At 41.6% G+C, this 68,606-nt stretch overlaps 5 protein-coding genes across 11 annotated transcripts; 1 reads left to right on the plus strand and 4 right to left on the minus strand.

Moving 5' to 3' along the window:
* Positions 1–350: 350 nt before the first annotated feature.
* On the plus strand, positions 351–20,673 carry LOC133483189 (transmembrane protein 198-like). Of its 4 annotated transcripts, none has more exons than XM_061784008.1 (7): positions 351–867; positions 4,531–4,727; positions 8,467–8,564; positions 14,834–15,075; positions 16,550–17,125; positions 17,214–17,291; positions 19,797–20,673. In XM_061784008.1, exons 3-7 carry the CDS (start codon positions 8,503–8,505, stop codon positions 19,847–19,849), a joined length of 1,011 nt encoding a protein of 336 aa, XP_061639992.1. In that variant the 5' UTR covers positions 351–867; positions 4,531–4,727; positions 8,467–8,502; the 3' UTR covers positions 19,850–20,673. The 4 variants fall into 4 exon arrangements, with proteins under 4 accessions (XP_061639992.1, XP_061639988.1, XP_061639990.1 ...); XM_061784004.1 differs by having other exon boundaries at positions 352–867; positions 17,214–17,362; XM_061784006.1 differs by lacking the exon at positions 8,467–8,564 and having other exon boundaries at positions 352–867; positions 17,214–17,362.
* Positions 20,674–21,103: 430 nt separating this feature from the next.
* Positions 21,104–29,451, minus strand: mmp19 (matrix metallopeptidase 19). The gene is made up of 9 exons (XM_061784003.1): positions 29,146–29,451; positions 28,982–29,067; positions 27,892–28,022; positions 25,709–25,921; positions 25,359–25,604; positions 23,946–24,074; positions 22,857–23,021; positions 21,624–21,751; positions 21,104–21,552 (listed from the first exon to the last, which is right to left on the minus strand). Exons 1-9 carry the CDS (start codon positions 29,347–29,349, stop codon positions 21,328–21,330), a joined length of 1,527 nt encoding a protein of 508 aa, XP_061639987.1. The 5' UTR covers positions 29,350–29,451; the 3' UTR covers positions 21,104–21,327.
* A 1,984-nt stretch (positions 29,452–31,435) lies between these two features.
* Positions 31,436–41,883, minus strand: suox (sulfite oxidase). Of its 3 annotated transcripts, none has more exons than XM_061784002.1 (5): positions 41,652–41,883; positions 37,712–37,782; positions 37,445–37,625; positions 35,202–35,474; positions 31,436–33,526 (listed from the first exon to the last, which is right to left on the minus strand). In XM_061784002.1, the coding sequence occupies exons 2-5, from the start codon at positions 37,768–37,770 to the stop codon at positions 32,309–32,311; spliced, it is 1,731 nt and encodes a 576-aa protein (XP_061639986.1). In that variant the 5' UTR covers positions 37,771–37,782; positions 41,652–41,883; the 3' UTR covers positions 31,436–32,308. The 3 variants fall into 3 exon arrangements, with proteins under 3 accessions (XP_061639986.1, XP_061639984.1, XP_061639985.1); XM_061784000.1 differs by having other exon boundaries at positions 41,574–41,882; XM_061784001.1 differs by lacking the exon at positions 41,652–41,883 and adding an exon at positions 38,714–41,551.
* Positions 41,884–44,089: 2,206 nt separating this feature from the next.
* On the minus strand, positions 44,090–58,774 carry mcrs1 (microspherule protein 1). Its single transcript, XM_061785649.1, has 14 exons — positions 58,581–58,774; positions 55,745–55,893; positions 55,461–55,599; positions 55,197–55,361; positions 53,507–53,616; positions 53,306–53,414; positions 53,081–53,219; positions 51,595–51,670; positions 50,830–50,858; positions 50,664–50,756; positions 49,479–49,561; positions 46,520–46,607; positions 46,308–46,435; positions 44,090–44,357 (listed from the first exon to the last, which is right to left on the minus strand). Exons 2-14 carry the CDS (start codon positions 55,891–55,893, stop codon positions 44,271–44,273), a joined length of 1,395 nt encoding a protein of 464 aa, XP_061641633.1. The 5' UTR covers positions 58,581–58,774; the 3' UTR covers positions 44,090–44,270.
* Positions 58,775–59,414: 640 nt separating this feature from the next.
* LOC133484068 (25-hydroxyvitamin D-1 alpha hydroxylase, mitochondrial) lies at positions 59,415–67,893 on the minus strand. Of its 2 annotated transcripts, none has more exons than XM_061786146.1 (9): positions 67,521–67,881; positions 66,448–66,638; positions 65,150–65,340; positions 64,582–64,782; positions 63,224–63,384; positions 62,278–62,444; positions 62,127–62,208; positions 61,245–61,442; positions 59,415–61,102 (listed from the first exon to the last, which is right to left on the minus strand). In XM_061786146.1, the coding sequence occupies exons 1-9, from the start codon at positions 67,737–67,739 to the stop codon at positions 60,989–60,991; spliced, it is 1,524 nt and encodes a 507-aa protein (XP_061642130.1). In that variant the 5' UTR covers positions 67,740–67,881; the 3' UTR covers positions 59,415–60,988. The 2 variants fall into 2 exon arrangements, with proteins under 2 accessions (XP_061642130.1, XP_061642132.1); XM_061786148.1 differs by having other exon boundaries at positions 60,969–61,102; positions 61,245–61,362; positions 67,521–67,893.
* Between the last annotated feature and the right edge of the window lie 713 nt (positions 67,894–68,606).

The following is a 68,606-nucleotide window of genomic DNA, read 5'->3' on the forward strand; positions in this document are numbered from 1 at the left end:
TTATGGCAACCAAACTATGAATACATTTGCAAAAGATGAAGTTCAGAATTTGATATAGACAATTATTATGAGGATATTGTCTCATAGGCGTTTCTAACCTATTTTTGGGGGTGCCCCTAAAATGAATCCCAGCACACAAAATTTGAGAGCTCAAAAAACGTTTTCACTGTTTCACAAGCGCGACCCCAGTGAGGAGAAGCGGTTCAGAAAATGGCTGGATGGATATTACAAGCAGCTCTCAAGAAAATTAGCTTAGCCTTTAGCATAAAATGGAGGCGCCGAGTTCAAACTGTAGCTGCGCCGACCCCACCTCCCACCTCCCCCCCCCCCCCCCCCAATAGACGTCCCTCCAACGCACTCAAGTCCCCACTCCAGGAGGTGAAGATTGAGAGGGATTTGCCTCTAACGAGGGAGAGGGAAAAAGTTCGTTTTAAGTTTCGTGAAAGCAGATAGAGAAGTGGGAGAGGACAAGGTAGAGCCTTTCCAGACACACACACACACAGAGAGAGAGAGAGAGTGCGAGAGAGAGAGAGAGAGAGAGAGAGTTGGACCGGCTCGTCCCAAGCGGAGCCCGAACCTCTTTCTCCACTTCCACGGCTAACTCAACTCACGAAATAGCTAGCGGTAACTCTCCTAAACAACCTCTTCTGGACAATTTACACAGGACGGGGAAACGATGACGGTGGCGTGTTGTCTTGTTTGTTTGTTTTTTTTAAAAGAGAGAGAAGCCCAAGAATAAGTTAGGAAAATCCGGTTTTCCCTGCTCCATTACCACCGCTTTTGTGTTTGTAAATGGTGGAGCAAGTTGTCTGCTGACAGCACCAATTGTCCCGCACAAGTGAACGTTCCAAGCTGCTGGCTCCCTCGGTAAGTTTTCCTTCATCCTTTTAACATTTTGGGCCACACGCTTCCATTTTTGAGTTGTCCACGCGTTGTGTTTGTCACACTGTATTGCTTTGTTTTGCGGACTCGTAGTGAGTGGACATATGGTGTCATTAAACAACAGCGCTATACATAATGGTGATGATCACTGATTCAAATGCCCCTCCATGTTTAAGGATGATGTGTCAGCCATTTAACACACAAAGTCATCATGAAATAAAGACTTTAATGGAGTGTTGCTATTTAATTAAACATCACCAGTGGTTTTATGTGATTTTTGTGTCAACAATGATTTCATTTGTGTTGATATTTGTAAAGCGTTCCGTTACAGCAACAGGCTGTTGGACAAGTTTGAACATAATCTGAAATTAGGTTTGGACAAGACCCCCAATACTGTTGAATTTGCAGTCAACAGTGGGATAACACAGGAAATGGTCACATCACATATGTTGTTTTATTTTTATTGTGTTCAAATTGTCATTTACAGTAAGCCATCTGCAGTATGCTATAAAATAACTGTCTTGTCTGGTTCATGTAGTTCAACTCTATTTAAAAGACACAATTTTAGGTTTGCACATTCTACGCAAACCATAAATACATTCTTCACTTCACAAGGCCAACGTTTCTCCTTGTGGCCTACATGGCATGCCGGGTGTTCGAGCCCTGCGGTTGTGTTCTGTGATCTAGGGTGGGAGTGCCTCTTGGTTTTTGGGCAGTCAGATGACAGCCTACGGGTCCTGTCTTTACCAGGGATTTGAAGGCTGTAGTTACAACCCCCCCTTGAGTGTACGCTGCCATCTCTATCTATGTGACCTAGTCTGTCAGCCCGCACCAGATGGTTTTGCCCCTTTGGAAAGGCAGAGAGGAAATCCTTCCCTCCTTTGGGCTAAAAGAGAAGGCAGGAAAAGAGACAAGTCGACAAGTCAGACTGAACAAGTCTCAACTTGTGTTTTGTTTATGGATATAGAATAGGCTGTTCGTCATCAAGGGTTAAATGAGTGATATGATGTTCAAGACAACCTTCAGGAGGGTTTGTGGGAAGAATCTGCTCAATAGAAAGAGACTGATTCGCATGGGAACTTTTTGTTATTAATATGTCGGAAATGTAACCAGCCCTATCACCTTTAAACACAACTTAATACCAGCCCACTGTATACACTACAAGTGTTGATATGCACCTTGTCTGTACACTTGAATTAATCAATCAAGGTGGATTAGACACATTAATTGCCCCTGTATTTTAATTCTTCAGATACAGAGGTGCCTTAAGATACGAGTGACCCGACTTTTTTTTTTTCTTGAGACATGAGCTGATGTTCAGCCAATTTAATTGCTTTGATTTGCAAGCAAAAATTGAAGCCACAAGCTTTGTAATGGTGGCAGGGAACTTAACTCACTTGACAACAAAGAGCAGGTTTGCAGATAGTCAATAATTCTTCAAAAAACGGGGCTAAGTATTTGCTTCAAGGTGTTTATTGCCACTCCCAGTGTATTTACAACAGAACAATAGCTTTGCCTTAAAGTCTCTATAGCTTAATGCTATCAAGCACCTAACACCATAGACAGGCTAACTAATCGCGTCAGTGTTGCAGAGTTATAACCTTTTAAGCAACAGCTTTGTTGAATACAAACGGTGAAGCAACACACGGAGACAGATAAAATAACAATTCTCACAGCCATATATTATTTATCCTTTGCACACACAAAAAAGACTTGCTGCCGTTTACTGACTCAGTCTTGAAACTCTTCTTTGTATGGTTTGTGTATTATAATGACCCCAGTGGGCCAAGGCGTGTACAGTAGAAGGGGCAGCACAATTTCCATTGATTGAAACAAAAATGTGGCAAAAAACGTTTAATTCTATTTAATTATGTCATTATGTTTACAATATTATATACAGAGCCATTCTCATTAACAAACATTACAAAAATGTTGTGTATGGGAGGCTTGAACAAATTAATGGAATTTACAGTCGTTTCAATGGGGATAGATGATTTGCGATGATTTGTGTTACGAGTGTTTTGATTTAGTTGAGTTTGTCACAGAAAAAAATAAGCTCATATCTCAAGGCAGGCCCGTAGTTGGATGAGTTTTGTATGAAAGTCCGTGATCTCATCACCTTTGGGATGAACTACAACCAAAATGACGAGGCAGCAGGCTCTCAAAAATATTCTTCTAGCTTAATGAACCTTCCAAAATGTTGTACATGATGTGGCCAACTCCATAATTAATTTCATGTTCAGTGTCTGTACTATAGGTATTGTTGTGATAGCCAGGTGTCCCAATTCTTTAGTTCTTAAAGTGTTATGTTACTGACTTTTTATTTAGTTCTACAGCGTAAGGCTACGACAAACCTTTCTTTGTCTCATTACTTGACAAAAACTAACACTTCTAAAAACTGATTTAGTGTATCATACATGATAAGAAGCATTTGCGATCCCTTGTTTTACACTAGCTGTACTATCAGAGGGCACATGTCAAGTCAAAACAACTTAGTAGAACAGTACATGTACAAGTCTTCGGAACAAAGAATAAACTGCGAAGCTCAAGACTTGTCTGTCCTTTTAAAGGGACACAGACTTCATTTAAGATTACAAAATAATTGCAGTTTGACAGTAACACTGCTGAATAATGACGTTAAATGTGAATTAAACCACAGAGGTGCTGAGGGATTGCTGCGGACTGCAGTTCTTGGAGTGCTTGCTCAGGCTGACTAGTTTTGTCCAGGTGGTGAGCACATGGGCACATCTCAGCAAGGGAACTCCGAGCTTGTTTTTATGAAGAACAGCATTGAAGATGAAGAAAAATGGTGTAATCTGCTGAAGCTAAAATTCAAAATGGATTTTCCTCCTCCTCTGTGTCCCTTCTGGCTTACTGGGAGTAACTGAGATGGGTAATTCAATAATAATAATCATAGTCAATAATAGTAATTCAATGCATTTAGTAACAGTTTATATTTAAGGGTATGTTTACATGAGAATGTATTTCCATTCTTTTTTTTTTTAACTCTTACCGACAGACAACACTGTAATAAGATTGTCAGGTAGTAGTAGATTTTTCAACTTTACTACTTCAAAATGACGATTAGAGCATGACGTTGGCTAGTCGCTAATCACGTTTTTGGTTTGAAGAGGAGGCAGAACTGCTTGCAGCAACAGATGAGGGCACTGACTAAAATAGTCCATCGCCTTTATTGATTTAAATTGTCATCTATTTATTAATTCACAGCTTTGGTAAGTGAGTGACAGCCAGGAAAAGGGAAAAAGCCAGACTCGAGCACGATTTTGGGCTGCATTATCAAAGTGGAAGGAGAGCGGAAAATTATTCCACTGCACGCGACGAGGTCCCTGATTATTTGCAAACACCGAATATTCCAACCCTGCAGAACCCACTGCTGTGGTGAGCCCAGAACGAGGATGGGTTTCCCTGTTTGGCCAAGTTGTGCAAATGTTATCTGCTGTCCCAGCGGGAAGCACACTCAGCTGAAAATACCATCACGCCACATGAGGCAAGCCTTCACCCAGCCCAAAGTGGATGCTCTTGTGTTCTAATGCAGTGGTACTCAACCAACGGTCTACGGACCGTTACTGCGCAGCAGGCCATTTGGTACCTGGCTGTACAAATAGACTGACTTTTTTTTTTTTGCAGACCGGGAGATGGGTCAAACCCCACCCCACCCTGACATTGATTGGGTTTCAATGGGGACAGTCGGTCGACCCAATCCCCGATCGGGTCGAACCTTCCGATCGGGAAACTTCGTCACCACTGACCAATCTCCTGTCGACGAATGCTTGCCGGTCTGCGAAAAACCATACTTGCATGAACCAGTGTGTGGCGGAAAAAAGGTTGGGGAAAACTGTTCTAACATGTATGTTCTGTGAAAATTCAGTGTATAAACTGTCCATTGCCAGTGACTATAGATTATTGCCAAGCATTCACTACTCCTGGGATTTTTTTAAATTACAATACTGAAAAAATATAAATCTGTGACTTTCATCACATTAGTGTCGACAAAAAAAAAATCTGTTGTTGATCGAAGCACTAAGTCTGTGCACCAACTGCTTTGTCTGCATATATTTTATGTGAAAGAACAGTTGAGTAAGTAAAGTGACTCAACTGAAAAATAGTGGTGTCGTAAATGTAGACATGTAAGCACAAATTCTACTACAGTCATGTTTCCACTATTACGGTGTTAACTTTGAAGTACTTATGTACGAACTGTATGTCCAGATTGAACACTTAACACATGCAAATGTCCTTTGTTTTCACAGGCTACAACTTTTAGTGTTCACATGGAAACAATAATATTGTTGTTGCCAAAACAAAATCCACTTTGAGACCACCTTTCAAAAGCTCACTTTCAGTCTCCATTATCATGTAAACAAAGGGCCTAAAATGTCACCATTAATTAGAAGAAGAAAAAAAATCATTCAGTTTCATTTTGTAAATGGCCCCCATATTCTAATCTATTACCAACAACATACATACATGAGTGTGGGCGTGTATCTCTAAAATAGTTGAGAACCACATACAACACGTCATGTCCAAACATCCATCCAAGACTACTTTTAGTACTGTAAACACTGATTATACCTGTCATGGTAGGGATTTGGGGGAGTGGATTGAAGCAAACCCGCCAGATCTATATTTTCATTACCTTCCGATGATATATTGGATGGAAATACTGTAAGTGACTTAGCAGACTTAGAGCGTCAGCCTCACAGTTCTGGGGACCCGGGTTCAATCCCCGGCCCCGCCTGTGTGGAGTTTGCATGTTCTCCCCGTGCCTGTGTGGGTTTTCTCCGGGCACTCCGGTTTCCTCCCACATCCCAAAAACATGCATGAATTGGAGACTCTAAATTGCCCGTAGGCATGACTGTGAGTGCGAATGGTTGTTTGTTCCTATGTGCCCTGCGATTGGCTGGCAACCAGTTCAGGGTGTACCCCGCCTCCTGCCCGATGACAGCTGGGATAGGCTCCAGCACGCCCGCAACCCTAGTGAGGAGAAGCGGCTCAGAAAATGGATGGATGGATGGATGGATGGACTTAGCAGACACCTTCTGTCTCAGCATGCTCATTTTGGGAGCTGTTGTGTTTATAGGGGAACACTTAAAACTACTACTACTGTACTTATTGGCGGAGATGCAAAAAAAAAAAAGGTAACAGGAAACTAATTGATTGCAACAAGTTGCAAATTTGAAAAAATATGTTCTTGTTCCATTACATTTGAATCTGCATTTGACAGGTTTGTCTCACAACCCCCACCCCCAAAAAAACGTTTTCCCAAGAAAAACACTTATGTTGGGATTGTAGGTTATACTGTATACTTTTCCCTTTGTGCTCCCTTTGGAGCTGTAATTTTTTAGTATTGGAGTTAAAGAGACAGAATTGAAAGGTTTTGTGTTTGTTCGGAAAATGTGTCACTGTCTTTTCAACTGATAACTCTCAAATTATTGGCTACTGCTGACATACTGTACAGTATTTTTGCTTTGAAAACACCTTTCATACTGGCGAGCTGCTAGAGCTTACTACACTTTAATAACATTTATATATTGGTTCATTTCCAACCTGTAATCTAAACTTTCTCACACATACTGTTTTAGAGCCATACCCGGCATTAGATAGAAGATCATCTCCACCGCTAACAGTGTTTCGACATGCCCCGCCTTAATTCATAAGCCGCTTTCACACTGCCTTCGCGGCAAATTGGCATATCATAGTTAAAACCATAGATCTGGCATTTATTCGCCTGTCCCTTTCAGTCAGAACTGGCTGAAGCGAGACAACATCGTTGCGTCAGAAGTGTGCGTTCACGCGGCCGTTACAGCTTGACTTGCACTCCAGTGTATACTTTTTTGTTGAAAGCAACAATACACTGTGGCCTACACTGCTTAAGTGCAACACGGAGTCAGAACCTAACGGAGGGAATTTCCATTCTTACTCTAAATGTGAGTGTTAATATGTGATGCATATTTCTGAGCTACATTACAAGTATGTGCTGAAGACATGTGACTGCCCTCTTAACGGTCCTCTTTGTGTTTCTGTTTTCATGCTTCTTAAAGTACAGAGTACTCTGTCTTTTGTTGAAAGGCTTCTATTGTTTGTACTGAAGTCGGGCAAGCTTTAATTAGGTGAGATTAAATGTACTGTATGTGTCTGTTTAAGGAGGGGTAGCACTGGGAATAGTGCATGTGATTATTGCAAACCTAAAGTGTGCTTTCATACTCGCCCCCAGTTAAACTAGTTTTCAGTTTTGATGCGGTTTGTGTTGTCAGTTGTGAATACAGTAACTTCAACCAGGGTGCGGACCAATTACATTGCGGTACCAAGGTACTCTGGTCCAGTTTAACCTCAATCCAAAACAATGACTCTGCTTTGTCTGTTAACTTTGGTATGCCTGCAAACGTACCTAACAGGTAATGTGTAAAAAGATGAGACCAGTGACATTCTGAACACCTCTTCAATTTAGGAAGGAAACATAACGTGGCGCCAGAGGCGATGGAAGTTTACATTTCCATAAACTGACCCCCAGAGAGTGTAAACCATTGGTGTGAAGCACCCTTTTTTATCACCTTACCTTCAATTATGCTGTGTGGAAATTGTTTCTTCACATTGTTGAAAAGTAAATTTCATATAAACATCGATTTGGAAAAGATAGTTTTGTCCTGAATGTAGACATTAGTAAAAGATCTACTGCTAGGAGTTGAACAGCTGATGACCAAAGAAAGACCATGTGACACTGAGGGGAAACAGCTGAACGAAGACCAAACAGAAGAGAATAACTGACATTTTTGTCATATAAAAATCGACAAGTGGCACAAAAACTCAAATGGAAAAACTCAAAGTACAAAACGGGAGGAATGACGGCTGTAGATGTGATTGGACCACAAACAAGAAGCTTTAATTAGTATATCCACAATGCAATTAAACTGCATCAGGATTAATCGGATCAATCAAAGGTTACAGTCTATATTTGGAGTCCAAGTCAAGCTACCAATTTATGGTTCTATATCAGAATCAGAAACATCTTTATTTGCCAAGTATGTCCAAAAAACACACAAGGAATTTGTCTCCGGTAATTGGAGCCGCTCTAGTACGACAACAGACAATTGACAGAGAACACTTTCGAGACATAAAGACATTGAGAAAAACAGTCACTGAGCAATAAAGGGTTGCTAGTTATCTGGTAATGCCGGTACTTTTATTTATTTTTTTGACAATTGTGCAAAAAGATGCAGAGTCCTCTAGCACTTAGAGCAGACTATCTGACAAATGTATTCTCTCAGTTGGCAGCATGGACTTTGACATGTCACCTATGAGCATTAAGAGTCTGGAAAAATGTTTTGCTCATGATATAAGTTGGAGCAGGAAACTAACACGAATAGAATTGTAACACGGTAACACCCTGCAGGACCAACCTCGGTCGTGTCTGCTGGATCACTTTGTGACCTGTTTCTCTTTCGATTAGCAAGCAATCCAGAGAGATTATTTTTGTCATGTTTTAAGACAGTGGCAAATGTGCAAAGTTCTGTTCTGATTCTCGCGTCCATCTTTTCTAACCGAGTGTGCTCATGTTCCTAGCAGCATAAAGTCTTCAACGTTAGTGTCTACTGATATGAAATGTCAGTGTTGATGATCCAAAAGCTTGGCTGGTGTCAGTGCTCAATGTCACAAAAACAATGGTAAGCCCCTGTTGAAAGCTGATGTTCCACTTCCTCATCAGGTCTTCCTGCTTCACCAAAGCAGGAAGCTCGGTTTGGGGCCCATATGATGCCTTGTTCAATAATCCTCCAGATTCAAAGCAGATGTTATTGGGAGGATGCACAATCATTTATTTGTATTTAGCCATCTTTTTATCCTCTGCTCAGTATGGAAACCCCATTTTAAACCCACTGATAACTGCATTTTCTCTACGGCTCCTATCGTCTAGACAATTTTTTGGCTTGAGGACATGTTCAATAGAAGATGGCTTGATTTATGGCTGCAACTGCAGTGCACAGCTTGCATTCTTTGGTTGCTTCTCCCAGACAGCCAAATCATAATCTTATCTTCTCAGCTGGCCATGGCCATCAAGTCAGGGGGCAGACATTTTTCACTGACCATGCGTGTCCAACTCTTGATTAAACACACCCAAATTAGCTATGTGGGGAACTTGTAGACAGACCCACCTCCTCAGCAGCTGAGCACTCAATTGTGCATTACTCAACCCCCTGTTGTGTTTGTTCAACGGGTGTATCATCCAAAGCAATGGTATGGGATCCATTTTAATGCTGCTCATTACTGGTATTAATTGCCAATCCACATCTACTCTAAACTAGAAATACACGGTTTCCTTGTTTTGGTACGGCTGCGAGGTAACTAGAATGCATACGTAAGTTACTAACCTACACTAACGCTGCGGTCATAATTGTAGTAAATATTTGTATGAAAAACGCCTATAGGCCATGAATATAAACCAATCAAGTGGGAAAACAGTACAGCGGTAACTGAGTGAAATTTGAACCCACGCTGTCTCAGTCATGTGAGTGAACTACTTAACAACTGACAGTCTTCTTCTTTTCCTTTCGGCTTGTCCCGTTAGTGGTCGCCGCAGCGCGTCATCCTTTTCCATGTGTCAATTTAGGCTTCCTTCCATGTTAACAACTGACAGTAAATTTTTTAAATGTCTGAAAATTTACCATTTTACAATCCATCCATCCATACATTTTCTGTACCGCTTATCCTAATGAGGATCGTGGTTGAGCTGAAGCCAATCCCAGTTGGCTTTGGGCGAGAGGCGTGGTACATCCTGGACTGGTTCCCAGCCAATCTCACAGAACATATAGACAAACAACCACTCCCTTTCTAACCAAAGGGCAAAGTGTATTCGATTGCCTTAATAATTGTGTTTTTGGAATGGGGTTGGAAGACCCAAGGACTAGGAGAACAGGCCACAGCCTGGATTCGAACCCTCAACCTTCAAACTGTGGGACAGCTGTGCTAACCATAAGCTCACTCTGCCACCCACTATTTTACAAAAAGATATTAAATTATATTTCGATAACTTAGTTATTCACTGTCATTCCTGAACAGAAATTATGTGTTCGTGGTTGAATGTCATCCTTGATGACTTACCACACAGAGCTGGCTAAAATTTTGATCTAAAAAGGTTCAGTCAGAAATGCTCAATTCCTGTTCAAGATGGTTTAAAAGTCGAGCGCTAACAGAGAATGAAATGACAGTCTGCCTTAAAGCACTATATGTTCCCTTTAAGAATGTGTTACGCACTGCACATACACCTTAAATTGAATTTGTTCAACTGAGTAATCAGGTTCCAGATAGCCGACTTTCATGCAGATGATGTAGGCTCAGTTCCCAGTGCCTGTTTGTCCAGTGGTTCTGTCCGGACTCCGGATTTAAGTTAGGTTAATTGAACCCTAAATTCCCTGTAGTAAAGTGAATGGTGAACGCTTGTCTCTGTGTGATTGACTGATAATCTGTTCAGATTGTGCAACGGCTCTCACCAAATGTCAACAAGGAAAGGCTGCAGCTCTCGTGACCTGCACAGAATAGATTGATGAAACTTTAGGGATCTCCCAAAAGAAAAAAAACAAAGGAAAAAAAATTCTAATTGGATATACAGTATAAAAGAACGTTGTCATTATGAAGAGTTGTTCTTTATGTAGCACCTTCACAGAGCACGGAATCATTTTTGTCAACTTTAGTTGTAATGGATACCATGTGCACCGCTATAAGGGAATAGAACCATGTGCTTTCTCCTAGGCAGTCGGTAAATTCATATTTCACTGAAAGGCCTTGGAAGTGTTATCTGTCACGTTATCTTGACGTTGCCGGTCTTATTCATTATTCTTACAGTGTGCTGTCTTTAGTTAATAGTTTCTATTCATTCTACTTAGATTTGGTTAACAACTTCAAATCGATGCTGTGTCTGAGTTTAAAATTTCAAGTCAAAATGTGTTAATGATCTTTAACTCTTAAGCCTTGCTACATTAAAGGCAGCCTGATTTGTCTTCTAGCTGGACTACAGACTGTTTATCTTTTTGACACGTATTCAGTTAGTTGCCGGGTGACTTAAGCTGATGTAGAAAATGCAGCCTGGAAGCATTGCTCGAGTTCCATCTCGAAGATTGATCATGTTGCTCGTCGTTAGTGCCTCATCCCATTGCTCAGCGGCCATCTGAAGGAAACACTTGGCTCCCGTCTTAAAGCAAACAGGCGTTCTCCACTTGTATCCTTGGTGCTCCCAGCCGTCGTTATATGGGCCCCCGTTTCACGTGCAATGGGTTCCTGCAAGTGCCACCAGAGGTCACAGAGTGGGCCTCAGGGTTTTTGTTTTGGCCCACAATGGCTCTATTCTCCAACAGCGGCGAGGTTCTCTAAAAGCTGCAAGACATTGGACACCATTGTGACTCAGAGTAACATGATGCAACCGCAAAGATGCATGGGAATGTCTGCGGGTGTTCATCTACACTTAATTACTTCTCGGATGGTTTTGGAATGCTCACACCATTAGTGTTACTTTAAGTAGTAAATTGACTGAGATATTCGAACAAAGTTAGCATTACACCAAAAATTATATTGCTAAAGGATTTTATTAGCTGACTGTTGAATTCATTTGGTATTGGCAAGGTAGTCAATGACATCAGACTTAACAAGCATTACAAAGCCTCAATTCAATTCAACTCAACATCTTCTTTTATGACTTACTGGAAAGGCCTAATCTGAGGGGAAATGAAATGTTGTAAAGTTCGCATCTGCCCATGCATGTACTAAGTAGCATTCATAGATGAGGTTTAAAAAATATATATTTTTGTTGAAATGTGTATGTAAAATGTGTAAAATACAGGTATATTTCCAATAATAAAATAATAATGAATTCTCATTTTTCTTCCATTATTTGTGATCAATTATAATTAATTGGCAAATTATTTGCAAAAAAGGTTATTTATTTGTACAAGTTATTTTACAATAAATCAATTAACCAATTATTTGTTGAGAGAAAGGAACAAAAATACTTACTACTAAAAAAAAATTAAATGAATGCCACAAATATTACAAGACTAGATAATAAATGCTCGGTAGGTAGGCTTGTAGTACGGTGCGGGCTGTGTGTGGGACCAGTGATATAGACACTAGGCTCCTCAAATTCAATTCACATTTAATCCTAAATTAAACCGTCATTCCTACCTCCTATTTATTGTAGAGAAATATGAGCATGTCATCACGAATAGTCAAGAAACAGTCCAACAATCAAATACAAACGCAGGTGAAGTAAAGAGAGAGATCGCAGAATCTCTCTCAGACTGTTCTGAACTCTTGTTTTTACTGTATGTTGTGTTTAGCTGAATGCTGCCCAGAGGAGTTGTAGGCCCGAGCTGATGTCAAGTTGTTCTTATTCAAGTCATAAATTAGTTGAGTGAATTAGTGGCCTGTGATTAACTGGCAACCAGTCCAGGCCAGATTTACCATGACTCTCACAGGAAAGTCAGCTGGGATAGACTCCATCTTACCCGCGACCCTAATGGAGACAAGTGTATTAGAAATTGGATGGATGGATAAACCAGCAGTGCGTCTGATGGAGCGTCCAAGGAGTGCGCTTCATTTTTTTCAAGACGCAATTAATTATGCAAATCAATTTGACACAATTGACAGAATTTTCAACAATCAGTTAATCAGTGTATTGGTTATTACAGCTCTGCCTGGTTTCCATCCATCCATTTTCTGGGCCGTTTTTCCTCACGCGGGTCGCGGGCGTGCTGGAGGCTATCCCAGCTATCATCGGGGAGGAGGCGGGGTACACCCTGAACTGGTTGCCAGCCAATCGCAGGGCACATACAAACAAACAACCATTCGCACTCACATTCACACCTACGGGCAATTTAGAGTTATCAATTAACCTACTATGCATGTTTTTGTGGGAGGAAACCCGTAGTGCCCGGAGAAAACCCGGGCACATGCAAACATGCAAACTCCAAACAGGCGGGGCCGGGGATTGAACCCCAGTCCTCAGAACTGTGGGGCAGACACTCTAACCAGTCGTCCACCGTTCCACTGCTTTGTTTCAAAAGTCAAATCTAACTTATCTGATTTTATTAGAGAGGTCCACTCATGATCCAACATTCTGCTTTGAATATGTTCACATTTATTTTCTCAAGTTTGGTGTAGTCGAGCTCATTAATGAAGTACTGTAGAATCAAACACGTTTATAATTGCGCTCCAGACTTCAGCAATCACGTGCATAGCCATGATGGAAATATTAAATAAAAATATTCATAATATAGAAATCAAAAGCAGAAGAGAGAAACCAAAAAGTGCATGAAGGAGGAAAAGTTTCCGATGAGGCCTCATTTTTTCCATGTAAAGTCATTCCCAGGAAACACATGAAGGTACATGTTTTGTCTCAGACAAAACCTTAAACTGTCAACGTGGAATAATGCGCAGTGTAAGGGACACGTCTTGTCAAGAAGCAGTCTCGCAGATCTCGCAGTGAAAGCCCTTAATAGTAAAAGCAGGGCCATATGCTCCTGTCCTGAGAGATTTTTTTTGTCTCTCGTAGAAAACGTGAGTCGATTGTAATCGGATCTCGTCTGTGGTGAGCTCATGTCGGAGACTTGCCAGTGTTCCACCCATACAGCCGCGTGTGGCTCCTTCACATTTACCTTCTACAAGTCACAATCCGTTTAATAGTAGCAGCTTTAATGTGGCAGCAACAAAGAGATGCCTTCACCTTGTTATGTAAAAAGGAGGATTGAAGCAACACAAGAATAAGCAGTATGTATGCGTGTGTTTAAGTTTGTAATAAGCTTTTTAAGGAAATGCAAATCAATGAGAATAAAATTACATTTGTTGACAAGCCAATAAAGGTGTGTGCTTCACAACACCAAAGTCTTTTGCACTTAAAATAGTGTGAAAAAGTGTTTATACAGGCACCACATACACTTAAATGTCCCGTATTTTACCAAACCATTTTTTTCTACTATTTGAGATGTTATATTGACTCTATGGTGCTTCAGTAAACATGTGAAATAAGAATTAAAATCGTCCACGCATTCCTGAGTTTCAGACGTTTTTCTGCTGAGGGGCCTGAAATCGGGTCAATGGAATTTCTCTAGCTTATCTACAGTATGTCACTAGCGAAGATCTCCGCCTACCTCTCCACCCCCGAGCCAACGCTGTCAACATAACAAACACCTGTGCTCTCACAAGTGGGTCTTCTACACGGAGGCAACCAATCAGACGAAAGGTTGGCAGTCTTTGCCAAATATGGACAAAGTGGATACAAAACTGGGTCAAACAGAAGTAGCTGTCAGAGGGGCCTTTTCTGGACACTCGTATGACAAAATGTTTTTTGAAATGAAATTGACACTTTTATATTAAGTCCATGTTAGAGAGTCACTCTATGGAGGTCTAAATAGCCAAAATATGGGACCTTTAACGTTGGCACCAATGCTTGTGCCAACACAACACTTGGAGGTGTCCTGACTGGTCCACCAATATTATACACCAATAAAGCAACATGGTGTCTTGCTCTTGAATTTGGATGAACATTTTTTGAACAAAATTTAATGTCACTGAAAAGGCAGATAACAGTTTCATTGGAGGGGAGCTTATTATTGGAACATAATATGGAGTCACATACCGAGCATTTACACTGGCAGTTAAAATTATTCAATCCCCGTTGCAAATTATATTTATTTATGTGCTTGGAACTTTTTAATAAATAAATTGGTGGATGTTCGTTAGGTTCATTTTGGTTATATTCCCCTGTGCATTTCTTGGAAGAGGCATCAAAATACTTTTTGTAAATAAAATATTTTAGATGTTGAAGTAGTTGCTTGTATATAATATGTATGTGCACAGAATATTGATCGTAGTTGACATGAATAGTTTAGCATTCCCTGTGTTTGTGATGACTTTATTCATACGTACGATCGAACTTTTCTCTTCATAGCAATCAAAGCCGCTCAGATGGACCTGAGATAATGTCACCAGCCAGTCTACCTTGCGTCCTGGTCTTCTTCTGGACCTTAAACACCAGAATGGCAGATCCCACCGGGCTAAGCTCCGAGTCGACGGGGGCCGGTATTGCCGAGGTCGACGCCTGCAGCTTGGAGATAGAGAGGAAGTATGACATCATCCCTGCTGTCATCTGCTCCATGTGTTGCCTCTTTGGTATCATCTACTGCTTCTTTGGTGAGAAAGAAACTCTTCTAGGCCCTCTGTTACACATATTCATGCTAGGGGTGGGAACCACACAGTACCCCACAACACTTATTGTAATGATATTTTGATAATAATAACGATAGTACAGTAAACCCCCACCTATTTCCAAATTCACCTCGTCATGTTTTTTTAATGCAACCTATCCTTAGCTATTGATTTAAAAGCTACTTTTTGTATATTTTTGTAACACACTGAAATGCCACAAGATGTAGCCACTGCCCTGGTTTATAGGAAAGTAGTATAAGTCGCAGTTTTTTTCATAGTTTGGCCAGGGGTGCGACTTATATTCCGGAGCGACTTATATGTGAAATTATTAACACATTATTAAATAATTTCACGTTATTTTCACACTGACAACCGCAAGAGGGAGCTCTAGGCCTGTATCTGTACCTGCTACTTCTGTAATAAATTTCCCCCCAAAAATGCGACTTATACTCCAGTGCGACTTATATATGTTTTTTCTTCTTTATTATGCATTTTTTGGCTGGCGCGACTTATACTCCGGAGCAAATTATAGTCCGGAAAATACGGTAATTGGCCTCAACTTGAATTATTGTTGAATTGATGCACCTTGACTGAGACTCAGTTTAGCCAGGGTTGTGAGTTTGAGTCTTCACCACATGTACATGTTTTAGGATCATAGTTTGTGGTAAATTTACTATTTCAAATATTAGTATAGCCATCCATTTTCGACAGCACTTGTCCTCATTATCTACCGGCCGGCATCGGCCTCGGTATCTACCCTGAACTGATTGCCAACCAATTGTAGAGCACTCACATTCATACCTAAACACAATTTAGTCTTCAATTAACCTAAGAAGCAAGTTTTTGGAATGTGGTAGGAAGCCAAAGTACCTGCAGAAACCCCACACAAGCACAGGGAGAATATGCAAACTCCACACAGGAAGGCAGAATTCCAGATTCAAACCCCAAACGTCAGAACTGTGAGGCGGATGTGCTAAACGCTACACTCTTCTGTCCCATAGCACCCTATAATAATATCATATCAGGTCCTCCCTTAAAAATGTCTCTATAATAGGAGGCAAATATGACTTTTTAAGTTGGCTGAGGCCATGTTCTTCAGTCATCAATGTGTCTGAGACTGAATCAACAGCACCTCTACTCGTTGCAGCTAAGATGTCCTTCAAGACACAATTCATCAACAATCATTTTACACCATTGACAAAATTCGTTACGATCTGTGAACGGAATCATTCCCTAATTTACTACATATGCAGCATTGACTGTACATGGAAGAAAATACAGAGATGGACATAATTTATATAAGTCCAATTTTGTCATAAAGCTCAGCTGCTCATAATTGGACGTTGGACAAGCACCATATTCAAATTTTATGTATCAGTACTGAACGGTTAGCAATAACGATACAATACATTGCAATATCAACTCAGTGCCTCATGATTGCTTGTGCGTCCTCTTGTAGGTTACCGCTGTTTCAAGGCGGTCATGTTCCTGTCCGGTCTGATGTTCGGCGCGGTTATCATCTTCCTGCTGTGCCACAAGGAGCATGTGCTGGACACCCAGCTCAGTGTGGAGGCCAGCGCCGGCATCGGCCTCGGTATCGGCCTGCTCTGCGGCCTGGTGACCATGCTGGTGCGTAGCGTGGGCCTCTTCATGACGGGCCTCCTGTTGGGCCTTCTGCTGGCTCTGGCCGCCCTGCTGCTGACTCAGCAGTTCTACACTCCCACCACGGTGTGGGTGCCCCTGGGTGCGCTGCTGGGATCGGGCATGCTGTTCGCCGTACTGACGCTGCAATGGCAAAAGCTCTTCACCGTCCTCTCCACGGCCGTGTTCGGCGCCGCCATCATGACGGTGTGCGCCGACTACTTTGTGGAGATGCTAGCTTTGGCCACACACGTGTACGGGTGCCTGCGCCTCTCGCCGGGCCCGCCTCTCTGCTGGTACAGCTGGGTAATTCTGGGCATCTGGCCCGCACTCAGCCTCATCGGAGTCCTGGTCCAGTGGAAACTGACGGATGGCAGCTTCTCCCACACAGAGGGTAAGGATGAAATAGGATGACTACTGCCGTGGGACCGGTGCGCATGACTTACAATGAACCGATGCTAACATTTTCCCTCTCCCCCTAGTGGTTTTAAGTCGGCGGCAGAAGAGAGTGCAGCTGATGCGCATTAGAGAGAAGGACACCAGGAAGCGACAGCAGGCAGGTGGGCAGGAAGGCACGTACCGCCGTAAAGCCACCCCAGTGAAACGTTACGCTGGGGACCTTCTGGCACCGGTCAGTGTCACCCAACATGGCGTGTGCTGTGGTTACTGTCTCTCTATTTCACAACTTCACCTCAATCCTTGATTTTCTTCATTTTGTGATTAAGTATAGTGGACCCTCAAAACTCAATTTCAAATAGTTCGAGAAGGCTGCTTGAGGATTATCTGATAATATCCCCAAAGGAAATCATGAAAATTAAATTAATTTGTCGTGCGGTCAAGCCTCTGCCATCATTAACTATAAATAATAAATAAGTATTTTAAGTGACATGTTATCATAGATAATTGTCATTACAAAAATCCATTATTCAAATTGTCGAACGTAAAACTAATCTTTCAGTGAGTACCTCTGTCAGAAATTAACTCCTATTTTCGTCATTTCATAGTCGTTTCCATTTTCTGCTTTGGCTGATCATCACCGATACCCATGTACTTTAAAAGACGATACACACTATGGCGGTGCATAATAATTGATTCATAAATGAACTTTTCCAAATTTTAATGCACAACAGAGTTTCAATACTTTTTTTAAATAGCTTTTAAAGAACTGAAAATAGTCATTAGTTGAATTGGAAGCATTAGGAGGCCATATTTACTGAAATCATAAGCTACTTCAAACAAAAACATCTTAACAGGTCAAGTTACATTTTGACATAAGAACCCTTATTTGATAGCAGCTTTGAAATTCTGACATCCATTGCGCTTGTGAATATTTGGAGAGTTACTGCTTGAATTTCTTTGGAGGGTGTCAGTAAAGCTTCCTAGAGATGCTATTTGTATGTCAACTGCCTCCCACCCTCATAAATATTTTGCTTGAGGATGCTCCAAAGGTTCTCAACAGGGTTGAGGTCAGGGGAGGACGGGGGCCCCACATGACTTTCGCCCCTTTTATGACCATAGCAGCAAAAGATGCAGTGGGATTCTTTGCAGAATGAGATTGTTCACTGTAACCCTTGGATGGTCCAGATGGATTAATTAGTAGATAGTTGGTGGATGGCCACCAAGTCTCAACAAAGCTGCGAAATCAGCAAGGAGGTGGCGAATTCATGTTTTGGGCCAGATTCATGAAGACAGAGCTGGTCCATACCCTTTAGGTCATACCCTTTAGGTCCCCTGAAGGTATAAAAATGACCACTGAAAAATATGCGGCTTCTGACCGACCATTCTCCTCCATCGTACAAAAAGAAGAACCGTGCTAACAAAATCATCTTCATGCATGACAATGCACCAGCTCATGCTGCAAGGAATGCCTCTGCGTCATTGGCTGCAATGTGCATAAAAGGAGAGAAACTCATGCGGTGGCCCCTGTCCTTCCAAGACCTTAACCCTGTTGAGAACCTTTGGAGCATCCTCCAGCAAAAGATTTATGAGGGTGGGAGGCAGTTCACATCCAAACAGCAGCTTTAGGTGGCTATTCTGACATCTGCAAAAAAATTTAAGCAGAAACTCTTTAAAAAAAAAACAATAAGTTAAATGGATGTAAGATTTGTTAACCTGCTATCAAATGAGGGTTCTAATGTTAAAATCTAACTTGGCCTGTGAAAATGTTGTTGATTGAATTAGCTTTTGATTTCAGTGAAAGACCACGAATGCTGCAAATTCAACATATGACTATTTTCAGTTATTTAAAATCTATAAAATCCTCTTTTGTGTGTAATAATTTGGAACAGTGTACTTTTATATATATATATATATATATATATATATATATATATATATATATATATATATATATAATTGAGAGGTTTGTTCAAAAGCATTCCAATTATGCTCTAACAGTTTATGGCTTGAAAATTATGCTGACCGCCATTTGCTTTGACTATTTCATAAAATCCGAGAAAAATAGAACTTGGACAATAATTTGTAAGGCAGTGTATGAGTTACATCCACATAGACAGCTATCACCACCACCATACAACACAAGCATGGAAAAAGGAGTTCAGAACATTCAGATAGTCCCATCCCATTAACAATAAACATCCTCACAGTAGCCCATCCCTAATAAACACAACAACTAGATCTAGCCAGTTTTCTCTCACGCTTTTATAATTAAACTTTTGGATCATACTTTCTCTTGAAACGTCCTATCACGGGCAGCACATTGCACTAGTGGTTAGCAAGTCTGCCTCACAATTGTGAGGTTCAGGATTCAAATCTCGGCTCGGCTCTGGGTAGAGTTTGCACTTTCTCGCTGCGCTTGCATGGGGTTTACTCCAGCTTCCTCCCACGTTCCAAAAACATGCATGTTAAGTTCACTGAAGACTAAATTGTCCATAGGTGTGAATGTCTTTTTAGTTAGCCGCCAGCTCCCCGTAACCCAAATGAAGACAAGTGCTTTAGAAAATGGATCTATCCGTTTGAGTTCCGAGGGTCCACTACACACTTTGTGTGTCTCTGGAACACAACAACGTCTTCAACCTCTCACTGTGTCTCTGCATGTTTCTCAGAGCTACCTTCAAAGTCTGCGGGACAGACAAATGGGCACCGGCACCTCCCTTAGCAGCCAGAGCACAGCCAACCACACCATGATCGACTTGGACTGTGACACTGGCTCCACAGTGCCCCTAACAGCTACGACCCCTGTCGTCAGGGTCTGAGCACCGTGACCGTTACTAAAAGAGAGAGGGGGGGGGGGGGGACATTTTGGTTCTGTTCTGAAGAACCTGTGACAATGTTTTGTTGTTGATCTGTGTGTGAAAAGAGGATTACCAGTGGAGGAGGTTGCTGCTTTTTTTAATTGGGAAAGGAGAACATTTAAAGCAACTAAAACTGTGGTGCTTCTCAGAGGAACAAAACACTAACCACACAAGGTCCTCCATTTCCTCTCATCGTGTATTGAATACATAACAGAGCCTGAGGTGCATTTCTATCAGGTGGTACTGTACTTCAAAAGTTAGTCACATTGTCATTAAGTGTTGCGTTGTTACTGTTTAACATTGAAGGATGTGTGATTTTCTTTTCTTTAGAAGCAGTGTGTCAAGGAGTGAAGTATGACTAGAAGTATTTCAAAGTGAAGCAAAAACTGAACGTTACATGACAAGAGGTTTTGATTGTGTAAAAGCTTCTTTTTTGTTTTTGCATCACTCTGATTGATTTGCGTGAAATATTTTAGCCTTTGTGTGCTTGTCAAATGTCAAACATTATAATTTATTTGTCATGTAAACCAAGTACATGGTCGTGATGATTTAAAAAAAAAAAATATATACAAATTGGTAGCTGTTATTATCCATGTTGATTGACTTTAGGACAGACAATTCAATGTGTTTACTGAATCTGTTCATAAATGTTGATAGAAATGAATAAAATACATGTGTTTGATACTTATTAGTTCAATGAGTGCCATTGTTTTTTTCTCTTTTTGGCTCTTAGCAACCAGAGCGTTCTCACGCAATAAAGAGGTCATTGGAAGGATTTCCTATTCTGGAGTTGGTTGTAGCTGCCATGCTGTGTGCAGCCAAGATTTTTTTTCTTGTTCCTCACACAAGGCAAGAACAAAACAGCCTTTCATTACTTTTTTTTTTTTTCTGTACTTTTCATGAGTCTGCATTACAACACAATTTTTTTTCTGGCATCATATTGTGTTTAATTGTGCAAAAATATCAGGAAATACAGCTTGTGCTGTTTGCCAGTGACTCAGTGTGAATAAGTGCACAATGGAGGTACTGTAAATCAAAGGGTTCTGGTCAAAAGAGCACACTCCCATCATCATGTTATGTCCTCTTCAAAGCATCAACGCTCATAATTAACACAAATGTTTGAGAAAGAGAAAAAAACATAGGCCTCCCTTTAATTTCTCCAGACATCATACAAAATCTTACAGAATTTTCACAGTCACAAAAGTACAACAAGGAGCCGAATAATCCAATAGGGTGAAAGACAATCCTTAATGTTCTGTTCAGTTTGCGTGCTTGTCCGAAATGCCCCGCTGGAGCAAACCCCCATGCTTTTTGGAGTCTGCTGCCCTCTGTAGAGCGACCCTCAACATCCCATCCAGCGCTCTTCCTTGCTCAGTGGGTATCCTCTGTCCACCCTCAGCAGATCGTTGACACGCCAATAGTCATCTCCCTTGAAGAAGTACACCTTGCCGTTGGTCCAGGTGAAGGCGGCGTCCGGGCTGGACGGTACGCCGGTGAAGAGCGTGGACAGCGGCCTGGGAGTTAATGTGTTGTACTTGAGCTCGTCCCACTGCCAGAAATTAGAACCCTGCGAGCAAACAGATGCCATGAAAGTACAGCCCTGGGAGCACATGAATGAGGAGCAGGATCAAGATTTACCTTGATAAAGATCAGCCTCTTGTTGTTCTCCAGGTAGAAAGCCGCATCAATGCTAGGAGAGATGCGGTGCACTTTCTTAGGGTAGCCGTAGTCCAGCACAAAGCCAGAATACCGCCACACTTTACTACCTGAAGTAGATGCAAAAACAGCACACTTGGACAACACAATGCATTGATGCCAATGTGGCACTTTTGTTGCTTGTCCTCTAATGATACACACACGCGCACAATATCACTTCAGATCAGTTATATTTAACTTTTAAGTCGAATACATTTACTTCTGTTGTTAAACATTTATGCAGAATTTGTATTTCTTTTGTGTGCATTTTCATTTCATCATTTAAGTACAGTTTTCTTCATTTTCCTATATTAAAGCGCAGTGTAATGTTCAAACTGTGCAAAATGTTTCAGGGGCTTACAATTATATGAAATCTACTTTCTCGGAATAAAACGTCTCATTTATGATAAACACTTGGGCCTACTTATTATTATTGTATTTTAATGTTGGTCGTGATGTTATTACTTGGAGAGCTAATTAATGTTAGAGCTAAGTTTAGAACTAAAACTTTAGTTCTGAGTTTAAAACTATGAGCTACGTTTTTTTAGGTGGTACTTGATGTAAAAGGTTTGCGAACAGCTGCTCTAAACGACGTATTTGAAACCTCGCCCGGTTCAATTTTCCTGTTCTATTGGCAGATTTCATTACTTTTCCCCTCTTTTTTTCCATCAGCCTTTGCAGTGCAGCAACTTTTGAAAAGTGACTCAAACGCTACAGCGCACACATTGTCCTCTTTAAGTGACACAAAATTAATTTGTCTGTCATGGTCAGAAAAACACAGAAACTGTAAAAAAAAGGCATTGTGATTTGCTAAATTGACTCGATACATTTAAATAACTAACAACAACCACAGTTAAACCCCAACAAATATAGATTTGAATACAAGTATATGATGAATAAACCTATTGTGTGTTGTGTTCATATTATAATTATAAATGCAATATAACAAAATAAAAAATATATATAACACTATTCAAAATGAACAAATTCCTATATTTTGTTTGCTGAGAAGGCTTGTCAGTCTGAGTAATGCAAATGTTCTGCATAATTATGCAATGACATCATCACGCATTTGTATGGTCATTTAGCAACAAATGGAAGCACCTTGATCAATATCTCCTGAAAATGAGGTGCCAACACTGAATGTAGTAACTGCAAAACAATCAGGTGGTTTACCTTTAAGAAAGTACGTCTTATGGGTCCTTGGAGAGTGCACTGCTGCATCCAGGTTCCCAGGGAGCTCCTTCCACAGCCTGTTGATCCTTAACGGCGGGTTGTGTCCCAGATCAGATATGGTCCACATGTAGTTCCCACTGAAGGCAAAGGTCTTCCTCCAAGGACCTGATCGAACAAATCGAGACGTCCTACCCCAGTGATTCTCAATGTGTTACCACTACTGCTACTCTCTAGTGGTATGTGAAAGAAGCGCTGCCTAAGTACAGTTCAGTTGTATTTAACTGTATTACATTTGCATCTAATCTTTAAAGTGTTTGGTAATTTTTTAAATCTTTTTTCCACATTTGACTCTATGCCTATGGAAGTGATTCTCAAATTGTGGTACGCTTACTAGTTGTACGCTAGTAGTATGCAAAATAATTACTGCCTAAGTAAGTCTTTAATCTTTGTTTTTAAACATTTGTTAAGTTACAATTTCTATATAACATTTATGTGCAATACATTTTAATTGAATCATTTTTCAAGTAATGTTTGTATTTTCCTACAGCAGTGTTACAGTATCTGTTCAAACTATGCATAATGTTACAATGGCTTGCAATAATAATAAACTTTAGAACTAATACCTCTGTCTTGTTTTTGATGAACACTTAGGCCAACTACGCTACCGTATTTTGATGGTGGCCGTATTGTCTGAGATGGTACTTAATGTCAAAAGTTTGGGAACCACCACTCTAACACACAAACCTACCTAAAGCCCTAATCCCCAAACCTAAAAATAACCCCTAGTCTGAACCAAATTTTAACCCCCACAGTGAATCCCCCTCCCCCAATGCTGGACCCTATCCAAACCCTAACTACGTACCTAATTGTAACCCTTACTTTAACCCCAAGCCATAATCCACATTGTAATTTTTAACCTAAATCTTTACCATATGGACTAAAAATAGAAAGTGTGACTGGCTGCTTGTGCGTTGAAAGTTTTCTTCCCAAGCACAACTGCCCTTAAGCAAGGCACTAAAGCCTTGGGTAGAGCTTATTATTTGTTTGTTCATGGTGCGAATATGATGTTTCAGGCGTCTGGCATCGTACCGAGCATGATGCTGTCGAGTGTGGCCGTGCACAGGTCAGGGACGCTCTCGGTGCCACTGCTGCTTTCTTCAGTTGGAAAGACACCGTCTGAAGTTGTTGGACTGGATGCAGTTCCGGTGGTGCGTTTGCCTGGAACAAAGAAAGTTATTCTGGTTATGGAGCAATTGTTTATTCAGTTTGAAAAATCTGTTCCGATATCAATTACAGACACAGTTGAGAACAGAATATGCAAAATCAATGAAATTGTCTGATATTGCTACTGTAAGTAATCATCCATCCAGCCATCCATTTTCCACATCCCAGCTGAGAGGCGGGGTACACCCTGAACTGGTCGCCAGCCAATCGCAGGGCATGTAAATAATTATTTCATTTATATATTATTGCATGTATAATGAGATTAAAACAATTATCCATCCATTTTAGCACTTCATCATTAGGCTAAAATGGATCCTAACTCAGCTGATTTTGGACGAGAGGCGTGGTACACCCTGGACTGGTCGCCACTCAATCTCTGGGTTCATATGGACAAACTCCAGTCACAGTCCAATTCACACTTATGGACAATTTATGTGAGCAAATGCAAACTCCACATATAGATTTTAAGGTGATATTCAAACCCAGATCTCTTGACTGTTAGGTGGAATTGCTAACCACTACTGCATGGTGACCATAATAATAACAATAGTAGTTGTAGTAGTAGTATAATAATTTTCATCCATTTTGAGTGCCAAATTAATTCAATGTTGTCAATGTTATGTTTTGGAAATTGTAACATACAAATAAATATACTGTAAATATTACTAGTAATACAAATTGTATTTAGTCATGTTTTGGTTTATTAGTAATATGTTATAATAATGAATACACATACATACATACATACATACACACACATTTTTATTATTGTTGTTTTTGTAATTATGGGCAGCATGGTGAGGAGTGGTTAGCATGTCTGCATAACAGTCAGGAGATCTAGGTTCGACCTGTCTACGTTTGCATTGTTCTCCCTTGGGTGGATTTTATTCTTTTTCTTTTCTTTTATTAATACAATTATTATATAATAATTATTATAAAATTAAAATAATATTGGCACTAAAATAGTATTTGTAACAAAGACCAATAACAGAGCCCCATAATATTTTACATTTTGCATATTCTATATCGATAAAATATATATATGTACGTGATCAAGGCTCATAGTTTTAACACGGCCATGACATTAGGCACACCTGAACCTGCTCTTATCTAATGAGCAATTTTTATATTTGGTGACAGTGATTAAAAACAGCTGTCGGTATGCAACGACAACAGAGCAGCATCGCGTTCAACAGTATCTACTGAAGCGACCTGTGTACAGTATTTCAACTGTTTCCATCAGTTATATGGGCAGTGTTTTGAAATGAAATGACTTACCATACAGTGCCTGGATGCCTTGCACATCATCGAAGTGCAGCTTGAAGTTGCTACGGTAACCAATATAGACCGGCGCCATTAGAGCACTTCTGAACTGAGAGTGAGCCAAGCCGAGAGCGTGGCCGATTTCGTGAGCCGCCACGATTCGCAAATTAGAGCCGTGGTACGTCCCCTCCGTCCAGAACTCGTCCTCGTCGAAGTGGACCATTCCAGATTCTGGCGCCTCTGCGTGGGCAAGTACATTACCTGCAGGGAGTAGATGATGAGGAGGAGGAGGAGGAGGAGGATGCAGGAGCTACAATGCATAAAAAAATGTCACCAAATGTCAGCACAGAGATGAAAAGCCTAACCGCGGCCATCGAACGGGGAGGCGCAGTAGCCATCTCTCTTGTGGAAGCCGATCCTGATGTCACCTCTTCCGTATTCCACCTCTCTGAAGGTCAAATCAGTCATGTCGCTCCAGTACTTGAAGGCATCCCGGATGGCTGTTTTCACCAGGGCCTTCTTCATGTCAGGTGTGTAGTTGTAAATGCGGTAAGTCAGACTCTTCTTCCTCCAGCGACCTGAGAAAACGCACAATGTTGGGCCAGATCTGGGGTGGGCAAACTTTTGTACTCAAGGGCTACAACTGACTTGAAAACAAACAGATGTACCAGGTCATAAAACAAAGAGAATTACATGTTGTATATTTCAAACAAATACAGCTTTGCCTTAGGAACGTTCACTTAGCATAATGCTAACAAACAATGCAAGATGCCATTGAGGGGTTCATAAACAGCATCGGCGTCACTATAATATAACCCTTTGAGCTACGAATAATTGAACACAAACAGCGGTGCAACACACGTAACACATGTAGACAAACAAGAGAATGATACTCACAGGCATATTTTCTTTATCCTCTGCAGAGAGCGACCAATATTACTGCAGCTTACTGAGGAGTGACTTTCTCCATTTATATCTTCCATCCATCCATTTTCTGAGCCGCTTATCCTTACTAGGGTCACGGGCGCGCTGGAGCCCATCCCAGCTATCATCGGGCAGTAGGCGGGGTACACCCTGAACTGGTTGCCAGCCAATCGCAGGGCACATACAAACAAACAACCATTCGGATTCACATTCACACCTACGGGCAATTTAGAGTTGTCAATTAACCTACCACGCATGTTTTTGGGATGTGGGAGGAAACCGGAGTGCCTGGAGAAAACCCACGCAGGCACGGGGGGAACATGCAAACTCCACACAGGCGGGGCCGGGGATTGAACCCCGGTCCTCAGAACTGTGAGGCAGATGCTCTAACCAGTCTCCACCGTGCCGCCTCCATTTCTATCTTATATTTATGTCTTTATTCTCCTTTATTCTCCAGGGGTCCAAGGCGTGCACACCAAATGGAGTAGCACAATGTAAATGGTAAATGGATTGGACTTACATAGCACTTTATCAACACTATCAATACACTGAAGCAAAAAAAGTGGCAACATCCATCCATCCATTTTCTGAGCCGCTTCTCCTCACTAGGGTCGCGGGCGTGCTGGAGCCTATCCCAGCTGTCATCGGGCAGGAGGCGGGGTACACCCTGAACTGGTTGCCAGCCAATCGCAGGGCACATAGGAACAAACAACCATTCGCACTCACAGTCATGCCTACGGGCAATTTAGAGTCTCCAATTCATGCATGTTTTTGGGATGTGGGAGGAAACCGGAGTACCCGGAGAAAACCCACGCAGGCACGGGGAGAACATGCAAACTCCACACAGGCGGGGCCGGGGATTGAACCCGGGTCCTCAGAACTGTGAGGCTGACGCTCTAACCAGTCGGCCACCGTGCCGCCCCAAAAAGTGGCAACATTTTAAAAAAAAAGTTTCATTCTGTCGATTGTACTTATTTACATCATTACAATATTATTGTGCTATATTTCTTATTAAAAAGCATTTTTGTTGATATTTCGGGGAGGCCGGAATGGATTAATGGCATTTCCATTGATTTCAATGGGGAAAGATGAATTGTTTATTTTACTAATAGTTGTATTTTAACATTTAAAATACATTTTTTTATCATTTTTATTGTATTAGATGTATGAATAACAAATATTGAAAAGAAGAAATACATTTAGATCCATCCCTTCATTTTCTCTACGCTTATCGTGTTTAGGGTGGAAGAGCTAGAGCTTATCCCAGCTGACTTGGGGCGAAAGGCAGACGACACCGTGCACTTTTCGCCAGTCAGTCACAGGGCACACAAAGAGCCGGACAAAAATTCACAATCACATTCACAACTGAACTGAACCCATGCTGCCGGCACCAAAGTCAGGCAATTTAAGTAACCTTTTTTAGGAAAAATGACTAAATGAATGCAACACATATTACAGGACTCTTGATCATGTACTGTAGATGAAGCGGGTTGGATTGAAGAACGGAGCGGTCTGTACTGCATGTGCGTACGCCTGGTCCAGATGTTCGCACAAGAAGAATACTATTGACTATCAACCTTTTCAACACACTTCTGTGCAACATAAACATTATAGAATTAGTCACCCATCACTCTGTATCTGGGCTGTTTCTTGTTGAAGGGGTCTTCCAGGCCACAGCGAGGCTGCCTCATCACAGCCAGGGTGGCTTCGTCCAACTCGCCACTGGGGGGCAGATCATTCACCCTTTGGAAGATTCTGATGACAAAAAGGGATCCAACTCGAGTCAGTGGGAACAGAGAAGAGTTCACACTTATGGCCACAATATTAGGTACACCTCCACATACTTGGATTCAACACAACAACTCTGTCAAATAATCTGCCTTTACAATAGTGTTGGATTGATACTGTTCAAGATGTCATTATTTAACACTACTGTATGTTTATTATTTTGGTTGTAGATTGCAATAGATTGCATATTACAGGGGTGTCAAACTTCATCATGGGCCACGTCATAGTTAAGGCTGTCCTCAGGGGAGGCAGTTATTACGGTGAAAACGTGTAAATGTAAAATCGGCAGGGGTGTAACGTACGGTAAAAATCACATCACAGTTTGGTACGGACCTTGGTTTTAAATGTATGGTTCGGTGCACATTGGGTCGAGGAAAGGAACGAAATGCAAAACAAACTATCTTTTGTGTAACCAAGGACAGATTTAACATTGACAGCTTAAATCTTTTCTTTTCAGGAAAGTGCAACATCATTCATTCATTCATTCATTTCCCATACCGCTTATCCTCACTAGGGTTGCGGGGGTGCTGCAGCCCATCCCGCCTGACTATGGGCGAGAGGCGGGGTACACCCTGAACTGGTCGCCAGCCAATCGCGGGACACATACAGACAAATAATCATTCGCACTCACATTCACACCTACAGGCATTTCCCCAACATTTGGTTATCATTTTTTTGACGGGGAATTTTGAGACACATAAACATGGAGGGCCCGTTCTGGGGTTTGACACCTGTGGTGTAGAACTTTACTACACCAATATTCTTGCATTTGTATGCAAGTAGCTAAATAGCATAACATAGGATAATCTCAACATAATAAGCATACTAAACTGCTGCAAACTGCACCTTATTATTATTTAGCAGCACAAGGGAAGCAAAATATTAGGAACAGTACTAACTATCAATGTAACTGCCATCAAAGTTACCTGAGAGCTTCAATGACCCCCTCCAGGTAGCTGGGGTCCTGTGGATCCGTGGGCTCATTCAGGTAGCCATACTGCTTCAAATAAGCCTGTGGTGCGCATTAACAAACAAGTTGAGTTCCTGCAATTGTAGTTCAAATTGTAGTTCACACTAAATAGCGTCTTACCTGCGCCTCATTCAGTTCCTTCCACTGCACCACTGCATAGAGTGAACCGCTGCAACCGAGCAGCGCGAGCAGCGCGAGCAGCCCACTATGCTCCATCTTTGAGGTCTGAGGTTTCCTACCCAAAAATCCACACTGGAGTGCTCGAACCTGCACTTTTAAAGTGGGCCCGACGTGTGACTCAGCCCTGTGGAGACAATGAGCCATTGGTGAAGAATGTAGATTTGAGGAACAGGCTGCACTAAATGTGTGTGTGTGTGTGTGTTTGCGGTTGGCCTGTCCAGCTGCTCAGAGAGGAGTCACAGCACTGTGCAAGCATGTGTCGAGTAAACAGGCTGCAGGCAAGATCTAGCAGAGGAACTCTCTAGGAGGGGGAGATAAAATGCAATAAAAACTTGAATGCAGGGACGCGGTTCAAATACAACCTGATCAGGGACGTAGGTATTTATTAGCTGGAAAATGCAATCGGGACATAGCCCGAAGCCTCGCACAGTTCCACTACAAATTTGAGAACAATAAATCACATCGATAGTCATCTCTAGGCTTCTGTTGCACAATTTATTTATGCTCTTTTATTAGCTGGCAGAAGCAGGGGCATGGTGCCCACCCCACCAGTGAAGAAGAAGAAGATGAATCACCTTTTATTGTCATGAACATGCATGCATGGACACGAAATTTGTTTTCTGCATTTAACCCATCACAGTGAACACATACACATGTTAGTGAACACAGTGGAGCAGGGGGGCATTTCGGGGTATCGGTGTCTTGCTCAAGGACACCACAGCCGTGAGCCCGGAGGATGTTGGCGGATGGTCCAGTCGGGGTCTTGAACCTTGGTCCCCCACAATAAAACTATATAGGAATGTACATTTGATTGTTTATTGGTTTTATTAATCCATCCTTTGAGCTTTGGACAAAAAAGGTAATACAAACCAGTTTTTGTGGTATAATTAGGCATGCCATCAATCACCACATCCTGTTTGAAATACAGTAAGTAGTTGTTTTTACCTTTCTGTTGACATTTTGGTTCATTGAATTTTAGTGTTAGAGCGTCAGCCTCACAGTTCTGAGGACCCGGGTTCAATCCCCGGTCCCGCCTGTGTGGAGTTTGCATGTTCTCCCCGTGCCCGCGTGGGTTTTCTCCGGGCACTCCGGTTTCCTCCCACATCCCAAAAACATGCATGAATTGGAGATTCTAAATTGCCCGTAGGTGTGACTGTGAGTGCGAATGGTTGTTTGTTTGTATGTGCCCTGCAATTGGCTGGCAACCAGTTCAGGGTGTACCCCGCCTCCTGCCCGATGACAGCTGGGATAGGCTCCAGCACGCCCGCGACCCTAGTGAGGAGAAGCGGCTCAGAAAATGGATGGATGAATTTTAGTGTATTTCCTTGGTAAGTCTCAAACTAGGAAAATCTCAATTGCGTAACCCTACTGAAGTCAAGACACACTGCTCCAGTTTAATACAGACGTTTGTTTGGTTTCCTCTTTATTACATGTTATTTGTTGTTGCTATTCTTGTCTTAGTGATTGGCAATTCTCAGCAGCACACACAAACACACACGTTCTACTCATGCATGAATCAGTGGTTCTGGTTTTCACATCCAAACCAAGACGCTGCACTCATGACATTTTGATTGATCTATTCTGTGTACCCCAATGTTCAGGCACCCATGAGTCACAGAGCGATCGCAGGGGACATGTTGACAAAAATAAATAAATAGCCAAAATTCACTTCCACAGGACAGGTCCATTGCGACTCATCCTAAATAAGATGTATAAAAGATAATATGTGGTACAGATTTTAATTCTTATTATTTTTTAAACATGTTACTGGGCTTTAAGTGTCTATGAGGAACATCGGGATTCGGGAACAAGATATGGTGATGGTCAGGAGGTTGCACAATCCTGGGTGTGTTTGTGAACAAGACAAATGGGGATATTTCGTGAGGCCTGGAGCCAAAATAACCTAATTCCCCAAACAGGACGTGGCTAGAATTCTCCGAACTTGTCCTCATTTTTGCCTTCACTTATGGAAGCCACATCCACACCATTACATAAAAGACTTTGCACCTTGCTGATCTTCGGTGTGCATCCCTGCATTATGGTGTTTGCGTCAGCTACTGTCAGCAAAGTAGAAGCCTAATTTTAGGAGAACTTCAGCTTGCAAAAGCCACAGAATGTATCACCAGCATGTGAGCGCTATCTCATCTGTTAGGAGCATGAAACTGAGGCCAGCTACCACAAAACATCACTTTTTTCACCTGTTGCAAATAAATCATCACAATGACAGGTATACATTCACAAACTGTTTATTTATAATCTTCAATGATAATGAACATTTCCCATCAAAATATAGCTACTGTATATATTCCAGTGTTGATTTGACTGGTAATCAATCCACAGTCAGAATCTTTCACTGATCAACGTTTCGATAATCCATGATTCTTTGAAATAATTAAAACTTTAAAGAGGGAGCAACTATCGATGTTTAATATTCCTATGATTTTTGATACAATAAAGGACATCTCCCTAATTAATATCATCGCTGTGTTCTCTTCTTATCGACACATGATCATTTCAGCTGGCAAGACCAAAGCCAAAATGACAGCGAAGCCATGCTTTACGCAACAGTTTAGTCTTTCATTAAAATAAATTAGCTGTCAAATCATGTCATTAGTTAACACTTTTTTTTTTTTATTCAAGTAGTTAACAAAGCTTCAGTAAGACAACAACAACAACAAAAAAGTATCATCATTGCTACGAATAAAAATGTAACAATTGACCACTTGCACTCAAGACCAAAGTGTGACGGACTTTTGGAAAGCTGTTTGAGCCTTTATACTGTACTGTTTGAGATCCATTTTTAGGTCCGTGTGCCGGTACTCTTTGTCCTTACTAGTAAGACACTCTACCACCTAAGCCACGCTGGTTCACTAGTGCGGACAAAGAGCGTACTAGTACATGGAACTTAAGGTGGACATCAAAGATGTTGACTAAATGCTAAAACGGCTTTCCTTTGTTAAAACTTCCAAATTCCACAGACAACATGTCTGCACGATCATATCAAGTTGGCACAGTAGCAGACTCAGAAAGTTATGAACGTTGTTTGAGGGAGGTACACACCCAGGTCGTCATCATTGGGCATCAAACAACAGTCTTCTGAAGTCTATTCTTTATCGTCACTGATAGTGACCTTCACCCTGTGCCAGGCGTTACTCAGCACCCCTCTCAGGTTCCAGATGGGAGCAACCGTGTCGGGCTGCATGTTGTAGCTGTTGTCCACGGCCTTGCAGACTATTTCTAGCTGCTGGGCCTCGGGGGGGAGAGGGGCCGTGAGCTCCCACAGCTTCCAGGCCCAGGCTCTCCCTGGCGGGGGCGAAGGTTCCGGAGGTTGCCCCCTGTCGCTGTTCCTCAGCTGGGCGACCTGCCACGTCTTCCCTCCGTCCAGCGACACGTCCACGCGCACCACTTCCCGTCCTCCGCCGCTCCACGCGTAGCCCTTCACAGTCACCTCTTCGTCGCCGCGGGAGACCACCGCGCCATTCGCGGGCGCGGTGATGGCCGACTGGACGGGTAGCTCTTGGATGGCCGGAGCCGACTTAAAGTTGACTGTGTCCCAGTCGGTGGCGGGCGAGAAGCCCTTGTAGTCGTTCTGCTGCCAGTGGCTGCTGCTCTCCTCCGCGCTCACCGTGATCTTGGACAGCCACTTGACGTTCCGGGCGCCCACCGTTCCGGGAACCACCACTCGCAGCGGGAAGCCGTGGTCGGCCGGAAGAGGTTCGCCGTTCATCTCGTAAGCCAGCAGCACGTCGCCTTCCTCGCTCATCGCCTTGTTGAGAGGGATAGATGCGCCGTAAGTTGTCCCCGTCACGTCTTTGTCCAGCCCCTCGAACTGTACGTGGCGAGCCCACCGCGCCACGTCCGGACTGTAGCCGGCCTCCAGCAGCACGTCCCGGAGGCGAGCACCGGCCCAGTTGGCGTTACTGATGGCGGCGATGCCCCAGTTCAGTCCCTTCACCTGCTTGATCGCGTTCATCTCGGAGCGGCGGTTGCCCGCGCACTGCAGCGTCGCCGTGACCGTGTGCTTGGGGAAGTGGCTCTTTAAGTCGTCCAAGGAGAGCTTGAGACCTCCTCCGGGGAGGCCGTCCACCTGCAGCTCATATGACGACGGGTCCACCCAAGGAACGGGCAGGTGGTTCCTCTTGAAGAAGATGGCGGCGGGCGTGACGTAGCTGTCCGAGAGGATTTCGGGAGGCGGCTCTGCGTTGAAGGGCTTCAGGCTGTTGACCTGCAGGACGGGATGTCGCTCGGGGTCAGACGAGTACGGATCGGATGACGCCACACTCTGCTGCTTCTTCTGATCCTCTGCTCGCAACTCGCCAACCTTATAGACGATAAAAAATGCGATGCTGAATCTGTCAAACAGTCACGGTTTGTCCTATTATTTCCCCCATTGACATTCCAGCACCCCCAAAAAACCCACCACAATATTTTTTGTTACGTTTCCAATAAAGAATACACGCACTGTTGTTGAATATAAAAACATGAGAATTTGGAACGGTAGACGGGGCTCGACTCGTGCTGTCACTCGCAAACTACTCATTCAAACGACCAAAACCTTTGAGGGAACATACTCAATAGAATCACTCCATGAACTGATTCTTTTTTTTTAGTTCAGTTGAGCTCAGCCGCGAACGTGTACTGCACTAGAAACTCCCTCGCCTATCAGCCGCTGGCTGTTGGAAGTGGTCACCCAACGAGCCGCACGCTTGATTGAGCAACCTAAATTGCAATCCAACTGCTTTATTCCGTGTTTCACTGGATACACGTTACAGTAATCCCTCGACCTCGCTATATCGCGGTTTATTTATTGGAGATTTAGTGCATCGCAAATTTTTTTCAAAGGTCAGCGTAGTGCAATTATTCAACTGCACATCTCTGATACAGTCAGCTTAACTGGCCAATTGATTTAAATGTGGCAGCAATGACTCACAAAAGGTCAATTGTTCTTTGTAGTAAAAGAAACCTGACTGAGTACCTTACCCCTTTAAAACAGTTTTATTACATAAATACTGAAATACCAACCTTCGTCTGACAAATAGCTACAAATATCGACAGAAACAAATGTCGATCAAGCAATATTTTTGCTTGATTTTCTACAACTACAGTACTGTGGTTTAAAACATCACTGCGATGAATTCTGAATACCCGTAATGCTTTTTGGTGACTACATTGGCAGGACTGTGAGTGTCAGGAACGGTGCAAATTTCACACCGTGTCAGCGTGGACTTGTTCACGACATTCAACCAGGCCATGCCCGAGAGGCATGTGCTTATATTGTAAGTGTGGATGGTGACCTAAACAGATAAAATACCTACACCTCTCTCCAGTGCAGTTTCACAAATTGGCATTGAAAGGGCTATATGAAACTTAAGTTGATATATAGGCAGCACCGTGGACAACTGGTTTGCACTTCTGCCTCACAGTTCTGAGGACCGGGGTTCAAATCCCGGCCCCGCCTGTGAGGAGTTTGCATGTTCTCCCCGTGGCTGTGTGGGTTTTCTCCAGGCACTCCGGTTTCCTCCCACATCCCAAAAACATTGACGACTCTAAATTGCCCTTGTGTGAATGTGTCCGCGAATGGTTGTTTGTTTATATGTGCCCTGCGATTGGTTGGCGACCAGTTCAGGGTGTACCCCGCCTCTGGAAAATGGATGGATGGACTTTTGTATTCCAAAAAATGTTTTAACTGCTCACAGCACTTGTTATGCACTCCTCGCCCTTTTGTTTAGTTTTAACTGCTTTATCTTCAATTTATAAATTTGTCATTACTTTTTACCTTTGTGTAGTGTCTTTACGGTATAGTGACATCTTTTTCCCCCTCTGTATGTCATTACACACATTAGACACGTAAGTGAAAATGTGTACATCCTTTCATGTGGGTGCAAAGTGGTGCATGTTGCCTTCAATCAATAAAACAGGTATGTAAAAAGAAATAGTGAATTAAGGAATTATTAGTTCTTGACACTTGTCACCAAGTTGGCTTCTGCTCATCACACCTTATATTCAGAGAGGATGTCCAGCACGTGCTCCTGGTTGTGCACCGCATAGAGAGCCCAAAAAGGTTCGAGGGCCCCGCCTGCCGCCAGAAGAATTTTATCCCCGCCGGGGTGCATTGTGACGAACGCGGTGATGTCGTAGACGGCGCCTTTGTAAGTGACCCACACGCCATCTTGCAGACTGCGGTGCTTGGTGACCTCCTCTTGGCTGAAGATGGGAAGTTGGGCGGGCTTTGCTTTGACCAGAACGTTAACGGCGTCGGTCTGTTGCGCCTGCATGGCAGAGATAACACGCTACGTCAGTTTTATCAATCAGCAAGCACAGCATCTAAAAGCAGTTAGTTAGAATATACTTTAAAATACACGATGACGTCTTCTGTACTGAATCATTTCTCATCAATTTGGGAGTCATCCGCACAATCCAAACAGCGATGCGTCCAACTTTGCTTGATTTTAAAGAGATCTGACACTGATGCTGAGTTCAAGAGGTGCATGCTGAATCACAGTGGAAGTGGGAGTCAAAACTGACAAATGTGCTGAGTTGGGTCTGTGCTGCACTGTTTGCAAAAACACTGTCGCGGCGTCACCATGGCAGCGAATACCACTAACTCTACGTACTAAGTTAATTGTAACAAAATAATTAATAGAGCCAAATGGAACTTTTTTCCTCAAAAATATACAATTTTGTAATCTTGAAAATATCCAACTTTTTTTCCCTCAAAAATATAGTACAAATTGCAGCACAGTGGATGACTGCTTAGCACATCTGCCTCAGAGTTCTGAGGACTCGGGTTCAAATCCCCCCTCTACTGTGTGGAGTTTGCATGTTCTCCCCGTGCCTGCGTGGGTTTTCTCCAGGCACTCCGGATTCCATCTCAAAAACATGCATGGTAGGTTTATTGAAAACTCTAAATTGGCCGGAGGTGTGAATATAAAAGGGAATGGTTGTTTGTCTGTATGTGCCCTGTGATTGGCTGACGACCAGTTCAGGGTGTACCCCGCCTCTCGCCCGAAGATAGCTGGGATAGGCTCAGGCACGCTCGCGACCCGAGTGAGGATAAACGGTACGGAAAATGGATGGATGGATGGATATTACAACTTTAATCACTAAAGTATACATCTTTATTCTTGTAAAATTTTTGGTATGCATTTAATCTTAAAAATAAACAAGTTTTTGTATTGAAAACACAATTTTAATTTTAAAAATGTACGATTTTTTTCTAAAAAGAATAGATGACTATTGTCCTTAATCTTCAAACTATACAACTTGAATATCATAACATTTTTTACTTTAACCTTGAAAATATACAATTAAAATCTTGCAAATATACAACTTTATTTTCTAAGATTACAACTTTTTTCTAAAAATATACAAATTTAATCTAAACTTTTTTGTTGACAAATACATCTTCATTCCTATAAAATTATGACTTTCACCTTGACAATATACCATAGATCATTTTACACTTGAGACTATGGGAGTCCCAGGATGCACATGTCTGGAAACAATGAGTCCCAGCCCTGGAATAATGAGTCCCTGCAATTTACGATCATGGAGTACAGATACAATAATCCTCCACTATATAACGGTTGTTGCTTTGCGGTCCCGCTATATTGTAGATTTTTATTTGGACAAATTGCACATATTTTTGTGTCATCCATTGCTCTTGCTTTCTCTCCATATATTATGTTTCAGCCTGCCACGGTAGCAAATTTTTTAGGATGATATAGTTTCCTGAAAATTGTCACGATAAACGATAGTATCATTGATTTGTTTTTTTCCCCCATGCCACTGATCTAATGATATTATAGAGTTGTTTTCTGGAGCTGTGGCGCAATGCAAGCAGAGAATGGGATTGATGTATTTCCTGGTCACAGATATACAATAATACTAGATCGTCCCCGTGCCTACGTGGCGGCCATGTGACAATGATTACATCTATTATCTATTGTACATAGAGCAGAGGAAGAGCATCATGGCTGCAGCGCTGAGGAATACAAACACTTTGGAGTCAGTCTTTGGAGTCTGGAACATGCTATTTTTGGTAAATCTTTTTGATATACAACTTTATTCTCTTAAAATTAAAATTTTAATTTAATCTTTTTTTCTTGAAAATATATTTTTTTTTTATTCAGTGTAGCCTTAATACTCCTTTCTTTTCCACAGGTTTACTTTTACAATTGGATCCCTATTGATGATATTTTCAAATGAAACTGTGAATGATGATGGGAAGAAACCAGACCTTGTGATGGTGGAGGCCGTAAGCCAGCACAGCTCCTGTCCCAGCCAGAAGACCCGCTAAGGCTTGTCTCCAGCTTGGACTGTGTCTTGGGTGCTCCCATCTCTGGTCCTTGTTGTTGCTGCTGCTGCTGCCACCCACTAGGCGAATCGCACACCAAGCTGCAGCGGTAAACGCTTGGGGTCTACGAAAATTGAGACCATCTTATTAGGCCTCTAATCGAATACAAAGAGGGATAAACACCACTTGCGAGCAAATGCCCTACAGTACCTTCGAGGCAAAACGGGACCAAATTGAGTAAGACATCGACAGTATCTAAACAGGAGCATTGCATTGATGTTCTGTGGAAAGATCATATTGAGAAGACTTAGCCAACATATGAAATGAAAGTGTGAACAGATGCAGTCAATCAGGGGTGATGAACCCGTTTGGTATCAGGGTCCGTTTTCGTACCGTATTAATTGATGAAAAATGTGATGCAATTATTTCTCAAACGTTTATTATATAAAATATGCATTGTGAGTTAATTTGGGTGTAGCTTAAATGCTCGTCTGTAGATAATTATTTTTTGATATTTAGATGTAGTAATTACATGAGGGACGTAGTGTTAAAAACGCTCCTAAGTATGAGTTTGCAATGCACTTTTACACCACTGAAACAATCACTTCAAGTAATATATTTTCATTAAATGTAATACCCGCCACATCATTTTGTGGCCCGTGAAAGCAAATCATGTGCATCGACTTCACGTTTCTTGTTAATATACCCAAATTGCCTTTCCTGTTGTTAATGTTGAGATATTGTAATTATTTTTTTTCTACTAATCACCCTTTTAACATAAAGGGAGTATTTGATCTTTTTTTTTTTTTTTTTACTGGCTTCTGATTGTAAAATGAGTTCATTAGCCATTAATGTGTTGTGCACATGTAATAATATGAGGCAATCATACATTTACAGTATATATGGACTTACAGTAATAATAGCCCACCGAGGGAAACCATAACAATGATCCGCAACAAAAATTAGTTTGACACCCTTGCCCTAAACCAACAGATTAGCTTTACTGTCATTGATGCCACCATGTGAGGTTGTAGACATCTTTAGAAGAAGACTTTTTGATTTCACTTGAGTCATACGTATTATTCTAAAGTAACAGTACTCTTACTTAAGTACAATTTTTGCCACTATACTGACCTATGTGTATGCTTAATGCTGCTAAACATCACATTGAAAAGAACAAGGAACTGGAGTAAACTAATTTAAGCCTCCCACCTGATAAAAGCCCGGCACTCTCTCCACTGCAGTCGAGTAAATGAACTCCAATCATTGTAATAAGAGGAAAGACGGTGTCATTAAACTGCTACAGTTTTAATTTTAAAAGATGTGAGTTAATATCATCTTTCGTGTCACAGGCGGCCACTCACAGTGAGTTGCAAACATTAACTTCATTCTTATCTTGTGTCTAAGCCTGCGCTCACTCCACGGCCTGTATACACTGCATTTTTGTAAAAAATGATAAAGGGCAAATTTAAACTCTTTACCTCCTACTGGACCAACCAATCAGCAGAGACCTTGAAAAAAGGAGCTGTACTAACAAAAATGTGGTAAACACACATAGGATGAAATAATTATTAGAGATTAGAGAGATTATTACTACTATACTTCCAGAACTATAGAAGTACCGGTCAAAATAAATGTGCAAAAGTATGCCATGACATACGAGTGTTAATGTATTATATTTCAATGTTTAAAAAAAAAACACACACACACACAAATGCACAACAAAGTCAACAAACAAGAAACGTTGCCTCTATTCAACCTTGGTGGATTAGCATGACCTGGATGACTGAGGATCTACACAGAAATAAAGAAAACAAAAAATAGCAAGCACAATGGCATTTTATACTGATGTTGTGACAGTAAGCCAAGAATGAGGCTGCGAGGCTAATTATGTACTAAGTAGATTTATTAAACACATGGCAAAATACATTTCAGAAGGACCATTTCTGTCATTTATATGTTAAAATAAAAATCATGTAACATTATAAATTTCATGAGATGGTAAATTTTGGGTTTTCATTACTATAATAATCACAATTTAGAAAACATTTCACTCTGTGTAGAGAATCTGTATGAGTTTCACTTTTTTTTTTTTTAACAGCTGAAATAAATTAGGTTTTCCACAATATTATATTTTATTGTGCTGCACCATAATAGAAAAACAAAGGTAGCGCCTTCATGAATATGCAAAGCCTTATAAAAGAAGAAACTATTAGTATGAACGATGGTGCATATTAAAGAATGACACGCTTATAGAGTTCACTGGCTATGGAGGGCAATAAAAAAAACAAAGATAAATGATAAGGTTCAAGCAGACTCGGGTGGTGCAGATGAGGCCAAAGTGATCAGTCTAACATTAGTCAATGGAAAAGATTAATCAGACAGAGTGTCTTCTTTTATCAATGATAAACTGTACTCTAAAACAAGGAAGATGAAGAGTTCTCTCTTCATCAATTCCTTTTGAATTCAGAGAATACCATATCTGGCATTGTGGCCTTAAATTATGGCAAGCAGCCAGAATTTAACACGACGACAAAAAAAACAAAACTATTTTAAACACATCGCATTTACAATTTGAATGTATTGCAGACAGTGACAATGAATGACGGATCTCAGCCATAAACGCATAGATTGCAGTTGGAAGGGCTCACCTTTAATCATTTAGGCCTGTCTTATCAACTGTTCCAGTAGCGATTGAGTTTACGACTTACGGTTATTTCTCAGCAGCGTTAACAGGTGCAACCATCCAGCGGCCAACAGCTAACAAAAGCCAGTACCAAATTCTACAGGGTCTCTCCTCTCTCTACCAGAGGAAGCCCACCATTGTGGAAGGAAGTAACAAAGTGAAAATATTTTGTTACTGTACATTAGTAGCTTTTTTCAGGTACCTGCACTTTACTTGAACATTTATTTTTTGGACAACTTTTTACTTATAGCCTAGTGGCTAAATTTTAAAAGATCGGGAGGATAAGCAAGGCTTGAAGTGGAAGGACGAGTAGACCGAGTTTTTCTTTTGTCTTTATTCAACATTACCCTAATCGGTTAATATACGCCGTGTTATAAATTTCCTTAGAGGTGCGAAGATGAGGGCTAGTAAAAAGTTGACAAAGTATCGAGAAATTTAGGATGCAGTGGCAAAAAACATGCCATCATAAACAACTACAATCCCAACAGGATTAAACATCTCTCACTACGTAACTGTGTGCGAACACAAGTGGGAATTTGAACTATTCAGATACTCAATAAGCAGCATTAACAACAATGATGCAACAGATTTGGAGACATTATTTAAGAGCTGATGCTGTCAGTTCCAAGAATATTCATGCGAAATGGTCGTGTATTGTGCCGGCCTAAAAACCACCACCTTCTGGCGTTGAAAAATTGTCTAATCTAAACACACAGGTAAGGTGTATTTTTATTTATTTATTTGTTACTTTTAGATAATATTGCAACGGTTTCTTAAGTAATTTCACAATGTTAGTACAAAAAAACGCTAGCTAGCATTTATCTTCTCAGTACAAGCACTAAGAAAGCTAGTAAGAGGGAACTATTTACTTTGCAGGAATAGTCCCCCCCTTGTGCCAAGATATCAAAATATGTACTCTTTGTAATTGACATTAAAACTGAATTTTTACTTTTTTATATTTCAGACTCTGTACTTCTTTTTTTGGTAAGTGACACGTACACAGGTCGCTAAAACAACTTGAACGGGGCACTAAACAGAAAATTAAGTGACAAGAAAATGGGCAATGACTGCCTCCAGTAAACAGGACTCAAATCTCATGTATTCCCGGTCGTGTGGTTCATAACACGAATTGGGCACTAGCTACAAAACACACTCTCTCTGTAATTTACAATGTCTCATGAAAGTGATTTCTTAACCCAACACCATCCTCGAGAAGTAATGTACACAATGTTAGTAAATTAACTATGAATGCAGATACTATAAGGACACACTTCGTATAGCGTTCTGGAGTTTGTATACAGAATGTCTACACGTCCCTCTCATGGCTAACTTTGCTAACAGTTAGCGAGCTTTGCCATGATGTCCAGGGCGCACAAAATCACCCACCCGTGTATTTGTCCACGAAGAGGATCTGGTATGAATTTCCACCCGCGTCTTGGGGTAAATAAAGAAAAACAAACTCACATATGCGCTGTGAGACGCCCGCTTGTGTTAGTTGTGACCCTGCCACGCAAAAAATATCGAAGACACGTGAGATGTGAAACCCCGCAGCAGCAGCAGCAGCAGCAGCAGTTGGGAGACGTTCACGTTAACAAGGTTCGCGTAGTGTTGTAAAACGACAACACAACACTCACATCGGAAACATCCACAACAGACTTTTTGCTCTCGTGTACAATTTATCTCTATTCTGAAATAAGCAAGGAAGTGACCAATATAGATACACCTAGATCAGTGGTTCTTAAACTTTTTACACCAAGTACCACAATCATGACCGTCATTAAAATACAGTAGTAGACTAGGCCTGAGTATTCATTAAAATAAATAAATAAATAAAATAAAAACAAGATGGGTTTTATTCCTAAAACGTTTATTTAAAATTATTGTAAGACACTGCAACATTATGCACATTTTAATCATTAATACAGTGTTGTGCTTTTAAAAAACGACTTAAATGATTCAATTAAAATGCAATGCACATAAAAGTTAAATAAAAATTGTAAAAAGATTAAATGAAAGTGTATTGAACTTAAAAGTTAAATACAACTGAACAGTACTGTGTCTTTTGTGTACCACTAGGGGGAGCCACTTCGAGTTCATATAGGAAATCGTACAGGGCATAAATACAAAACAATGAAATAAAACAAATCAGTGAATGTGTGCGCCTTCTCATGCTGACTGATGACACTGTATTCTTATGCCACTGCGCAAACTAGTTCATTGAGTGCTGTTTGTAACTTTGAAACCCCTTATGTCAGAACGGAAGACTCGTCATTCTTTACGAAAAACTGCATTTGAATAACAATTCAATGAGAATGCTTTGCGCATACAATTTTAACATTTTAATGAACAGTTCTTAAAGATTAAAACCAAATGTATTGAACTTAAAAGTTAAATACAACATTTTCATATTGGAAAATATCTGCCACTGAGCACATTAGGTATGTATCTATATATGCATTACAAGAGCCTTTTAAAAGAGTAAAAAGTAGTTTATAGTTGCAGCACTTTCCAGTGCTGCATGCCCATGTGGTTCATTAAGATAAACTATTTGAAACGCCTCTTAAAATTATTTGTACATTTCTACACTACCTCAAATACTACCACCACAATAATAAACACACTGTTGAGTTAATGGGACGGTATCAGTCAAACTGAGCATTATTATCTTTGTAAAGTCATATACTGCTCCTAATGTTATAGCCCGAGACAATAGAGTGTCTCAAGTTGTGGTCAATAAAATAGAATTAAAATATGAAAATAATATAATGGAAAACCTGCCTGCCTAGTTTTTGTCTAAATGCCTTTAGCTTTGTTTAAATATTGAGATTAAATACATTAAATATTAAGATGTGCCCACTTTCCTCTATGTCGTGAAGTTAGGAACAATAAATAACTGGACCCTGAACTGGTTGCCAGCCAATTGCAGGGCACATATAGACAATCATTCACACTCACATTAACACCTATGGACAATTTAATCTACCATGCATGTTTTTGGAATGTGGGAGGAAACCGGAGTACCTGGAGAAAACCCACACAGGCACGGGGAGAACATGCAAATAGCACACAGGTGAGGCAGGATTTGAACCTGGGTCCTCAGAACTGTGAGGAAGATGTGCTAACCAGTCACCCACTGTGCCGCCCCTTTGAAAACATATGAATATGATATTTTTAAACATAAATACTTACATGTTAATTGAGGATGAACATAACTGCAATTTTATATCTTGGGACTGCGGTCTTGTTGTTAGGAAAATGCAACATCAATATTTTCTGTTCTTAGGAAATGAGTGTTGCAGTCTCAAGCAACTCAACATTTTTAACAGTCTGAATTATCCTAGAATTTGTTTTTTTTTACTACTGACCGCAACGTGCCCAGAATGGCTCACCACGAGTTGAGAATCACTTCTCCAAAGGCTTCCCAAACAGTAGCAATTTTGACATAAAAGAGGGGTATTAGCATCATGGGTGGCTTGGTTCTTTTATTCTTAGTGTATACACTTTTTCAATGACAATGCAGTCCTCTTTTCATTTTTAGATGATAATATGATATAATTGCCCTAAACTATTTTCAATTGAGCTGTTCTTGCACCTTTTATTCTTACGTACTACCTCTGGTTCCCCTTTTAAATTGAGATTGTAGATTCATAATATTATTATTAGATTGTGCATGTTTTTCATCGTATATTCTTAAATTCTGCAGTTCTTGCCGTTTTATTTGTGAGATACTTTATTCTGGTCTTCATTTAATGTGACACAGCAATATGAGAAATGTATCAACAATGGTGAATGCAAGGATTTAGATATTTGTTTTTGCAGCCCTTATCAGTGTTATCTTAAGTGTGTGTCAGCTGCTGAGTTACTGAAGTGGAAAGTGTGACAAAGACTGCAGAGAATTAAAATTGTGTGCATACCAGTTTATTATTTTGGAAAAGATTCACTACACAATTTAAATAAAACAATGTGGAAACCTGGAAAAGCTCTCTACCATGAGTGTCTACGGTACAACATGGAAAATGTCCATAGATCAGCTTGTAAAATCCAAGTCCAAAGGACTTCTATATACAGTACGAAGTAGAGTGTTCACTGTTGCGTCATCTTGGCTGCCTCGGCTTTGATGAGCGAGATGAGTTCAAGGTTTATTAGAAACACAAAGCGTAGTCCTGCGATCTACAGAAAGAGATGCAGCAGATGTAAGCACCATATGTCACAATGTATTGATCTTTTTAACTGGCCATTCATTGAAAAGCTTGGAACTTCAAGCCGAGACAGTTACTGAAGTAAATGACCACACTTTTATGACGTGCCATTATTGTCATTATATCGCTATATAGTACTGTAGATCCATCTATTTTCTATGCCACTTGTACTCATTGGGGTCACAGTACATAGCAGGGTACATACATACCAACCCCAGTGCAAATATAGACAAATAACCATTCCCACTCACACCTATGGACAATTCAGTCTTCAATTAACCAAATTCTTCCACACACCAAGAACATGCATGTTCTTGGTGTGTGGAAGGAAGTCAGAGAACACGGAGAAAACCCACATAAGCACAGGGACAAAATGCAACTCCCACGCCACAGGAAGGTTGGAGCTGAGATTTGAACCCGGAACCTCATCATTGTGAGGCAGACGTGGTAATCACTATCTTGCTCAAAGTCCAAGTGCCTCAAAGTGTGAAATAAATGTTAATTATGTGATCAAATATGGTCACTTGCATGATAAAGGATAAGCAACCCTATTATATAAATCATACACTGTATAACTTGGCCTGGAGGTGGGGCTCGAAGGCGAGCGCCTGGTGGCCGGGCCTGCACCCATGGGGCCCGGCCGGGCACAGCCCGAAAAGGGTAACGTGGGTCCCCCTTCCCATGGGCTCACCACCTGTGGGAGGGGCCATAGGGGTCGGGTGCAGTGCGAGCTGGGCGGTGGCCGAAGGCAGGGACCTTGGCGATCCGATCCCCGGGTACAGAAGCTGGCTCTAGGTACGTGGAATGTCACCTCTCTGGCAGGGAAGGAGCCCGAGCTGGTGTGTGAGGTCGAGAAGTTCCGACGAGATATAGTCGGACTCGCCTCCACACACAGTTTGGGTTCTGGTACCAGTCCTCTTGAGAAGGGTTGGACTCTCTCCCACTCTGGAGTTGCCCACGGTGAGAGGCACCGAGCAGGTGTGGGTATACTTGTTGCCCCCCGGCTTGACGCCTGTATGTTGGGGTTCACCCCGGTGGACGAGAGGGTAGCCTCCCTCCGCCTTTGGGTGGGAGGACGGGTGCTGACTGTTGTTTGTGCCTATGCACCAAACAGCAGTTCAGAGTACCCACCCTTTTTGGAGTCCTTGGAGGGGGGTGCTGGAGAGCACTCCCGCTGGGGACTCCATCGTTCTGCTGGGGGACTTCAATGCTCACGTGGGCAATGACAGTGAGACCTGGAAGGCCGTGATTGGGAGGAACGGCCCCTCCGATCAGAACCCAAGCAGTGTTCTGTTATTGGACTTCTGTGCTCGTCACGGATTGTCCATAACAAACACCATGTTCAAGCATAAGGGTGTCCACACGTGCACTTGGCACCAGGACACCCTAGGCCGCGCCTCCATTGCTGAGCCGGCCGTAAGGTGTTCGGTGGACACCAACGGTGAGGGATGCAGTCAAGCTGAAGAAGGAGTCCTATCAGGCTGAAGAATGGAACGGGAGATCGACAGGCGGATCGGTGCAGCGTCTGCAGTGATACGGACTTTGTATCGGTCCGTTGTGGTAAAGAAGGAGCTAAGCCGAAAGGCGAAGCTCTCAATTTATCGGCTGATCTACGTTGCTACCCTCACCTACATCTGATTCAGATGCCTCCCGGACACCTCCTTGGTGAGGTGTTCCGGGCACGTTCCACTGGGAGGAGACCTCGGGGACGACCCAGGACACACTGGAGAGACTGTCTTTCGGCTGGCCTGAGAACGCCTTGGGATCCCCCCTGGAAGAGCTGGATGAAGTGGCTGGGGAGAGGGAAGTCTGGGCATCCCTGCTAAAGCTACTGCCCCCGCGACCTGACCTCGGTTAAGCGGTAGAAAATGGATGGATGGATGGATGGATGTATAACTTGGCTGATAACCTTGACACACACCTCCACCACTGAGTTGTTGTTTAGTTTCCACTTGTTGCCCGACAGAACAGGTCTGCCATCAATGTAGATGGGCCGCCTGCCCTCATTGGCGATGAAGAAATCCCCATTATTCTTCAGTTTAATGATTCCTGGGAACATCAATTGTCATTTTACCATCACACATTGTTAACAGTTGGCATGGTTGGGTTTTTCATTTCCTCATGTTAAACCACCTTGTTTTCTTGATATTTTCCAGGCGGGTCCCTCTAGTGACAGATCCACATCTATCTGTTTATCTTTGGTTGCCCGGCCAAGTGTAATCTGAGTGAGGATAAATGAAATGAATGTTAGAAATATAATGAACTTCCAACTTGATCTGCTCTCAACATACATGCAAACTTCAAAGGTATGAACAATTTGACAAAAAAAAACATTGGGGGGGGGGGGGGGGGGGGGGTGGGGTTGGGTTCTGGGGGGAGCAGAGAATTTTTTTTAGCAATCTGGAAGACTCTGAAGAGTACAATAAGGCAAAATAAACAAAATTTCTTCACGCAGAAGAACATTTATTTACACCGCTCAAGTACATGATGTACAAATTTAAGATTAAAATTAAATTTGCCTCATTTCTTTGCTTTTTTGTTTTGGCCTCCAACTTGAGCCAGGCCCATCTCCACCTGCACCTGATGCCTGCTTCAAGCTGTGCCACATGAATAGCATCCTCCTCTTTAAGCGCTCTCATTCTGGAAAAGAATTGACTAAAATCAGTCTGTTTCACTTCATTTTTCACTATTACCAACTTCAAAGGCCAATCCCAAATGCATCCTCCAGGAAAATATTAAGTGCAGTATTTTTCTGTTTTTATTGGCCATTTCTGAATTTGAAGTTAGTTCATTCTCTGTTGTGACATAATCCCTAGCCTCGCTCCGTCGCTTAATACATTTAACATTAATATCTGTAAACTAATTAGATAATTGTAGGCGCGTTTCCTAATTAATACAAGCGGTACTAGCGGATCAGCTCTTGTCGCTGATGTTACGTGTCCTTCGCGGTTCCGCTGTGACCACAACCAGGACCACGACCCGCAGCACCTCAATGCGAAAATACAAAAGACCAGTGCAACAAATATGACACAGGCTGATCTGATGAGCAAAACCTTTGCTTAAACGTAAGAGTGAGCAATCGAAGATGTAGAGTAGCCAAATATTGTACTCAAGTAAGAGTACTGTTACTTAACAATAATGTGACTCAAGTAAAAAGTAGTGCTCCAAAAAAATACTTAAGAGTAAAAAGTACACAGTGAAATAATTACTCAAGTACTGAGTAAATAGCACAAAAAAAACAAAAAAAAAATGTAATTGACTGCACGTGTTTTCTCAAGTTATAAGTGAGCTGAAATATCCACGTTTGGGCAGACAGTGCCAGACAAATACTACGATACATGAAAGCTGTTGTTTTTGTTCGTCTAAATGTAAACAAGAGTAGCGCACCGTTGCCTTCATGGTAACGACGACCTTCCCAAAATGGTGGCACGACAATCAGCCGGGCTTATCAAGTGTTAATACCTATGCCCGTGAAGCCCAATAGAAGACGTCGTCTGAGGTCAGTTGACTTTCTTTTGTCGTTTGATTGGTAAACTTGACTTAAATGTCACTAGCGCTTAAATTAGATTGGTGTAAACAGCACCCAATGCGGAAGTCGAAGTCATAGTCTCACGCACGAAATAGTTGATAAATAAGCAAATAATTGATGAATAAAAGTAGCGAGCGACATTCAGATCATTGTAACGGTGTAAAAGTACTGTTACTTCTTAGCAGCAGAAGTGTTTTTTCTGGTCTCGTCAACTCCTGTGACTTTTCCAAAGCAAGTCCTGAGCGCCTATGACGACAGTGGCGGCGACACCCCCCCCCCCCCCCCAGGAAAAACTCTTCGGCTCTATACAATTCACGTAAATGGCCTATTTTGAGTCCAAAACGCAGAATTTCGCCAAAAGGCGACTGATTTGCATGTACAGTGGGTACGGAAAGTATTCAGACCCCATTAAATTTTTCATTCTTTGTTATATTGCAGCCATTTGCTAAAATCTTTTTTTTTTCTCATGATGGTACACACAGTGTACAATACAATACATAGTGTATTGTGTATTTAATAAAGAATAAAATGAAATCTCACAGCCATAATTATTCAGACCCTTTGCTGTGACACTCATATTTAACTCGGGTGCTGTCCATTTCTTCTGATCATCCTTGAGATGGTTCTACACCTTCATTGGAGTTCAACTGTGTTTGATTATACTGATTGGACTTTATTAGGAAAGCCACACCCCTGTCTATATAAGAACTTACAGCTCACGCATGTCAGAGCAAATGAGAATCATGAGGTCAAAGGAACTGGGTGAAGAGCTCAGAGACAGAATTGTGGCAAGGCACAGATCTGGCCAAGGTTACACAAAATATTCTGCTGCAATTAAGGTTCCTAAGAGCACAGTGGCCTCCATAATCCTTAAATGGAAGACGTTTGGGACGACCATAACCCTTCCTAGAGCTGGCCGTCCGGCCAAACTGAGCAATCGGGAGAGAAGAGCCTTGGTGAGAGAAGTAAAGAAGATCCCAAAGACCACTTGTGGCTCAGCTCCAGAGATGCAGTCGGGAGATGGGAGAAAGTTCTCGAAAGTCAACCATCACCGCAGCCCTCCACCAGTCGGGGCTTTATGGCAGAGTGGCAGACAGAAGCCTCTCCTCAGTGCAAGACACATGGATTTTGGTAAAAAAAAAAAACACTGAAGGACTCCAAGATGGTGAGAAATAAGATTTTCTGGTCCGATGAGACCAAGATAGAACTTTGGAGGAATGGCAGAGATCCCTAAATCCAGGTATGAAAAACGTGTTGCATCATTCCCAAAAAGACTCATGGCTGTATTAGCTCAAAGGAGTGCTTCTACTAAATACCGAGCAAAGGGTCTGAATATTTATGGCTGTGTGATATTTCAGTTTTTCTTTTTTTAATAAGTCAATTCCGTTTTTTACTGTCATTATGGAGTGCTTTGTGTACATTAATGAGGAAAAAAATTAACTTAAATGATTTTAGCAAATGGCTGCAATATAACAAAGAGTGAAAAATTTAAGGGGCTCTGAATACTTTCTGTACCCACTATATGTCTAAAGAGTACACCAGTGGCACAGTAAATTGACTTACCTCTCGCGATCTCATGAGGTAGCGTACCATTCGTCCTCTGAGAGCGGCCAGCGTCTGGTTGTCAAAGTCAGGCATGCTCATCCCTGTGACACAGTCGAGGTTTAGCATGGTAAAATTTAAAACCACTCAACAACTTAATGGTATGGGGACATACAGAAGTTACTGCTTTGGATGAGTCAGTGTCACATATCGTGTCATGAGCCATGATGACAGTCTGTTCTTTTGGTATACAATTTACAAAAAAGCTATTAAAAAAAAAAAGCCACAGAAAAAGCTAAACAAACATCAAGAGTTAATCCTTTGATGCTTGCTAGCTGACATCGGACATTTGCGCACGTCTAACATGATACGTCGACATCTAACATCTTGTGCATGTTTTTCCTGAAAATTTTGGTTGAATTCTGAATCTTATAACTGGAGAGGCATTCACTTCAGAGTAATGAAGCAACACGTTTTTATTTCAGGAAAATTTAGATTTACACTGAGGATCCACCCAAGAATTAACTTGCTTCAACTTACAAAGAAAAAGAGAATGTAAAAGTAAGTGTTTCTGTTTATTTAAAAAAATCCCTTCTGTCAAAACGTATGTAAACACGGTCCTTAATAAATTAACATTTAAAATGTTCACATTTTAACAATATATTAAAATGAGCCATCGAACTGCATGGCTCAGCTGGTGCACAATTTTAATTATTAAATTATACTGACTACAATCAATGGAAATTCAAGTTACACTCTGCTGGTTATATATTTTGTGTTGCACACCACGCACATACAAGTTACCAAATCCTTGCATGCAGCGTGAAAGGGGAGCGCATATCGAGCTGCACCTCTTAAGCTGGGGGACTGGGGATGGTGCCTTGCGCAACTGATTCCACTCATGTTTTCTGTTTCTTAGCAGGAAATAAAGTCACCAGTTGTTTTTTGAAAAAGAGCCGCTAGTTCGGTTGGAATTTGACAACACTGACTGTACGTTTGTAAACTAGCTCCTATCTGTTCGCAGCCATGCTGTTAGTGTAAGCAATGCATGTGAGCTGGGATGTGCTTTGAACTACAGAACCTTCTGAAAACAACAACAAAAACCGACAAACTCAAATAAATTGAAAAAAAAAAACAGCCCTACTTCAGAGGTTCCAAAAATATATCCGTTTAAGCCAACCGTTTAGTGAAAGAGCCAATTTCTACCTGTGATACTATCCACGAGGACCTGCCAGCGGGGTAATTCTTGCTCCAACTGTCTGATCTCCCTTTTTTGGTGACGATCAGATATCATCAGTTCTGGAAAGCAAAAGAAGATATTTAAGGTTTCCAATTAATTAATGATGCTAAAATAAACTTTCACCCATCTTACCATGTTCCAATACTTCATCTCTGCTCTCCCTGTATGTGAGGACAAGATGGCAAAATGAACAGAGGTGCAATTGAATGGATTAGTAAAAGATATCTATCCTCCACATGATCATCAAACATTGAACACCATGCTTTGCCCACATTAGAAGGCATAAGCAAAAAAGCTTGGCAATGCAGGATGGCCCATCTGTCTACGAAACCTGCTGTCGATTAAGGCTCATTCGCGATAATTCCAGAGCTGCCAACCAATAAAAATTAACTTCACTAAAATTTGTCTGAATATCCATATTTTCTAAATTTCGTCAAGAACATTTCCGTGCAACAGACGTAATCGTTAATAAATTATGGCTTCAATATCTGTCATTTGAATGGTTTTATTACATCAACCTTGTAATGGACACAGTTGCAACCTGAATCAAAGTACCAGTATTTGATATTTTGACATTCCAACTTCAAAAATATTTGAGTCTATGGATGAATTCACCTTTGCCAATTTTGTTTTCAACCCTGGTAACAACAACAAAAACAATCAACAACAAAACAACGTAATTCTATTAAAGCAGATTAATCAGACCTCATCAAAATGAAAACTCAGCACTCTATTTTGCAAACAAATAAAGAGTGCTGAATTGGATAATTTATGTATGAACAATAGTTCTGGTTTCTATTTTGTGCAATGTACTTCTTGTACAAGAAGTGATCGTCAACGTATGAGCGCTGGAATTCACTGCTGCAAACCAAACCCCCAAATTAAAGAGTGCCTTACTTTAACTTGACCTCATCAACAATCTGCTCAGCATCAGAGAAGTTCAGGACTTGGTCCCCCTTTGGGAGCGGCTGGACTGCAACACAACACATTATTAACCACGCTACAATTATTTATGCTTTACATTCACAGCACAATGTATCACATTTGTTTTTGCAAAATTACAATTTTGCATTACAAAGAATGACTTTGTCAAATAAATTTGAGTATTAATATCAAGCATCTGAACTTCAATTTAAACGTGACAAATGTTCTTTTCACATGGGGAAGATTACACTTTCATAACAGAGTATTATTTTTTAAAACCTCATGAAAATAAATTCACACATACAGGTACATCTCAATAAATTAGAATATAGTAGAAAAGTATATTCATTTCAGTACTCATATATTATTTAAATTCATTAAACACTTGGGAAAATACTTTTCAGAGGGTACATTATTGCCTAACATCATTGTGTCTTGATTGTTACATTGATAGTCTAGTTTTGAGATGATTAATTTTAGGTTGTTGTTTGCTGTTATCGATAATCATGAAATTATACATAAACAGTATATTTTAAAAAAATTCATTCTGAGTGTGTGCAGTTGCATCTCTATAATGAGTTTCACGTTTTTGAATTGAACTGCCTAACCAAATTAAGCTTTTGACACTAGTCTAATTTATGGACATGCACCTGTATGAGTGTCTGATGCTGCAGCCTGCAAGCATTTAAAAAATGTTACGGAACTCTCACTGATGGGAAAACAAAACAGCAACCCAGTCCAAATTAGCAGCAAGTACAGTATAAACGCAAAAACAGTTATTGTTGAGGAAAATGATCATATCTCCCTTTGCAGGCCGTGCGCTTGAGCTTTATGGACAGTGTGTGTCTCTTCCACACATGCTCACTTTGTATAAAACACATATGCAAATGTTAACTGGCATATGAGTCGACCAAACGTTTTAGTTCCACTTTAACTTGTTAGCTGCCTCAATATTGGCATAATACGTATTTTATTGTTTTACTCACCTGATAGTGACTTAAGGTGCGGTGGCCGGTGGTGTTCAACCATGTTAATCGCGCAACCTCCTTTGCACGATATTATCTTATTGGAGGGGCTGCACGGAGCCGAGTGGCAATTATTTTTTACAATGTTAAGCCACACTTTCGCCATTGCACAGCGGCATACACACACTGTTCTTCTTCATTGGTGGTTAGCAGACCAAGTATCAAAACCATGCATTACCTAGGTAACATGATGTTGCACTTCTTTGTCAATTTCAATTTCAATCGCACATTACACCATTTTATTTGTTTTACGCATCCTAAATATTATCCACGCAATATTTCATGAACTTTTCATGACTGTATGAACCCTGTTTGAGATGCATTATGATATAAATGATGTCAATTCACTGTGCCCACAGAGCTTAAATACCACACATGTATTATGAAGCATTTTAAAGGACATTTCGTTGGTTTAGATGGGTAAGCCGACTCACCACTCTGGTCATCCAGTAGGTAGTACTGCTTCAGAAGCTGCCAGTGGACCAGCAGACTTTTGGGGGTGCGCGACTGGTGAAAAACGCTTGGGTGTTTACTCAGAAGCTCCTGGAATATGTCTAATTTGGGCTGACTCGTCTGTTTGATGACAAACAAACATGCAGCTGTTTCCATCATAATGGCACAATCGTGAAGCAATCATAAAAAGAATCACTTGTACTGACCGAACCAATCTTGGCCAGTAGTACTTCCTCAGCCTGGCTGAAGAGAGCTTTGCTTTGTATTGCCGCTACGGCTTCCGGATGAAGCTGCCGCATCGCCTGCCACGCGAGTCTGAACAGCCACGACCATGGGAAGGAAAATGAAGGCTCAATATGTCAACTCAGCGAAAGGAGAAGATTCTGCTTGCCTGCATGATGTCTTACTTTGAGACGACGGGATCATAGAGGAGCGCATACCACCGCTCTTTAATTTCCCGCAAAGTGAAACGACAGCTGAACTTGACCCCCAAATGAACTGATGTGAGGTCTGTGGTCTGCAGAATACAAAAATATATGATCACATACATGATATTAAAACTGCATTAGACTTACACAGGCGGCACGGTGAGCGACTGGTTAGCACGTCCGCCTCACAGTTCTGAGGACCAGGGTTCAAATCCCGGCCTAGTCTGTGTGGAGTTTGCATGTTCTCCCCGTGCCTGCGTGGGTTTTCGCCGGGTACTCCGGTTTCCTCCCACATCCCAAATACATACGTGGTAGGTTAATTGAAGACTCTAAATTGGCCGTAGGTTTGAATGTGAGTGTGAATGGTTGTTTGTCTATATGTGCCCTGCGATTGGCTGCCGACCAGTTCAGGTTGTACCCAGTCTCTCATCCGAAGATAGATGGGATAGGCTCCAGCATGCCCGCGACCCCAGTGAGGAAAAACGCTACAGAAAATGGATGGATGGATAGACTTACACAATCGAATTTAATTTACTAATAAGATCCAATACAAGAGCCCAATTCAGCCTTTACAAAGACAACTAGACAAGGTCGTAGTAGAACACAAAACTATCCTATTAAAAATCTTCTACATACCTTCAAAATTTTGATTAGTGATTGATTATCTGCAGGCTTTAAAGATTATCCTTTGTTGTGACATGTAACAAGACAGATTCTATCCCGTCTGCTCGGACAACAGTATAGCAGTAACTGTTAAACATTAACTATGCTTAAATATAGAAATACACAAACAGCATATAAATGATGATTCAATTAAAATGTATTGCACATAAATGTTGAATAAAAAATTTACCAAAATAAATGTTTTTGGGGAAAAATACTAAAGATTAGTTTTTAAAAAGTTTAAGTGAACTATACTTGCAGGATTTCTTTTGCGTACCACTACAGTTACCACACACTTTCAGAATCACTGTCATAGGCAAAGGGGAAAATTAATTTTTGGAATTTGGAAATCAGATTTTTGTGTGGAAGGGGCATTTTAATTTAAGGCCATATAGCCCAGCCCAGCTTAAATCTAATGTAAGTGGATGGGATACATTACTTCTCAGCGACACTGTCAAGAAAGGTATTCATTTAAAAATATTTATTAATTATTGTGGGGGAGACACGGTGGACGACTGGTTAGAGCGTCTGTCTCACAGTTCTGAGGACCGGGTTTCAATCCCCGATGACGTCTGTGTGGAGTTTGCATGTTATCCCCGTGCCTGTGTGGGTTTTCTCTGGGCACTCCGGTTTCCTCCCACATCGCAAAAACATGCATGTTAGGTTAATTATAGTCTCTAAATTGCCCCTAGGTGTGAATGTGAGTGTGAATGGTTGTTTGTTTATGTGTGCCCTGCGATTGGCTGGCAACCAGTTCAGGGTCTACCCCGCCTCCTGCCCGATGATAAATGGGATAGGCTCCAGCACTCCCGTGAGCCTTGTGAGGATAAGCGGCTCAGAAAATGGATGGATGGATATTATTTTGGCTGTGGTTTACATTGAAATTCAACTACACTGCATCATTTGGGGTTTCTAATACAGTATAGTGGTAACTTCTAATTTGATAGCACAGGTGTACCTAATGAAGTGACCACTGAGAGTATATAACACGTTTTCTACTACTCACCTGCAGCACTGCATTAATAAGCAGCAGGTCGTCAGTAGGCTTCCAGCGACCCAAGTCTTTTGTGATGTGTAGCGGCTGTTTACTTTTCTTCATCCTTTTAGTTACCGCCGTCGGATGCATCAGCATTGTGAGAGACGGCGTCAAAGCTGGGCCTGATTTTGCCACCTGACAAGGTAGCATTAGAGAATGGGGAAGGAAAAAAAATTTAAAAAATCAGGATTAAAATGAAATGTTGATGACAGGGTTTCCATTTGTTTTCCTTACCTTCTTTTTCTCGCTGGATGAAGGCTCACTACCTGAGCAACGTATAGGTTCCATGAGAGGAGGAACTTTAACTCGACTTGATGACTTGACGAGGCTGCTTTCCACCAACTCATCGTCAAACTTCTTCCTCTTTATTGATCTGCGGATGTTGTTTGACAACATTGATACGGTAGTTTGCAATTCAATACATAAGACTATCACGAGAAGTAAAAAATCTACATCTTTATTTATTCCCAACAAAATATGAGGACCAAGCAAGGAATACACAATAGATTGAATGAAACCTGGAGGAACTTCGACGTTTGGGAACGCCACTGCCAAACGCTTGCGTCGCTGTCCTTTTTACATCTTTTATAACAAGCGACTCTTCGTCTTCTGAGCGGCTGTGTGAACTTGCTACTGCCATCGGCACACCAGGCTCACCCGCTTGCATCTTATCAAATAGAGCAAAAGACAAAGAAAACATGATGCGTCTACCTTCTCTGGCTATGATCACTTTACCTCCGGAGAAAATGTAACATTTTAACCACCTACAGGTTAATAATAAGCCTGTACTAACACTGCTTGTTTCGAGTGATACAAAAGGAAAACAAACTGAATATCATCAGTTTAGCAGTTTAGGATTAAATTTAGCATTAACACATAATACAAAAACAAAGTGCCTGTGTGGTGCAGCAGGTATTATTTTTGTCCACACTATATTGTAGTATCTGAGAATTTGAGTGTGTGTGGCTTTACAAGGCAGGGCCTAGCCTGATGAGTGAATCTGCGAAAGAGAGTGTAGTTGGCTGTTTTCAGTTTAGGTTAGCGGCTGGCTGTTGGCTGGCTAATGGTTACCAGGGTCCGACATTAGCGGTGGTCCGGGGCCACTACGCCGCTGTGTCGGGCCACAACCTGCGGATAGACACTGGCCCGTGTGGGCCAGTACAAATTTCTAAGTCACTGAAAACTTCCCCCCACCGAAAATGGCCCAAAATGTCACTTTCAGTCTTCTTCTTCTTCTTCTTTTCCTTTCGGCTTGTCCCGTTAGGGGTCGCCACAGCGCGTCATCCTTTTCCATGAGAGCCTATCTCCTTGCATCCTCCTCTCGAACACCAACTGCCATCATGTCTTCCCTCACGACATCCATCAACCTCCTCTTTGGTCTTCCTCTAGCTCTCTTGCCTGGCAGCTCCATCCTCATCATCCTTCTCTGGACGTGTCCAAACCATTGAAGTCTGCTCTCTCTAACTTTGTCTCCAAAACATCGAACCTTGGCTGTCCCTCTGATGAGCTCATTTCTAATTTTATCCAACCTGGTCACTCCGAGAGCGAACCTCAACATCTTCATTTCCGCCACCTCCAGCTCTGCTTCCTGTTTTCTCTTCAGTGCCACTGTCTCTAATCCATACATCATGGCTGGCCTCACCACTGTTTTATAAACTTTGCCCTTCATCCTAGCAGAGACTCTTCTGTCACATAACACACCTGACACCTTCCTCCACCCGTTCCAACCTGCTTGGACCCGTTTCTTCACTTCCTGACCAAACTCACCATTGCTCTGGACGGTTGACCCCAAGTATTTAAAGTCCTCTACCCTTGCCATCTCTTCTCCCTGTAGCCTCATTCTTCCCCCACCACCCCTCTCATTCATGCAAAATGTCACTTTCAGTGTCGGTCGGAAATGATTTTATCCCCGAAACATCCTGTCAAATATAGGATGTTGTGATGACGCTAGGAGAAACCGCTACCAGCACCGCCTGACTGGATAAACGGGTACACATTCGGGTTAGGCCTTAAGATGACAGCTGAGCCTGAGCTGCAGCCTGTAGAATGTTATTCTGCCCCCTGAGTGGACTTTAAAGTGTTTACTGAGACACCAGTTGGCTCTTACTGTAAAACTAAGCGCATAACAAAAATAATTACCCTCATTTTATATTTAAATACAAGACATCGTTTTCGACACCGGCAGCTTAATGCTAACAGTCAATGGAAAACCTTATTGACGGGCTAGCTAATATTAGCATTTGGTTACGGGAGGGATTTTTCTTCAAATAAGAAATATTCACACACAAAAGCCGTAGTAACACATATAGACGGGTAATATAACAATACTCACGGGCATATATTCTTCCTAATCTGTGAAAAACGAGTTAATTAACATTACACTGTGACTTTCTTCTTCTACTCTTTTTTTAGCTTACATTAAACGAGTAGCTCCATGCATGTATCGCATCACAGTGCCCCGAGGAGGCCAAGGTGCACACAGCATGAAGAGCAGATAGTCATTGACTGCATAAAAATACACTTTTTTCCCCTGACTGTGACATGAAATCAGACTAAACTTATTTTTTTTAGGACAGGGTATTTACACTGTTAATCGATCATCAAAACAGTTGTTAATTCAATTTGATAATCATTTAGTTGTCCATTGTAGCACTTCTAGTATTTATGTTTTGTTGATTCTTTCCTCTTGTTTACTGACTGGAAGAAGAAAAAACGTTAGAGATACGTGCAATGTGGGGGTCTGTTTCATACATTCAGTGTAAACACGGTGATACTTGTCACTTGAAAATGTACTTTACATGTAAATACACTTAAGAAAAGTAAACATCTTTAGAGATATTTTTCCCCTCTTTCTTAACGTGAGTGAAAACTGTGGGGAAAACATTTGGGAAGCGTCCACACCTTTTCAAAAATAAATCTGTCTATTCAAAACAATAGTAAAACCACATTATTGAACAAAAAACCTCGCATTTAACAATAGTGTTAACAATCATGACATCGATAGCGTGATAGAGGAATATAAAGGCCCTTTAGCACATCACGGGCCCTGTTAAATTCCTTCTTTCAGACAATCTAATGCAGGCGATACCACTTCCTTTGCAACTTGTATATTTGTTTACACGTGAGCGTCACCTCAAGTCAAATCCGAAACGACAAAGGAAACACGCTTCCCCCCGTAACATTAGGCGTGATGCTCAATGCAAAACAACATTAATATGAAACCTCAGTGCATACTGAGATCAAATCAGGCTGTCTTTATTCTCCTTAGCTTAGCTAAGACAACATTTAATGTGAGCTAAAGCCTCTGTTGATTAGCAAGCTAGTGCTAGCGAGGTACACGTTCTCGTGACTCACCGTTCCTTCGTTGGTTTATTGTGGTATTGGAGCCGTGAGCTGGAGTGTATATTGTATATCGGTGCGTAGTTGATCAAAACCGTGTATGCAGGTGACTCACTGAACTACATAACGAGATCGGTGCAAAACACAGTTAGCATAAAGCTCTTTGGAGTTTTGTTTTCTTCTTGTGAGGAAGTGACGAAGCAGTTAACAGGTTTTCGGAGCAAAGGCGCCACCTTGTGGACAGGAGGGACGGCAGCATGGGTCAGTGGTACACTGAGAGAAAATGTGTAATTAAATTGCAGTTGCTTTTGGAAATTTCCATGATTGCGATTTTAGTTACATTTGAAAAATAATAACAAAAGCTAGGAATTGTTTGACCCTCATTCTGAAGTGGACGCTTTGGGAGGAGAAAGTAATGTGTTTCACGCACCATTCTACTTAGTCTCAAACATGACTTATTTTTCCAAATATGACCTTGAAGCACCACTCTTTTTAAACACATAAAAAGATTATTTATTTATTTATTTATTATATGACGTACTCACTTATCTGAGTTGTCATATGAAACGATATAGTCTTTTGACGCATTTGTCTGTTGCAAAAGCAAACATAATGAGTTATCCGGTCAAAATCATTGACTCGGTGCAGTCTACACACAAGACCTTTGACATCCAATAACGTATTTCTGAGAAATGTATGTCTACATGCCAAAACGTTTGGTACTGGCTAGCCAGTTCCAGGAAAGTCTAATCATTTAGATTCAACCTCAAATAGTTGGGCCCGTGATAGCTATTTCTGCATCATATTGGCACATACATTCAGACAAATGGACAAAACAATAAAACGCTGTGCATGTACCTTGAATTTTATTGTCATGTACAGTTTCAAAATTCAATGTTAAGTTACAATAAATACAGAATTCAGACACTATGCTACATTTACAAACTGTAATAAAAAAAATGTGAGCATGGCCTTGACGGTACAAGCCATATTTACAAAGTCTTAGTGAATTCAAAATGTTTCCATCATGTTTGTTTATGCAAAGAAATGTTTCCAACAGCTGCCATTTGAGTGAAGAGTTTTCAAAAGAACCCTGTCCCAATTTTTGTTTTCCCCATAACTGCCTTGTGACAATCATTTTCACAAACACACATCAAGATTGTAATTGTCCAAACACAATTTTTTTACCATGCAAAAAGCTTTTTTTTTTTTTACACTCTTCTCTGTGACGCTCTTCGTATCCTCACAAAAAAAAATTTAGGTCCAAAGTGGAATACCTATTGACTAATGTCAAACAATTAGGATTTCAACCAAAACATTCTCAAAAGTCACACACAACTTGGACTTCGATCATCACATGTAAAGTTGAATACATCTGCATATTTCATGAGACCTCAGCTCAGTGAGCAGAAAAAGGATTAACACCACTCCATTTTCTTTTCTTTTTTTTTTTGTGATGCCCCTACAGATGACCAAAGAGGAAAAGGTGATGATAACCATAAAACTGGAAATGGAACTAAGGCCCTACTTTAAAAAAAAAAAAAAGAAAATCACCTGGCTGCTTATAGCTGAGCAACAGTAATAATAAAATATCAATTATATACACAAATAAATTTTACTAAGCAGATGCTAAAGTAAATACTACATGTATTACCACTAATTAATGCAAACGGTATCATATAAAATACCACTGGGGGACAGTATCGCTCTGCACACAACTTGTGCTCCCTCTTGGAGGGTGACTAGTTTCACTAATTTTAGTTTTATTGTACAGAAGACCTTTTTTTTTTTACATTAGTGAGTGTGATAAAATGTTACTTAAAATATTGCCTGTACAGTTAATAAAGATTTCATGATGGTAACAGTATAAACTTGCATCATTAATAGACTTGATTAACAAGAGTGAAAACTATTTAGAAATTAGAACAACTTGAAAGTCAACCAGCTTCACGGAAGACTTTTCGACTCTGGGGTTTCCACTGTACGCCCTTGCTAGCACACTAGAATAGCACAAACTACACACTTAGACTAGGTGCTTGATTAAGAGGTATCACTTAGGTGTGGGAGGTCATATCCTGAATGAACACAGTTCTTAATCACACTTGCTTCATTCATTCTAATACAAAAATCTGCTCCCAAGGCTTAACATGTTGAGTTAAAATAATTAAACATGGTCTAACGAGCATCTGTAAAATAACATTCATGGGAGCTCTCAGACTTTGTGCAAATATGCGCTATCGTAACCTAAAGGCTAGTTAAACTCCCATGGAGCGCCTCGGTCGTTGTACTCTCCTCCAGAGGCGTCCCTTGGGCCTTTTAGCCATTTTGACATGATCCCGAACAGGTCGCCGCCTGCCCGCGTGCTTTGTTCTCTTGAGAGCTGCGGTCACGTTCACGTAACTCAGCCAACTCAGAAGATTGGGTCATCGTTCAACAAAATGCAGGTTAATGACATTTTCAGGAACGAGCAGTGTCCGTGTCATGGGCTTCACAGAATCCCCTTTTGGGTCCGGCCGCACATCGAACTCTATCAGGATCTATCAAGACCAGCAACAGAGAACAGAGACTGAAACGTGATCAGCATACATGAAAACTGCTTTTAGATAAGTTCTTGATAACGTGACATGTCGAACCAGTGCATCGCAGTGATGAATGAGTGAGTGATAAATGTTTTCTCACCCTGGCGAGAGCAAGGTAGAGCTCCAGCTCAGCAATACGTCGGCCTATGCAGCTGCGTTTTCCCACGCCGAAAGGCACAGAGGCGTACGGGTGATGAGTCTGGTCCTTGCTCAACCATCTGTGTGGCAGGAACTCATTTGGATTTGGAAACACGGCCGGATCGCGTGATGTTGCAAAGTGGCACAGTGTAATCAGAGTCTGGAAGGAGTGATTTTAGTGTTAGTTTTTATTTTTTTATTTATCATACTTAGTCAGGTCCCCTCAAGGGGAAGTTTAACTCCCACTATACTGTGTATACTTTGTGCACACTAGAGGCTGACATTGTTACGGGAGGGACCTGGTGGGATGGGAGTGAATTTCACTATCGACCGCGGGATTGGGCAGGAGTGGGAGCGAAAGCCACCGGGAGAGGGCGCAAGTGGGAACCATGACTTTTAAGATATTAATAAAAATGGATCAGGAATGACTGGGGGTAAAAGGGTGGTGGATTCTGTAAATAACATTTGGGCTCGGTATTGGGAGGGAATGGGATCAATCTCTGTGCGAGTGGGAGGGAGCTGGAGTCAAAATCCACTCCTGTGTCAGTCTCTATTGCACACAACCCACAAAATCAGATCACACACATCCAGGCGTGCAAGGAGAGATTCAGATTAAAAGGGGTGTGCAATGAGGCTGCACCACTTGAGCTGGGGTGGTGGGGAGTGGGGACGATGCCTTGATCAAGGACACGTCGATAGTCGCCAGCAAGCAGACTAGCATCTCTCCAACAACTAGTCGATATTTTTACATTTTTGCATGTGTCCTCTGACTCCAAAGCCCAAGCAAGTCCTTACAGACTGAGCTGCTGCTGCTGAAGTGTGTCAGACCCCGTAACACACTCACATTTTTAGGAATGAGGTAGCCTCCAACCTGGATGTCTCGCTCAGTGATGACTCGAGCATTAGCAGGAATGACCGGATACAACCTGGAAAAAGTCACCAGTCGTGAGCAAACTTTTCGCATTCCAACTCGGCCTCTTTTGGAGGAATTCTACCTGAGCACTTCTTTCACTGTGGCCTTCAGTAGAGGCATGTGCGCTACATCTGCTGCCTGGGGCACCTTCCTGCCTTCCAGTACAGTCAGGACTTCATCGCGCAGAGAGGCCTGCACCTCAGGGTGACGCGACAGCTCGTACAATGACCAGGACATCGTGCTGGATATCTGATAATAAAAAACATTATCATTAGCACTGACCAACATTTACTAATTTATAATACTTGTTCCATGGAATTGTGTGATTCACTCCCAACATTCTGTTCTCTTTATTTTGCAACGTATCTCTCAGGTGCACTGGTGCAGTCAAAAAAAAAAAAAAAAAAAAAAAAAAAAGAAAATCAAGCATCCACCTGTTTGTTTTTTGTGTCCAATCAGATTTCATCCTCTAAGTGCTGCAATGTCAATCTAATCTGCCCGGGGCCTCCAGAATAAAGTAATGCTGGCTCATGTAACCTAAACTATATTAGCAATGGGACCAGTGGCGACTGGTCAATAGCTGAGATCGCTGAGGTACGGCGTTAAATTCCAGCGCCCGTTACAGCGCCACAAAATCTAATAATAATAGTGCCCCCTGCAGAAAACTCCACCAGCCACCACTGAATGGGATTGCTTATAAAAACCAATCAGATTTAAATATATTTCATAATCAGCATCTCTGGTGAGTATGATGTACAGTATTTTATTTCAATGTTTTATGTTTTTGCTGTGTTATTAGATAAATATTGATTCTGAATTCCTACAGAATACAGTTTCTAGTATTAGTGGCAACATTAGATCATATTGATTATTTCTATAATTACAACGTGATAGTGGTGGTATTACGAGGTGCGGGTAAGTCCCTACTGAAGGTCCAGGTACCAAATCCACCGCCCGCCAATGCAATAACTGTATGTACATGATGTCTAACAGCAGCAAACAGCAGACGTGTCAATGTTTGGTCTTACGGTGTCGACGCCTGCAAGCAGCAGCTCTGTGATATTGCTGTAAACAGTCTTTATGGGCAAATTTGTTTGGGACAGAAAGTAGGCAATGTAGTGGCCCTCCACTTTGTCTCCATCGCTTTTTTTCTCTGCTTCCCTAAGGCGCTGGTCAATGTGGCCTTTCGCTGTAAATGCAGCGCAAAGGTAGATCATGTTAACACAGAGGAACACTATGGAAACACTTCATTAGGTTCACATACACAATCTAATGAGGTGCATTACAAGAGCGAAGATTATTATAATATAGATCAGTGTTTCCCAACCCTTTCTTGCCAAGACACATACGTTACATTAGAAAAACGTCACAGCACACAACTCAAAACATTGAGGAAAACAAGTGGATACCCAAGTGAATTATGTACCTTCTGCCCTCTAGTGGAAGAAAATTTAATTGTTATGCCTGTCACTACGTTGCTGGCATAGATAGATACACTGAAAGACAGTAGTAAATAAATACATTGGATAATTTCCCGCAGCATACCCGATGATCTCTCACTGCACACTATTGTGCCGCACAGTGGTTTTATTGATGTAGATAATATTTAGTTTTGATTGACTCTTTCAGAGAAGTATTGATTTAAGTTAAGTAAAATAGTGTGCAACGGTGTAGAACTGCACTGCAATGTAATGCCAATTGGTTGTATTATTTTGGCATTCTAACAAAGATAAAATGTTAGAAATGCCTCTAAGTGATACCTCTCTGACATTGTTCATCATAACTGAAAATTATTATCTTGAAGACACATTGTCTGATAGAGCGCTTGCATTGTATCTCATTAATTTGCACAAGTGAACGTAATCAATGTGCAAAATGTCAATTCAACATAATTGCTAATTGCATAATAAAAAGTTGAACTCCCACATTTGAGGAGAAGAACATGACATCATGAATCATATTCAAGCCGTTACATTCCCATATCTTGTAGTGCGTGCAGTTTAAGGACTATAATCTGTGGTTTGCTGATCCACTTTGGATCAGCTTGATCATTTTAAACATGTTTGGACTTCCCAGATGGACATACACGCGTAGGAGCAGGGGCAGATAACAACCCAGCTCTGATTGGAAACGAGCAACAGCCAATGGGAGCTGGGGAGAATGCAAAAAAAGTAATTACAGAAAGTGTAGATTTATAGACTTCAAGATTTTTTTTTCTTTTGCCGTGTTTGTTTTGAGAACGTTCATTTTTAGCATGACGCAACATGCCGTACACCCTGATTGATTCTTTTTGATTACATGATTTGATCATTTATGCAAATTTTGTACATTCTGCTCCACAGTATATATAATCTCAAAAGGAATTTCAAAACACAATGGAACCTACCGAATTCAAACATGTTGTCCCAGCAGTGACAGAAGGTGTTCCAGGGTTTGGGGAACAGCAAATGTATCCATCTTGGCATTACCATTGTAAGAAGCGTTTTTACGAACATGGTGTTGATGGACTCAATGAAGATCTCTGTTTCTTTCGGAACGACTGGCTCCAGGCAGCCAATTCTGGACTCAAACAACACAGAGGAGATACCTGTGAAAAAAAAGAGAGCGAAAAACAGATCAAAACTAAATGGGAAAAGTCAACAGGGACTTGATGGATGGGTCAATGGTCACTGTGATGAAACGCTTCATCATCATCATCACTTGGTCCAAAAGTATTCAGTGAGAGATTTACTTGTGAGTCTTTATGATTTACAGTATAAGAGGTGATGTGACAAGATGGAATATGTCTTAATGACTCCAGGATAGTACAATCAATATGACTATATTTCAGTTGTCCATAAAATGATGCTACATCAGTGAAAAAGAAAATGGGTCAAGTCAGGCTTTAACATGTACGCATGTTCAAACTGTCAGCTTTATCACAAAACAGTCCTCCAAGCTCAATTTAGCCTCACCCTCGAGGCCGAAGTAATAGAACTCCCTGGCGATGTCGGTCACAAGGCCTTCGGGGTGTCTGCGCAGGCGAAGTTTGACCATGAGGTCACTGACCACGCCGTTCAAGGTTTGGTCATAGGCTTCGACCGCCTTGGGCGGCAGCATGTGCTTCGCAAGGAGGCTCCGCACCTCCTGCCACTCCTCGCCTTCACTGAGCACAACACAAATCAATATTATCATTCATATGTATTGGCTTGTCTGTGAAAAGTTCAGTGTTGTCAAAGCAAGAGGCCTTGAAGACAAAAAAAAAAAGGCGCGCGGCATCAAGTATGTTGGAGCTTTCGCTCAGTCCATTTGGAGTTGATTTTAGAACTTGATCACCAAGAGACGCAAGTTTGTACAGAAGACACACAATGGAGAGTTGAATGCTAAATTTGCGTGCCTCATTTGATCTCACCCTAAATGTCCTTAACTTGTGTTTGTGCATGGAAGCATTCTGTATTTCCTGAAATAGTGGCCAGCTACATACAATACCACCGGGCGTCTATTTGAAGGAAGCATCTATTTGGGAGGAGAATTGTTACTTCCATGGTAGAATTGGACTGGAATGTGTAACTGCCTCACAGAAGCGGTTTCTATTTGTGTACCGTCTTATTTTTGCTTCCTATCTAAAATGCAGTGCAGTTTGATGTGGAACTAATTGTTGCCTTACTTAAATTTCCGCATGGTCACATATGTATCATAGATGCACGTATCCGACAAGCGCTCTGGCAAAATTATACATTAAGTTTATACATGCACGGCTTTGCTGCACCATGGTAAGATAGTGCTGCTATAATGTCACACAACTTAGGAAGCTCATGGAGTATCTTTTATATCAGTGATTCTCAGAGTTTTGTATGAATTTGAAGCACAGTGTTAGAGTTCAAACAGTGCATAACGTTACAGTGGCTTACAATTATATGAAATATACTTTTTAAGGTTAAAATCCATCTTTTTTTTGTTGTTGTTGTTTTTTAAGGGGGGGGGGGTTAAATGAGCATTTAGGCTTACTATGCTACTGTATTATAATGTTGGTTATGATGGTGGTACTTGTGACCCATCTATTTTGTTAGGTGGTACTACTGTGTACTACTGTGTAAAGAGTTTGTTCTCCATTCTGCTCTGCCATCAGCGACACACCAGCAGTGAAAACACTATCCAAATCAGGGAGGCGCGAACAAGGCTAGTCAAGCTGCTGCTTATTTTCCTGAGTGAAAAAGGGCAGCATGTAATATATGTCATTTATCTTCGTTTGACATTGAAAGAGAAAACTTACGATGTCAACAGTCCATAGTGCTGACCTCTGAGCTTCCTGTAGTCCTTCCAGGAGGAAAGGTCAGAGCGCATGGGGTGCTGGCCCTCTTGCCTCAGCACCTGCTCAATGAGCGCCGGATGAGCCACATGGACCGTCGTGATGGGGCCGAAGCTCGCCTTCCACATGGGGCCGTAGCGCTGCACGCCCTCCAGCTGGGACAGGGAATATGGGTTTTTGCAAACGAAACTACTACGCGTGTGCATATGGGGATTTTGGGTTTGACTGCAGATAATGACTGGTATGACTTCAAAACATGCCGACTGGCAACAGTCCCATTTATCAATGCTCAGAAGCCAAACAGAAACATGTATTAGACAAAGCAGTTCTATGCCATGTTACATACATTTGAAGATTTTTTAATGAGAAAATGTCACACTTTGTGGGGATTTAATGGCACTGTGTAATGTAACCATCAAGGTCCTGCAAGATAATGCTTTTATAATTACCCCTAACCACAGATGTTAAACTCAAGGCCTTGGTTCCAGATCACTTTGTGTAGCCCATTAAAGCAGACACAAATGTGTGTACTTTTCTTTTCTTATCATTTTGGCAGAAAATTTGTCCCAAAAATGCACCCCCCCCCCCCCCCCCCACACACACACACTCTAACAGACATTACAAGCATTCGTTTCACCAAATCCCTTAAGAAAAAGTGAAAAACAGTTTTATACCCCAATTGTTCATGAGTTCAAATTCAGTTTGTTATTAACAATACAGTATTTACATTGAGCTACAAAGTATTAGACAGCTGTCAGTATGATGGAGTGCAGCTCTACAACTCTGCAAACTACAACCACAAGCGCAGTATATTGTTAAATTAGCCTACTACTTATTTTAATCCAATGTGAGCATTGTTTTTATAGGCAGAATTCTGGATACAACTCGAAAGTAGATTTGCATTTTGTTGTTCAATGTAACTAAAACCAATTTGCAATTAAAAGCAAAAGCAAAACCAAAAAGTCAGTTTGCATGGTGCAATTCAAATATCCTGCTAATATTCCCCGTGGGTGCTGTCATGTTGAACGTGCTTCTACCTGTAACTGGTGCAGCTTGGACAGCCCCCGGCGAGCGAATAAGTCCCAGGCGAAGCCGAGCACCGACGGGCCGGGCATGTCGTCCAGGCTCCTCACCGTCGTCGCGTCGGGCCCGGCCGCTGCGCCCTCGGCCCACCTCTCCACCCATTTGAGGAGGGGGGAGGCGCTCCGGCCGGATACTCTTAGGGCTTGCTGCAGCATCCTTCTCACAGAGATCATGGAGCGGTCGCCGGACGCCGATGCTCATTTTCTCTCCCCCGCCGGGCTGGAGGCTCTATTTATAACCCCGCGACCTGCTCCTCGAACCCGCGGAGATAAAGCTGTCCATTTTCAGATTCGGGGCCAATCGTGGGTGTGTGTGCGGCCCAGGTCCCGCCCCCGCCTGGATGAGACGATGGAGCCCGGAGGTGTGTCCAATCACAGGGCCGCACAAGGACCAGCCCCGAGAGGCAGCACACGTGGAGCTCCAGGATAAATAAAACATGACTTGTGTGTGCGTGTGTGTGTGTGTGTGTGTGTGTGAGTGAGTGTGAGAGAGAAAGAGAGGGAGAGAGAGAGAGAGAGAGAGAGAGAGAGAGAGAGAGAGAGACTGGCTTATCGCGAGCACTTTGCTCCCCCACAGATTGACACATTCAGTTATCACGCACGCGTGTATTTTGTCTTCAGGGCTATTCAAGGCGAGTGTTATTACATCATTGGACTGGGGATGCTGTCACTGCAGGCTGCCGGTGTACACTTGAGATTTTTGACACCTTTGCAGATTGGTAACATGCCTAAAGCACCTCTTTGATGAAAGGTAAAAACAGAAGTAAAAATAATTACACATTGGCATAGATGAGTGGAGTCGTTTAAGTCCTCCGAGCGTCATTCCATTCAGTCGTAACGACGGTTGTGGAGGCGCAAATGTCCTTTGTTTAACAAGGTAAGGCAATTGAGAAGAGTTTCTCATTTACAATGTCAACTTGGAGGCAATTTAAGGTTCAGTGTCTTGCCCAGGGAAACTTTGACATTGGCCAATGTCGGAGCCGACCTTTGGGTCAGTGGACAACCCGCTCGACCATCTGAGCCACAGCAGCCCGGTAAAAG

The sequence above is a fragment of the Phyllopteryx taeniolatus genome, chromosome 9, assembly GCF_024500385.1.
Source record: "Phyllopteryx taeniolatus isolate TA_2022b chromosome 9, UOR_Ptae_1.2, whole genome shotgun sequence".
Taxonomy (NCBI): Eukaryota; Metazoa; Chordata; class Actinopteri; order Syngnathiformes; family Syngnathidae; genus Phyllopteryx; species Phyllopteryx taeniolatus.

Bases quoted from the DNA above. Each gene is read 5' to 3' on its own strand.
- LOC133483189 (XM_061784004.1), top strand. From the start codon at position 8,503: ATGTCAGTGTTGATGATCCAAAAGCTTGGCTGGTGTCAGTGCTCAATG. The intron at 17,126-17,213 runs GTAAGGATGAAA...CTCTCCCCCTAG, and splicing joins CAGCTTCTCCCACACAGAGG to TGGTTTTAAGTCGGCGGCAG. The intron at 17,363-19,796 runs GTCAGTGTCACC...CATGTTTCTCAG, and splicing joins CTGGGGACCTTCTGGCACCG to AGCTACCTTCAAAGTCTGCG.
- mmp19 (XM_061784003.1), bottom strand. From the start codon at position 29,349: ATGGCTCATTGTCTCCACAGGGCTGAGTCACACGTCGGGCCCACTTTA. The intron at 24,075-25,358 runs GTAAGTCATTTC...TCTTTGTTCCAG, and splicing joins AGGCATCCAGGCACTGTATG to GCAAACGCACCACCGGAACT. The intron at 23,022-23,945 runs GTACGATGCCAG...TTGTTCGATCAG, and splicing joins ACTCGACAGCATCATGCTCG to GTCCTTGGAGGAAGACCTTT.
- suox (XM_061784002.1), bottom strand. From the start codon at position 37,770: ATGCTCCTGTTTAGATACTGTCGATGTCTTACTCAATTTGGTCCCGTT. The intron at 37,626-37,711 runs GTACTGTAGGGC...CAATTTTCGTAG, and splicing joins GGTCCCGTTTTGCCTCGAAG to ACCCCAAGCGTTTACCGCTG. The intron at 35,475-37,444 runs GTCTGGTTTCTT...TCTGCCATGCAG, and splicing joins ACGGCCTCCACCATCACAAG to GCGCAACAGACCGACGCCGT.
- mcrs1 (XM_061785649.1), bottom strand. From the start codon at position 55,893: ATGCAAGCGGGTGAGCCTGGTGTGCCGATGGCAGTAGCAAGTTCACAC. The intron at 55,600-55,744 runs GTTTCATTCAAT...CAACATCCGCAG, and splicing joins AAACGTCGAAGTTCCTCCAG to ATCAATAAAGAGGAAGAAGT. The intron at 49,562-50,663 runs GTAGAAATTGGC...ACTGTGTCACAG, and splicing joins CCTCGTGGATAGTATCACAG to GGATGAGCATGCCTGACTTT.
- LOC133484068 (XM_061786146.1), bottom strand. From the start codon at position 67,739: ATGATCTCTGTGAGAAGGATGCTGCAGCAAGCCCTAAGAGTATCCGGC. The intron at 62,445-63,223 runs GTAAGACCAAAC...TTTTATTATCAG, and splicing joins TGCTTGCAGGCGTCGACACC to ATATCCAGCACGATGTCCTG. The intron at 62,209-62,277 runs GTAGAATTCCTC...GACTTTTTCCAG, and splicing joins ACAGTGAAAGAAGTGCTCAG to GTTGTATCCGGTCATTCCTG.